At 37.3% G+C, this 72,089-nt stretch overlaps 4 protein-coding genes and 1 non-coding gene across 6 annotated transcripts; 4 read left to right on the forward strand and 1 right to left on the reverse strand.

Moving 5' to 3' along the window:
- The first annotated feature begins 430 nt into the window (after nt 1-430).
- LOC111802625 lies at nt 431-1,697 on the forward strand. Its single transcript, XM_023687056.1, has 2 exons — nt 431-616; nt 704-1,697. The coding sequence occupies exons 1-2, from the start codon at nt 514-516 to the stop codon at nt 1,567-1,569; spliced, it is 969 nt and encodes a 322-aa protein (XP_023542824.1). The 5' UTR covers nt 431-513; the 3' UTR covers nt 1,570-1,697.
- A 13,012-nt stretch (nt 1,698-14,709) lies between these two features.
- Nucleotides 14,710-17,618, forward strand: LOC111802303 (tyrosine decarboxylase 1-like). The gene is made up of 2 exons (XM_023686614.1): nt 14,710-15,352; nt 16,587-17,618. The coding sequence occupies exons 1-2, from the start codon at nt 14,710-14,712 to the stop codon at nt 17,450-17,452; spliced, it is 1,509 nt and encodes a 502-aa protein (XP_023542382.1). The 3' UTR covers nt 17,453-17,618.
- Nucleotides 17,619-27,640: 10,022 nt separating this feature from the next.
- Nucleotides 27,641-29,504, forward strand: LOC111802375 (phospholipase A1-Igamma2, chloroplastic-like). The gene has a single exon (XM_023686716.1). The coding sequence runs from the start codon at nt 27,743-27,745 to the stop codon at nt 29,336-29,338; it is 1,596 nt and encodes a 531-aa protein (XP_023542484.1). The 5' UTR covers nt 27,641-27,742; the 3' UTR covers nt 29,339-29,504.
- A 17,344-nt stretch (nt 29,505-46,848) lies between these two features.
- On the reverse strand, nt 46,849-46,953 carry LOC111802777. Its single transcript, XR_002816312.1, has one exon. It is a non-coding gene; the product is annotated as a small nucleolar RNA R71 (small nucleolar RNA).
- Nucleotides 46,954-59,959: 13,006 nt separating this feature from the next.
- On the forward strand, nt 59,960-68,565 carry LOC111802175 (auxin response factor 6-like). 2 transcript variants are annotated; one of them, XM_023686440.1, is made up of 15 exons: nt 59,960-60,759; nt 61,004-61,116; nt 62,286-62,384; nt 62,468-62,524; nt 62,611-62,766; nt 62,846-62,930; nt 63,557-63,647; nt 63,813-63,944; nt 64,932-64,964; nt 65,050-65,172; nt 66,130-66,205; nt 66,306-66,450; nt 66,552-67,717; nt 67,807-67,997; nt 68,103-68,565. In XM_023686440.1, the coding sequence occupies exons 1-15, from the start codon at nt 60,717-60,719 to the stop codon at nt 68,299-68,301; spliced, it is 2,709 nt and encodes a 902-aa protein (XP_023542208.1). In that variant the 5' UTR covers nt 59,960-60,716; the 3' UTR covers nt 68,302-68,565. The 2 variants fall into 2 exon arrangements, with proteins under 2 accessions (XP_023542208.1, XP_023542209.1); XM_023686441.1 differs by lacking the exon at nt 63,813-63,944 and having other exon boundaries at nt 64,800-64,964.
- Nucleotides 68,566-72,089: the final 3,524 nt, after the last annotated feature.

Raw genomic sequence — 72,089 nt, forward strand, 5'->3', positions numbered from 1 at the left:
CAAACATTTTTATATTAAGATTCAGCGTCATATTCTTATCATTTATCACTATATTAAAACTTACACCGTCCATTCATATTTAACAATTTTAGCTACATAGACATATTGAGAGCCACGTTATTCAAGCCATTTAAACAATTATCATTGACAAAAATAAACAATTAAGGATTAAAATCCCTTATTTAAAAAAAAAAAAAAAAAAAAATCCAAATTGGTTAAAGAAAAATAAGAACTTCTCAATGCCAATGAAAAAGTCAATGGATGGCCAATAATTGCGCACAACACAGCCAAAACCGACCATTTTCAGACATGTTTGCACCAACAAAACGTACGAAAAAAAAACAGTTTTGCAAACAAAGAAGAGGGAAAGGAGAGATTGAACAAAAAACAGTCTCTCTTTTTCTTCAAGTAATTTTTATTTTTATCTTTTTACCATAGTTTTTGCATTAGTTTTCATCCTTGTTCTTCCCTTTCTTCTCTTTTTGATCTATTTTTACAGCCATCTATCTCCTCATGGAATCCCTTGACGTTACCCGTGTTCGAGCGTTATCGTTCTCTGAATTAGCCAATGCATTAACCAGTCCACGACAAAATCACGTCGATCAAAACTTTGTCGGTATGTCGTGTTTTTCGTGATCGAACATTTTGCAATTTACGCGTTTTGGTATGTGTTTTGATTGATGTGTTTTTTTTTATTGTTTAGGAGTATCTACCAATGTGAGGCTTTTATTAAAACTAATCCATGAGTACAAAGATGCTTCGGTGAAAGGCAATAATGGAAGTAGAGATCAAAGGATATCTGAAATGATGCTTATAATTGATGATGTGAAAACCCAAATCCAAAAATCTCAATTTCTTGGTAAGAAAAGGGCAGCTGAGCTTAGACGGTGCAACACCGATCTTAGGCGAAACGTTCCGAGGGACAAACGGAGTAACGAACCGGTGATGGATGAGAAGGAGAGATTGAGGAGAGAGCTGAATGCAAGCATGGCTGCAAGGAAAAGCCTCGAAAGCATATGTTCGAGCATCGGAAAGGAGAAGGAGATCATCGCGAAGGAGCTAGCGAGGACGGTTCAACAATTGAACGGAATGGAAGAACATCTCAATGATCTCAAAGCACAAAATGAAATGTTGATGTGCAAAGTTCAAGCTTGTGTTGCAGAGCATAGAGTGAAGAAAAACAATGTACCTGATGCTCAAGCCAACATGGAAGCCCTCCAAAAGAGAAACAAAGTGTTGACCGAACAACTTCTCAAGTCGCTCGATGCATACCGATCGTTGAAACGTAAGATCAAAGAATATCAAGAGAAAAGAAGTGGGGAAAATGCAAGAATGGAAGAAATGGGACTTCGTGTTCGAGTTGGACTCGATAGGATTCATAGTTTTAAAGAAATGTTCACTCAAAACGACGATGAAAAACATATTGATATTGAGCATGAGATCTCCGCTTTGGAGCATATGTTCAAATGTTTCGATTTGGAGATATCGAAACATGTCAAGATGAAGAAGTACCCCGTCGAATGCAAACACGAGCGCATCAATGCCGATAAGTCCCCGGTTCCGGCTTGAGCTTACAATAGAAAAATAGAAGTAATTGATTAGTGATGGTACAATGACAACCTTGTTTTATTGTCATGTGTGCACATGTACTTGCTCGGTTGCTCTAGTTTTTAATGCATTGTTTGAACCTTAAACCATTTTTCTTCTACCAAAAACATCCAATTTTGGGTCGATTTGAATACATAACGTAGTCGTTTTTGCCGTTTCGTAACGATGAAAACTCGAAAGAAGGCATCACACATCAGTGTTCATAGTAGCTTTAGATATCAATGAGATTGGTGGTGGAAGGATGAGTATCAAAAGTCTCCCATTTGGTTGTCACAATGACTGGCTTTACTACTTTCACTCTTGCATTTGTTACCTTCCAACACATTTCTGCACTCTCTTTCCCTACAACCAAAGAACCAAAAGCAAATAATTTATACGTTCAATGTGACTAAAGATTGCTCGGTTGAATCGAAATAGTTTAGTCGGGATCATTTTTCAATGACCCGGGTTGATTTAAGTTCTTTTATTGCTATAATACGTGTCAAAGTTCGAAGCCCTAACATTTTGATTGAGAATATATGGCTTGATTAGTTAAATTTTTCATCAAGAACACGACAGCCTCTCGACACTGGGGGCTGTCATCTTAAGGATTAGCGTTTGATTAGGTCGGTTTTAGTTTGGTTTGATGGTCCGACCTGCAAAATTTTCTGAGTAGAGGCATCTCCTTGAGCAGCTTGATGGTGATCTGAATTTCTAGAACCTGTAATCCATTTGAGAAAAAGTTATCATATATATAAAAATTCAAAAATTGCAATAGAAAAGAAAAGAATAAAAAAAGATAAAAAAAAAAAAAGGATTTTTGACCACATTCTCCATAGGGCCCTCTTATCTCTTCCTTCTCCGAGCTCGGGTAATGAAAGAAGGAACCGAGAAGAAAGTATTAGCAACAACAGGTTTTATTACGAGACAACTCATGATGTTCACGGAATCCATAAAAATTATTCAACAAGCTTTCGAAGGACTTCCAGGGGGACCTTATGAAAATTTAGAAATACGATCTTCTAATCGAGGACAGTCTTCTGGCCGGACTTTCCTAAGGTATCTAATAACTTTGCTTCTGCTCGCCCACCGCTGGCACACCTCTCATAACTACTGTCCATTTATTCTGGAATAATCTAACTTATCTTGGTCAGAGGCATTTTTTTCCTTTTCAGCATTCTCCCTAGAAATTATTCAACCTACAATCAATCAGCGATTTACCAACAAGTCTTGGGTAACTCATTCATTGATGAATTTAGGTAAAAAGGAGGAGTCCGGGTCAAAGCTCCAACCTCTGTGCACCTGTCGCATGAAGGAATAGAAGGAAGGCTCTTTGCGAGAGAGTAGTTCATCCCGGGTTTGAGAAAAGTAGCTTCTTAAAAAGTGAGGGAGTTATAATCAAATAAGATCAAGGGCAATCCCTCCTACAATTACGATGACCGGTAAAGGAGTCTCGAAAGAAAAGGAAAAGAAAGATAATGAAACCTGAACCTTTATATGAGAGTCAATGAATTCTGTGGTAGAGAAATACAAGATGGATGAGAAGGTAGCGAAAAATTCTGTGGTAGTTCATAGGGTTACTCAAATCTGATTAATTTCTTTGCCTCGAGGGGAGCGAAGCCGAGGTAGAGGAGAGAAGCGCATTAATAGGAGCGAAGCTGAGTTGGGAGAGTCGCGCTCACATTTAGTTTTACGCGCTTGAAGGAGTGAGACCGATATCTGCTTTTAGCTCTTTCATATACTCAACTGTAAAGCTTCTTCAAATAGCTTTACCGAGTGAAAGAAGAATCGGCCAGGAGAATCAAATGAAAGAAAAACGAAATTCAGAGAATAAGGAGAAAGATCAGAGCTAGAAAGTTTGTACAAGTACAACACAGATAAATGGAAAATTTTTGATATACTGACGGGTATCCTTATCAATAATTATCTAATAGATAATTATATTATAGATCAGAGAAGTTGATCATTAAAATGATAATTGATACATCACAAGTCCAAGATATCAATTCTTTTTCGAGACTGGAATTGATAGGCTAAGGCGCCTTTACCAGTATTCTAATAGTTGGCCCAGAAGTTCGCTTTTGGCGACTAGCTTCTACCGCTAGCGCTTGGACTTGGAAGCAAGTATCTTTTGATTAGGAAAGCGGCACATACTAGAGGGTAGCAACTGTTTAATACAAACACTACACATATATACATATACACGAGTGTACAAAGTTAACATCAATACGAAAGGGTAAGAAAAACTATATAGGACAACAAGCTTACACATGTTACTTACAAAACATAAAAGGGTAAGAAAAACTATATAGGACAACAAGCTTACACATGTTACTTTCAAGACTATGTTTTGTCTAATATTAGCTGTAGTAATGCCTTAGTTTTATAAGTAGATGGGATTTCAAGTTAGATCTTAGGGAAATTATTTATAGCTACAAGTGTTAGACAATTATTGGTGTGATATTGCTGGAAACTTGATATTGAAACAATTAAAGCCCTAGTGTGCTCGACGAGGTAAGAAAGCATGAACTATTGGGACAAGAGTTAGTCCAAGTCACCAACGAGGCTCAAAATGATCAAAGCAAGAATGTACATGACTTAGAGTAGACATAGAGTTTATGCCGACGTGAGGCGTAGAAACTTGGAGTATGAGGTAGGCAAAAAAATATTGAAGGTGTTCTCGATAAAAGATGTCTTAAGGGTCGGACGAAAGGGGAAGCTTAGCCCATGCTTCATTGGATCCTTCGACATTCTAAATCAGATCGGCGACATACAAATTAGTCCTACCACCATTCCTTTTTGTGATTCATATTGTATTCCACATGTCCATACTTGGCAAATATTTGAATGACCCAACTTATGTCAGATTACAAGTCGTTACAGATAGATGATTACCTAAGTTACGAGAAAAGACCAATAAGAATTTTAGCCCGAAAAGTGAAGGTCCTATGTACGAGGAAAATTGTCTTTACAAAACTACCAAGCTGAAAAACTATGTGAGAATAGAAGGAGAGATGTGGAAGAAATAGTCGAAGTAATTCAAAGATTAAGACATTTCAAGGACGAAAATTCAATGTGCATGATGTAATGATCCAAAATTAAAAAAAAAAATGAAAGTTGTCCTCGCTTAAGTTAAAGAAGAATATATTTTCTGATGACTCTAGGGCTAATTTGGCTTGTGCCTGATGCGCTCAAGACTTTTTTTAAATCAAATTTAAGTTATTTTTATACAAAATTGGGGGAGTCAATTTCTATATTAGAATTTTAATTTATTAGAATTTTAATTTATGATTGTTGGACTGTAGAACTAAATTTAAGAGAGTAGCCTTAAGCTAATCTCAAAGATCAAGGTTGTAGTAGATTTGGCTTAGGTTAAACACGTAAGTGGTTCTACTATCAGCTTGATTGGAAGAATTGCTGATACGTGTTCAGTGGCCTTACTCATGACATATGTGTGATATGCCTTGATATGTGATGTTATGTTATGTGTCGCTATGATATAAATGAAGTGTCATGTTATGTTACAATAAACTATGTTATATTATGAGATGTCATGATACACTACGGTATGTTATGTTAGGTCATGATATGCTGTGATATGCTATAATACGTTTTGAAATAAGATGAAATATTTTTATAAGAGTTTATATATGCATATTACCGAGTGTAAAATGTGATGAAAGAATAAAAGTTGTCTTGCATGATTTGTTACACCACGGTAGAAAATAAGGGGACCTCATGCACAATTATATATTCACGTGTAAGTCCATAACATTGTTTTATAAATTGTTTTTGATGATTGGCTCAAAACTACTACGTTTCTTTACCGAATGGGGATGGGGAGTTGATGGCGATATCTAATCGGGCGGCCCCGAATTTGATTTTGAGGTGGAGAATCAGGCGCCGGAGATTCCGATTTGTCGGTGCGCTTCTGAACTAGCATTTCACTTGATCGCATTTCCCATTTGATTGGTTCGTCGCCTGTGGCTACAATAGAAGAAGACGATGACGATGTCGTTGAAGAAGACGACTCGCTCCCTTTACCAATTAGCATATTGTGATTCTGATTGGACCTTTTGTTCATCCTGACTGCTTTCTTTTTGTTTCGAACAATTTTAAATTAGGATTCGTTGTTATAATTTAATGAAATGGACTTGAGTCCACTAAATTTCTTGTTGATGATTGTTCTAAGTTTTGGAGAGGTTCCTAAGTTGGCTAATTTAAGGAAGGATAGTGTATTTGTATGTTTTTTATTAACTAATTTGCAATTATTTTTTCTTTTATTATTATGATTTGAAGCCTTAATCTACATTTGTACTTTCTTTTATTAATAAAAATATATTATGTTATTTTGGATTCATTTTTTTTTAATAAATGGTTTGGATTCAAATATTCAATTAACCTATTTAAAAATTGTTTGAACTATCACTTCAAATCCTAAAATGATCGGATGAATAATATCCTCTCGATCGATCAAATTAGTCACGAACACTATCCAAGAGGAATGCTCTTTCGATAGCTTAAACATAATTTAATTGGTTAAAATATATATTATCGACCAAAAAATTAGATGTTCATATTAATGAACTTATATATGATTTGATCTTATCTCTTTCCAAAATTTCATCTTCATTTGAGTAGTTGGACTTCAAGATTTAGATCCAAAATTTTATTTATGAGAGAAGGTAAGAGCTACACATGATTTTAAGTATATGTAGCGAAACATATATTAATAGGCAATTTGATACTATTTGTGTAGTGGGTGTATGGTCCCGTCGAGCTCGTAGTGTGACCATCTATAATGTACTTTACTTTTTTTTGGGGCGTTTATGTTTTCTGTAATGCTCGATTTTTCTTTGGGGTATACTATTGGATGAAAGGAAATCAATGGAGCTTGAATTAACCAAACCCATTTATTGAATATAAGTTCGTAAATTGAGTAGATTGAATTTTAAGTCGGTTTTAGAATCTTATGAACTAAACCATTCAAGTCTCAAGTGTTTCAATTGAGGAAGTTGAGATTTCCTCAATATCCTAATAGAAACCGATACCGATTCGATTTTAGTTAGTTCCATTCAATTCGATTATAGTTATGCCTATGTTTTGTCACTCAATACCAACAAGTTGGCAAAAAAAAAAGAGAGGGAAGCAAGAGTGAGAGTGAAAGTGCATATACAAGCAACCCCACTATTCGGGTTTGAAAGTGCATATACAAGCAATCATGGTGGGACCTATCATTTCATAAAAAAAAAAATTTCATAGCCTTGAACTCTGCTTTTCAGTCGAGACAAAAATTAGATGTGTAGTACTTCTCTACACACAGCCTATGTATGCGGGCGTATACATATCCCCTGACCTACTCTTTAGCTAGTGCACTCTCACGAAGTAGGAGCCATGAAGGAAAAAGAGCCCTCATAATATCATGACATACATATATATTGCAATGTAAGCATTCGTACTCATCATAACGGAGAAGTATCCCAATGCATGCGAGATACAAAAATGCATGAGGTTTCCATAGCTTTAAACCATAATATAACGTATGATGCAAGTCGAACATTTGTTCTTTCGTAACATAACTTTCATGAATACATAGGTGACTAAACAATATTTCATAATCCTAAAGTACCCATGCTAACATAACGTGCATGACATATCATTTAGAAGTATTATACATCATACGACATGGAAGTCACAACAAAATCCATAACATAACATAAACATCTCATCGCCTAACTTACAATATACATATCGTAATATAAGTCATTGCATAATATAACGTAACATAATACATGTCATACAATTATAAAACATGGCACATGGAGGGTCACAAAGCATGTGTCGTTTATACATCATTCAATTCATCCAACCAAACCAATCCAAGACATTTACTTGGTTGACCTAAGCTAGAATTACTATCATATCCCTAATGCTAGTTCGAAGCTATCTTTGAAATCTGATTCAATCTATGTGGACCTACGATATCGAGTGAAGGCATATTAGATGATTCAATTCATTTAACAGAGTCAACTCAATCAACTTTCAGCTAAAAAGTAACTTAAATTGATCAAAATGATGTCATACTGACCTTAAATGCTTCTGAAAATGTAAAAAATGACTCTAGGACTGTCCAAAGTGGTACGAAATGGTCCCGAGACTTCAAGTCGAGCCACCTAAGTCGAGAAAAACAAGTTGAACTGTCACGATCCAATTTTCGAAGCTTCGAAACTCAGTTCGTAAGCGAGAATTAACAAAAAAAAAAAAAAAAAAAAAAAAAAAAAAAAAAAAAAAAAAAAAAAAAAAAAAAANATAAAATTAAAATAAAAAGAAAAGAGAAGTGTACAGTTTCAAATATTACAAAGGTACAAATATAAAATAGAATAAAAAAGACTCCAAAATGCGAAAACGGACTGACACTCCAGAATGACCCCCTCTGTGACCGCACAGCTCTCGAACACTCCTCCACCTTGATCAGTAGCCTATGAACACCTGAAAATGGAAAGAAAACTGGGATGCGTATAAAAATTATACTCAGTAAGCCATCTACTTGTAGGCTCTCGTCGCATTCTAGACTGAACATATTCCCACGAGTTTCTCATTGACTTTAGGACATCTGGTTCTGGTCTTATCCTATTGGGACTATTCCGGTTCTTTGTCCTTTCATTTAAGCCCTAAGAGTTCCTTATGTCAAGTTGTGAATGACGGGTATCTCTCTATGAGGCGCTACCTCGTACATGGCTATCTAAGACTATATGATATCTTAACTAGGGGTGTGCTGAGTACCTCCTACGTCCATGATAGTCTCCCTCATTGGAGGGCGCGACCCCTCCCTTATCCCATGTAGCTAATGGGCTAAACGATGTGGGTCTCACGTTTTTCATGTGAAACGGCTAGGAGCAGTGGGTACTGATTAGAACCCCCCCCCCCCCCANCACGCAACTAGATGCCTAAGAATACTCCTAAGGTGCTACATTTGCCGTGGTGATCTGTTAGGCTCCTAGAGAATTGTTAGATCTAAACTCAGTGATTTGTAACTCTAACCACAAAGCCCTAGACTTCATAATAGGTTATGGAGATTAACTGAGTATGCACACAATAGTTATCTAGAATCAACATACTCCTTTGCCAGTTTCAAACATCTTCACTATCTCATATTCAATTCCTTTGGCATGAATAAGTACTTGAGGCACTTATAGTCAGTGTATAATTGCACTTTTTCTTCATACAGGTAATGTCGCCACGTCTTCAAGAAAAACACTACAAATGCTAATTCAAGATCGTGAGTAGGGTAATTTCATTCATGCTCCTTCAGTTGCCTTGAAGCGTAAGCTATTACGTTACCCTTCGCATAAGCATGAACCCTAAAACCTTATCATCTCTTTACGCTACAAGGTTGTCTGACCCATCTGGTACTGAGAGAACTGATGTAGTCACCAACATTTTCTTAAGTTCCTTGAAACTCTGTTCGCATGCTGGTGTTCAAACGAAGGGCTTGTCCTTCTTGGTTCCTTATATAAGCGTTGCATAGATTTAAGGATTTTATTTTTAACTTGTAAGTCCATAACATCGTTTTTGAAATATATTAAAGGAATATTTTTGCATAAAAAGGTCACGTCATACATATCGTAGTTACTCTATTTCAGTAGAAAAATAGGGTCGTTACATGATCTATGTTAATTGCGGGAACAAGACAATCAATGACTTTTCACAAGTTGATAGGTACTAAATAGTGATGGAGAAGACAATAAAGATGTAAGAGAAAGATGTCCTCTTTTGTTTTAAGAAAGAAATAACACAATAGTTCACATGACCCAAGTGAACATGCCATAATCATATGAATTACGTATAGATTTATTTTAAGGATATAAATAAAAGGAGAGTTGTTGCGCCCTAGTACCTATAACCCTCTATCACTTTTACCGATCACCACCACCCTTCCTGTTTGACGATTCTGGACAATACGAAGATTATTAGTTAATGTAATCCAGGTAGGAAAGTCAAATGTTAATTTACTAATTGAAAGAAGATCTTTAGTGAGATGAGGGACAACCAAAATATCTAATAACTAAATGTTTGGAAAAGTAGAAAGAGTACCAATGTGGGTAATGAGGATAGATGCAATGTTTCCTACCATCACAGAGTGTGTAATTTTTGGAATGATCCAAAATAGATGGATTGGTGATCATATAGGTCAAAACATCAATGTCTAAAAATCAATCAGTAGTGTCGAGTCTAGCAATAGAACATGACATGTTGAAAGCTTCGGCAAGGTGAGCATGAGCAGAGTCAATCCAAGCGTATTGTTGGTTGTAACGGTCAACATAATGGCCCTTCGTGCGGCATATTTGGCAGCAAAATGGTTGATGACCTTGACTCAATTGAGTTCGTCTTCAGTTAGAAAAGTTTTTGCCGTGGGAATGAGAATGACCTTATTGGTTGCTATGGAAGCAGGATGATTTTCATGGGTGCGGCCATGATTAGAGACTGTGAATGTCGTAGGAGTGCAGTAAGAAGACTCAAAGAAGCGCTGTAACAACTCAAAACTTTCAGCTTTAGAGACTAAATATACAAAATAGGGGAGAAGGGTGAAAGTCATCTAAGCAATAGAAAAAGTTGAAAAATCAAGTGCCGAGTCCAAGAAGGAACTAATGCACTTTATCAATGTCCTCGACGGTTTGCCAATGGCCTGAAGCCTGAAGCTTGTCACAGATTGTTTTGAAGGTACATGTATGCTCAACAACAAGTTTGGTGCTGTATTTTGTTAAACGAACACGACTCTCCACAATGGTATGATATTGTCCACTCTGAGCATAAGCTCTCATGGCTTTGCTTTGGGCTTCCCAAAAGGCCTCAACCAATGGAGTTAGTATTCCTCACTTCTAAACCCATGATCATTCCCTAAATTAACCGATGTGGGACTTTCATCATCCAACACCTCCCCTCGAACAAAGTGTGCCTCCCCTTAATCGAGGCTCGACACCTTTGGAGTCTTAGTCATTTTTTACTGCCTTCGAGGAGGCTTGACTCCTTTTCTTTTGGAGTTATTTGTTCGATATTTGAGGATTTACCAATCTATTGGCACGACTAAGTTTAGGGCATGGCTCTGATACCATGTTAAACGAATACGATTCTCCACAATAGTATGATATTGTCCACGTTGAGCATAAGCTCTCATGGCTTTGCTTTGAGCTTCCCAAAAGGCCTCAACCAATGAAGTTAGTATTTCTCACTTCTAAACCCATGATCATTCCCTAAATTAGCCGATGTGAGACTTTCATCATCCAACACATTTCATCAATTTCAAAGCTTCATCGGGACAGATCCAACCTCAGGTATCCATTTGCAGCCTAATCAGGAGTCTCGACCCATGCACAACTGCCCAAACCCAATCTCTTTAGGAATCGCAGCCCAGACAGTACCACGATCCAATATCCTGACGCTCGGCATAGACGCTCGCAATTTGAGTAGACGAACCGCACAAACCTGAAGTATACACCTCAACCCAAAACGCGACCCATGTACACGTCAGCTTCTCCCCTTGCCATGTGTCATGCATACAACCCTCGACTCCTTCAACTCAGTTGGCTCGGTGCGGCTTGGCTAGGCTCAAGTGCGTCTCCTCAGCTCGAAATTCAGTCATTCGACTCGGTTTTAGGAAATTTGTACTGATTTCCTCATTTTTTACCCTCCCGGAGTAGAATTTAACCTTATCTAAGGCAATAAAGGTTAGTATGATGCTCAATTTCTCAATTCAAGTTAAAATTAGATTAGAAAAATAAAATTATTAAAGAAATTGAGTGAATATTCTCATAAGGCCAACCAAGTAAGTGTTCTTACTATCGTATGGTTAGAAGTTTGTGTCATGTATGATGATACATGCCCCATGATTTTGCAACGTTTTATATGTGTGAAATGTTTATGAAATGATATGTTTGTGATATGATATGTTAATGATATGATACATGTTATGGTATGATGTGCGGATGATATGATATGTTTGATGATAGGATGCATATTGTGATATGGTTTATGATATGATACGTGCATGATATGGTATGGTATGTTGGAGGACATGTTATATGCATGATATGACATGATACGATGTATGATACGAATGACACCCAGTAAATATGTTTCGATACGTTATACAACCCCGATATGAAGGAAAATGTGAGGGGTTGTTTTTACATGGTTCGATAAATGAAAAAGGTTGGGACCTCATGCATCAAGAAATTTTCCAATTTATGATGGGTACGGATGGGTACATTACGAAAAGAAAAATGATTGCGTTTATCATAATACTATGACAATCACTTTTCCTACCAGTTGTATGGCAAGAGCACCAAAGAATGTTAGCCCGACCAGGAAAGGGGCTCAAGAGGTGTGCAACCGATTGGTGGGTCCATATTCACACGTATAAGTCGTGTGTAGAATAGTAAATATACATCGAATGACCCACTAAGGAAAGTTACCTAAGAGAATATGGATTTAAATTATATGTCTAATTCATAATTGTATGTGCTTGCATCTAACCCCAATGGTACTGAGTAGTTTTTAAAATACTCAAGCCACGTGCTACTTTTATTTTTCCAGTAAAGGCAAGACTCCCCTACACGGCGGGCGATGACATCGCAATTTTAAATACCATGGCACATGCATAAGATAGTTCTATTTAATTTTCGTAGACTATATGTTAGTAGAGGGTATTTCTATTTTTTTTTTTTTTTTTTTCTTATTTCTATTTTAGTTTTTCCATTGATTTGTTTTAAATACCTTTATTAAACGTGTAAGTCGATGACAATGTTTTATGATTAGTTTCAAAGGATTATTTCCGCATAAAACAGTTACGTAACACAGTAGTGACTTTAGGTTAATAAAAATCTAGTGTCGTTACAATTGACTAGGGACCAACCAAAGTTGACACTAGAAAGCAACGTGCACACATTCTCACCAAGACCCTAGCAAGGATTAAATCTACAAACATGCAGGAGTTACTAGAAGTGAAGAATCTCGAGCAAAGTCAAGCTTACCGAGGAGAATGTGAATCAATAAGCTTTACCTAGCAAAAAGAAAGTTATTAACTCCCATCAATTTTAGAATAATTGTTAGTAGTTATTAACTTGAGTAACATGCTGGTAACTAATAGATAAAGTTTAGAAAGTTTAGAAATCTATTAGTATTTTCTCTCCTATAAGTAGTCTTACCAATGGACTAACAAATAAAATTGAAAATCATAGTATTCAAGGTTTTTCGTTAAAAAAAAAAAACTCTCCTCCAATTATTCTTTTTGCTTCATTAATTTGTTTTGGTGTACTTCGATCCAGAGCCATATTCAACCAGCTATCTTGATCAAGTAATCCATCGAAGCCACAATCGATTCCGAACACGAAATTTCCTTCGAAGGATTCATTTTTATCAAAAGCTCTGGCAAAAAAAAAAAAAAAAAAAAAAAAAAAAAAAAAAAAAAAAAAAAAAAAAANTCTTCACGAGACCTGGTCTCGTGCACGAATAGAATTAACGCCGATATAGCTTCTTATAACATTATTGCAGCTTTTGGATTATCACAAAAAAAGCTGCAATATTATCCGAATAGCTGTCTAAAGAAAGGTTTGGATAATCCTCTTGTCAAAGAATCAATTCTCAGTCCATAAAATTTTGTTCATAAATCAACCCGCCAGAACAGTTATGAGTATCAGAATAAAAAATGGGCGCTTTTTCCCCGCGTCGTTTGATGTCATTGTCTTTAGGTTGTGGGGTGGTGGAGGCTGTCGATAGGCCTCGTGGATATTAAGCCAAAAATGTCCATGATAGCAGATCATCGCCATGAGTGCAGCTATCAACCAAATCAGGTGCAACTATTAATAGCAATTCTCGCACATGGACACCAAGCTAAAGATGTGAGGGGATGAGAAGGATCTTCCGGTCACGTCACCTACTTCTCGCTTTCAAGATTGAAGACTATCCTCACGTACCAACCAGTCTTTTCATATGTTTTGTTCTCACTCACATGCATAGTAAGAATACTGTCAGGATGTCATCTAATATAGAATCATTTCAAGCAAAATACGCTTTAACTATGGAGTTCTGCCACTGAAAAAAAGGTAACTTTCTTAGTTATCTTATTTTCAAGATCGCTCTCATTTGAATATGGTTTCGATTCATTCATGTACTCCTCCTTTACTCGAGTGTTCCATTGTTAAGTGTAACGAGAGTTTAAGAGATAAAAAAAGCTTACCATCTATAAGTTGAATATCTGTCTTTATATGTTTTTTCAATAAATTAGATTAAAGATGAACCCGACCAAATTGAAAAAGGAAGTTGGAGGCATGCATAACTTATTCCCCTTTGGGAGATTGATAATACGGTTAGCTTTTGGCTCGTAGGCAACAACCAAGTAGCGATCTATCATAATCAAAATTTCGAGCTAAAAGAAAAATATACTCTCGTGTAAAGATCGCTCTATAATTGTGGTAGATAATTTTGTTCTTAGATCATTGTATAATTATGATGTATAATTTTGTATTAGATTTAAAGAATTTAAATGCTAGGTTAACTTTTCCCCTCTCTCTCTAATTCCCTTTTCCATTAGAAAATTATTGGTCCTCACCTTCTCTATATAGATAAATTATTCGAGCAAATCGCTGTATAATTGTGATCAATAATTTTGTATTAGGTTCAACGAATTTAAGTGTAACTCCCTTCGTATAAAGAACTTATTAAGCATCAGATATCTTGTGAGGATAGCGAGGACGCTGGCCCCGAAGGCGATTGGACTGTGAGAATCCCACATTAGTTGGGGAGAACGAAACACCATTTATTAAGGGTGTGAAAACCTTTAAAAGCCTTGAGGGGAAGCCCGAAAGGGAAAACACAAAGAGGACAGCATCTGCTATCGGTGGACCTGTACGGTGTGCGGTCACATATTTAATGAGAATAAATTATTGAAGTATTTAAAAGATCTCTATTATTGTGATTGAATAAAGTATTGGATTTTGTATTTAATGGGTTATTAGAAGATCCATATTGTAACGATTTCATTAAATAATTCGTACCAAATAATTTCCGCTCTATAAAAGGTGGAGCAATTTAGGAAGATATGCATCGACAACAAAACATTTTCAAATGGGTAGCATCGAACACGAGAACGAACACGAGAACGACATTCATGTGATCGACCCGATAGATCCAGAAGAATTCAGAAGTCAAGCACACAAAGTTGTGGATTTCATAGCAGATTATTACAAAAACATCGAACAATATCCAGTTCTTAGCCAAGTTCATCCTGGTTATCTCCGAAAAAACATTCCAGAAGAATCAGCTCCAAATGTTCCGGAATCTTTGGAGCAGATTCTTCAAGATGTCAGCCGATTTGTGGTTCCGGGTATCACTCACTGGCAACACCCTAATTTTTATGCTTACTTTTCTGCTAGTAAAAGCACTGCGGCTTTTCTTGGAGAAATGCTTAGCTCTGGCTTTAATGTTAATGGTTTTAATTGGCTGTCGTCGCCGGCGGTGACGGAGCTTGAAATGTTGGTTGTTGATTGGCTTGGTGAGATGTTAAAGCTTCCCAAGTCTTTTCTCTTCTCCGGTGGCGGCGGTGGCGGCGGCGTTCTTCAGGGAACTACTTGTGAAGCTATTTTGTGCACTTTGGTGGCGGCGAGGGACCAGAAGCTTAGAGAGATTGGAAGAGATAAATTTAGTAAGCTGGTTGTTTATGCATCGGATCAAACTCATATGTGCCTGAAAAAGGCAGCTCATGTTGCAGGTTAGTAGATCATCGATACAACATAACCTACTTTTTGTTAGGAATTACGACTCTCCACAATGGTATGATATTGTCTTATTTTTCTAAAAGACCTCGTACCAATAGAGATACAATCCTTTACAATCCTCTCGAATAAATTACACGATAGAGTCTCCCCTTAATCGAGGTTCGACTCGTTTCTCTACAGTCCTCGAACAAATTACATCATTTGTTTGACACTTGAGTCACTTTTGACTAAACCTTTGAAGCTAGCAACTTTTTTGTTTGACATTTGAGGATTCTATTAGTATGACTAAGTTAAGAGCAGGGTTCTGATACCATGTTAGGAATCACGACCCTTCACAATGATATGATATTGTCCACTTTGAGCATAAACTCTCATGGTTTTTCTTTTGGTTTCTCCAAAAGAACTCATACCAATGAAGATGTATTCTTTACTTATAAATCCATGATTATCCCCTTAATTAGCCAACGTGGAACTCTCTCCCAACAATCATCAACAATATTCCTCCCCTTGAACAAAGTACACCATAGAGTCTCCTCTTAATCGAGGCTTGACTCCATTCTCTAGAGCCCTCGAACAAATTACACCATTTGTTCAACACTTGAGTCACTTTTTGACTACACATTCGAGATTAGCAACTTCTTTGTTCGACATTTGAGAATTCTATTAGTATGGCTAAGTTAAGGGTATGATTCTGATACCATGTTAGAAACCACGACTCTTCACAATGGTAGGATATTGTCCAATTTGAATATGAAGTCTCATGGTTTTGCTTTTGGTTCCCTAAAAGACCTCGTAACACTGGAGATGTATTCTTTACTTATAAACTCATTAGTATCTCCTTAATTAGCCACGGTGGTAATCCCTCCCAACAATCCTCAACAATTTTCCTCCCCTCGAACAAAGTACACCATAGAATTTCCGCTTTATCGAGGCTTGACTCCTTTCTCTAGAGCCCTTGAACAAATTACACTATTTATTCAACACTTGAGTCACTTTTTGACTAAACCTTCGAAACTAACAACTTCTTTGTTCGGCATTTGAAGATTCTATTAGTCTGACTAAGTTAAAGGCATGATTCTGATACCGAGATTTCAAAATGTTATGATATTGTCCACTAAGAGCATTATAGCAACGTAGATGTATTTCTTACTTATAGACTCGTAATCATCTCCTTAATTAGCTTACATTGAACTCCGTATCAATAATCCTCCAACATCTTTTACTCAGGTTTTGGAGAAGAAAACTTGCGAGTAATCGAAACAACAAAATCCGAGCTATATGCGCTATCTCCAAACTCTCTAAGAATCGCAATCCAATCCGACATCGAAAACGGGTTCATCCCATTTTACCTTTGTGCAACAATCGGAACCACTTCCACCAACGCCGTCGACCCACTAGGTCCACTTACCGCCGTAGCCCAACCACACAAAATCTGGGTTCACGTCGACGCCGCCTACGCCGGAAGCGCCTGCATTTGTCCAGAGCTCCGCCACTTCCTCAACGGCGTAGAAAACGTAAACTCCATCAGCTTAAACACCCACAAACAATTCTTCTCAGCGCCGGATTGTTGCTGTCTATGGCTAAAAGACCCATCGGCGTTAAAGAACTCTCTGTCAACAAACCCGCCGTATTTGAGAAACGCCGCCACGGATTCCGGCGAAGTGGTGGATTTTAAAGACTGGCAAATCACGCTTAGCCGCCGGTTTCATGCAATTAAATTATGGGTTGTGATGAAAAGCTATGGACAGGAGAATTTGAGGAGTTTTATTAGACATCATGTGGAAATGGCGAAGCTTTTTGAGGAGATGGTGAAGAGAGATCCACGGTTCGAGCTGGTTGCGCCGAGGAATTTTGGGATGGTTTGTTTCCGATTGTCGTTTTGGGATGTCGACATGTCGAATGTGATGAATGCGAGATTGCTGGAGGAGATTAATAAGTCGGGGAAAGCGTTTATGATTCATACGGTGGTTAAAGGAGTGTTTGTGATTCGGATTACCATCGGTGGGATGATGACGAAGGAACGACATGTCGTCTCGACGTGGAAGTTGGTGCAGGAACTGGCGGAGAAGGTCATGGTCATGGAGGGTATTTAAGGCAATGCATTTAATAATATTAATAATATGAATAAATGAAGTACGTGAGCGGAGAAACCGTTTATCGATACTTCATAGATCATCTTTGTCCTCAATATTAATGCTACTTATGGTTGTTTATGAGTATTTTTTAAACATGAAATTAATGGTTTCATTCACGTACTAATTCTGCGGGTATTTTTGAATTTTTCAAAAAAATTGAGTATAGAATGAAACTTTTGAAAAATGAAATATATATTATACTCTGTCTTCTTTGGACTTTCCCTTTCGGGCTTCATCTCAAGGTTTTTAAAACGCGTCAATTACGGAGAGGTTTCCACACCCTTATAAAGAATTTTTCATTCTCCAACCCAAGTATATGAAATCTCACAATTCACTCCTCTTCGGGGCCTAGCGTCCTTGCTACCGCTCGTTCGCTTCTCCAATCGATGTGGAAACTTCCAATCAACCTAGGGGAATAACGATAATTTTACCATAACATACATACAATACATATTCATTCAAAAACGTCCTTCCAAAGTCCTTAACATACATTTTCTAACTACAAAAGGTAAAGAATGCTCACACCCTAGCATGTCCTAGTGATCTCTACCCGTATTACTTGCCTAAAATCTGTGTGGTTACTTACTTAGATGACACGTGTCTTCCCAAGTTAGCTTTTCAACGTGTTAGGAGCTCCAAATTTTTTGGAATCTCTCTGGTTGGTCTTATTCAACAAAAGTTAGGGTTAGTATCGAAATCGAGATGAAAAATAGAGAAACAGGTCGAACGGGTCATCACGTGCTGTCACCTACGCATTCTGCTCTTTCGTCAAAATTTCTAGATTTCCAAACAAGTTTTAGATTATTTTCTATTTCTTTACCCAACTCAAATTAACTTAGGTTAGGGGTAATTCTGTATGTCCTAAAAATAGAGATTTAAGGATAAACGTTAATATTGTCTCATATATATTATACTAACAAAATTGTTGTCAAATTGTTGTCAAATATTTGGTGCAAGACTTCAAAGAATGATAATGATCATTGAAATACAGAGTCAGAGGAATAGTATCCTAAGTAACCTCAAATGTTGAGAGTACGTTTAATTATCTTTCCTGAGTGGGAGACAATTAATGGGCAGATGAGAATTAACGTTAGATATACAGTTAGTTAAACTAATGGTATGACCATTAAATGAAAATTAAAGTTTTCTCAAACTAGGGATGGATAATGAGAATTTTATATTTTGTGTATGGAGTTAAAGATTTGATCTTTAAGGCAATACAATAGTTACATAATTTAGAGAAATTTATGTTAAAGATCAATTTTACCTTAAATTGTGAAATATGGTATACAAGTGGAATATTTTTTGCTTTTAAAGCAACAAAACGACTTGTGTGACTATAATAATTTCTTAAATATTTGAAAGGTGTTTCAGATATGATTTAGTCTTTCACTTTTCACGGATCTTAGTGATACAAAGACTAATATTAAGGAAATTATAAAAGGTCAATCTATAAAGAATGATATTGAGAGAAAGCATCGTGGTACTGACCCAGATGACTTTTAATGATAATTATTTTGATGTATATAAAATAGCTCTCTAGGCTAAAGTGTTTGAGGGTCACCTAGAATGTCTAGGATTACGAGACATATCTCATATTCTCTAGGGCGAGTGGGATAACATATTGGGTATAGAGTATGCCCTAGGACACATGTCTCATCAGCTTTAGTGCGAGTGAGAGATTGTTGGGATTTATGATCTAAAGCCTCGTAATTAATTATTTAGTTTTTAACAATAATTTTATTTGTAATTTAATTGTTATTCATGGTATGAAAATCTAAGGTTATTAATGTAATCTTGAACAGTATGTGGTTGACATACATGAGGATCGTGTTCAAGTAATAACCTAAAGAGTCTATAGTATATAGATAAGGTTGGGTGCCTTATCCTGGTAACACTATTAATACAACCCACTTTGTAATCGTTACAAATGATTTGATCGAAATCATTCATGTGGAGACATGCAAGTGGTGGTATCCCATACAATGCGTTTGTATAAGTCTAGACCAAGAAATATTTAATCTCTCTTTATAACTCCATTAATTAAGAAGATTAATATTTCACATGATGATCATATACGACTCGATCTTAATCCTGAGTGAGTTATGAACTCCTGCCCGTGAGGGCTTGTCCTTTCATTTACATGGGTGAGAATGACTCTTCTAGCCAATTCAATATGCCTACTATCTTGGGGATTTGACCAAATACGGAGTTGAGAACATAATATCATGAGATGGAATTCACTCCTTTCCATATAAGGAAAGTAGATGAGTTGTTCTCTTAAGTACTGATTTCGGAACTTGAACAATGGGGCCCCACCCTCTCATCGGCTTGAGAGGGACTTGGTTTATGATTGGATCATAAACAAATTGTTCATTAGAGAATCAATGGTACTTATGGTGAAAAATGTAATTACAGAGGTAAAACAGACCTTTGACCCAGCTGTAATTATGAACAACTCGTGGAGGATCGACTTGCTTGTAATGGTTATATCAATAGACATAACTTGTCCTACAGTACATAAGAGTGCAACTCTAGTTCTATAGTGGAGTGACATATAGTTAATGAATAAAAATTGATTAATTAGAAAATTTGATTAATTAATTGTGTATCATGAGAGCTTATAATCGGTAGGTTCATAAGGTTTCCTTGCTAGCTCATAGTAACATTAAAAGGTTCAATTTATTTGAAAGAAAATTTGAAGGGTTAAAATTGATATTTAATATAATAGATATATTAAATATAAAGGAGAAAATAAATTTAATTTGAAATGTCAAATTAATATTTAATATATTAGATATATTAATTTTAAGTGTTCAAATATATATTAATATTTATTTAAAAGATACAAATTAATATTTAATATATTAGATATGTTAAATATAAATGGATAAAATATATTAGATATATTAAATATACAAATATATTAGATATATTAAATATACAAATATATTATTTGGCAAAGATTCTCCAAGTAAATAGAACCCTCAAGTTGAGCAAAAACACACGAATCTCTCCCATTTTATCTGGAAAATGAAATTACTCTAGAGAATTCTCGAAACTCTTCTTCTCCAATCCCTTTGAGATTTTCTTTCAAAGGCTCCCAAAAGCTTTGGCCTTGTGTTCGAGTCATAGCAAAGAAGAACTTGTGGAATATGATGAACGTTTGCATGGTTGGAACTTCAAAAAGTGTTGCAAGCTAGGGTTTCTACAAAGATAGAGTTTTTACTCTCGTATTTATTGTTTTTATTTTAATTCATAATAAAAATCAAAACGGTTCTCAATACTTCTGCGCTACGGGGATGAAGAGTTCATTCCCTTCGATTGGTATCAAAGCCTATTGATTTTTTATTTTGAATTAAAAGTAGTACGGTGGATGGTATTGTATTTCAAATCATATATGTGATATATGTAATATTGATTTGCGAAATTAATTTTTTTGGTATATTGTCGTGATTTATGGATTTATTAGATAAATGTTGTTGGATGATGGAAGTCCCACATCGACTAATTTAGGGAATGATCATGGGTTTATAAGTGAGGAATACTAACTCCATTGGTATGAGGCCTTTTGGGGAAGCCCAAAGCAAAGCCATGAGAGCTTATGCTCAAAGTGGACAATATCATACCATTGTGGAGAGTCGTGTTTGTCTAACATGGTATCAGAGCCATGCCCTAAACTTAGTCGTGATATCATACCATTGTGGAGAGTCGTGTTCGTCTAACATGGTATCGGAACCAAGCCCCTCCTCGAAGGCAGTCAAAAATGACTAAGACTCCAAAGGAGTCAAGCCTCGATTAAGGGGAGGCGCACTTTGTTCGAGGGGAGGTGTTGGATGATGGAAGTCCCACATCGACTAATTTAGGGAATGATCATGGGTTTATAAGTGAGGAATACTAACTCCATTAGTATGAACCCTTCAAATTAATATATTTTTGTTTGGCAAAGATTCTCAAAGACTCTCTGTAAATAGAGACCTCTGGTTGAGCAAAAACACACGAATCTACATTTGGAAAAGATGTTAAAATTTAATTTTATTAAATTTGCAATTGTTTCGATGGAGAAGACCAAGATAGGTCTACATTTGGAAAAGATGTTAAAATTTAATTTTATTAAATTTGCAATTGTTTCGATGGAGAAGACCAAGATAGGTCTTGAATTTAAACTATTGTAATTTAATTTATTTTCAATCAAAGTATATGCCGCATATACTGATCAATTTTGTTTTGACGTATGTTTTAAATTAATTGATTGAATGCATAAGATATGTCATTTAGCTTAAAATCTCACCATAGGTTAAGCATAATTATACATTTTAATTATTTTTTTGAATATAAATGTTATATTTGGAAAAGTTTGATTACGTGTTTCCCAATAGAATTAAGATAATTTCCTAATGAGCATGTATTTTCCATATACATTTGAGTATGATATTTACCTAATAGGATTACGGTATAATCTAATATGATTAGAATTTTGAGTAATCTATTAAATTTGGTTCTAAAGAATTTAAAATGCTAAAATTTTAAGATTATTTAAGAAGTGAATTAGTTTATAATATGATCAAAGAAAGTTTAATCCATGTGGGTTCATTAATCTAGTAATTAATAGTTAATTAAAGATTAATAAATTTCAAATAAAAATTAACTATAAGAGGACTCTGTCTAAGTCGAAGGTTCTAACTAAGCGGAGGTATTTAAGCTGACACAAATGGAACACCTCTACCCGAGATGACCTGGGAATTGAATTAATCAAAATTTATTTAATTTCATTAAGTAGGCTCATAATCTTATTAGTTTTTATTTTTAATAGTTTAAAAACTTGGTAATTCACCTTAAAAATAATCTAACCAACATAAGGGTTATGAAAGGGTAGATTAGAAACTTAGATAAATGAGCTTAGCCTAATTTGTCTTCGTAATAGAAAATCCCATTTCAAAATCTTAGTGGGAGAAGGACGTCTATCAAGATATCAAGATATTAAGGATACATGTCAGGATATCCTACGTTCTCTATTATTGATTCACACCGTGAGATTCATGCGGGGCCTCATGGCGGCTTTTGGACGTCCCCCAATGGAAGGTGTTTGCATGAGTCAATATAAGGTGAATATCTTAAGAAAGTATTTATAGTAAATGGGAGAAGAAAATGTGTCAACATATCCTATGGTCTCCATCATTGGTTCATAACGTGAGATTCGTGCAAGGCCTCGTGGCGGTTTTTGGACCGTCCCCCTACAGAAGGTGTTTGCATGGGTGAATATCTGGTTGAACTCTTGAGAAGGATGAGATAGTAATTTTATTTCCAATACTTGACCTACCCTACGACGACACTTGTTGGGATAAAATTACAAGATCTAAAATGATGGGCTACATTTACGAAGAGATCATTAAGATTGTTAATGATGTTCTTGACTGAACTAATTGTAACTAAATATTATAGGAATAAGAGTTGTTCTTGTATAATGTTTGGTTGAGATTGTCTCGGTTTAGTGAAGGAACACTTGACCTACCCTATGGCAGCACTTGTTCTAAATCACTGAAGTACTATAGCATTAGAAATGATTTATAGGGTTCATTGTGTTGTTCTCATCTGAAATGGAATGAGTACTCGATTGTTTGTAATTAAATAATATTTTATTTATTTCAAATATACTTTCACTGATAAGTTAGATCACAAAAATTTTGATATTTAGAAAAATAATATTAGTATATGAGCACTATAATGGTAGTATATATATATATATATATAGTCTTTATCGAGAAATGTTCTCCAGACCTATTGTCAATGTGGATCGAATTTTTCGAAAACACATGATTGATGAATCAAAAGCGATGAGAAAGGTTTCTTCATATCTTCTGGTTGATGTCAACCAGAAGATATGAGACGTTTAAGTCAATAAAAACTAAATTTAGATAATTATCTAAATGATCTCCAAATTAAGTATTACAAAATTGAAGAAAAATCTTATGACAGAAATGAAATAGTTCCTAATTAATCACGATAGTCATAGTGAGAGATTTTCGAAATAGGACCCTCGGGTTGAGCCAAAACACACGAATCTCTCCCACTTTCGTTGGAAAATGAAATTACATCTCTAGAGAATTCTCGAAACTCTTCTTCTCCAATTTCTTTGGGATTTTCTTTCAAAGGCTCCCACAAGCCATGGCCTTGTATTCGAGTCATAGCAAAGAAGAACTTGTGGAATATGAAGAACGTTTCCATGGTTGAAATACTTCAAGAAGTCTTGCAAGCTAGGGTTTCTACAAATGTAGAGTTTTTACTATCGTATTTACTGCTTTTCTTTTAATTCATAATAAAAATCAAAACGGTTCCCAATGCTTCCGCTACGTGGATGAAGAGTTCATTCTCTTCACGAACTTCTTAGAGTCCAAAGAAAAGCCTAAGGATATCTACTAGGTTAAGTGTGTGACGAAAGCCTATAAGTAGGTTGCTTATTGAATATATTTTTATACTCATGACTTCCCCTTTGTTTTAGGTGTCCGCAGGCTACCGATCAACGTGAAACAACATTCAAGAGTTGTTCGGTCACTTAAGGATAGTTTTGGAGTGTCATTCTATTTTTACATTTTAGAGTTTTTTTTTTTTCGAATTTTCATCTTTTATTTTATTTTATTTTTACTTTTATGTTTTCGCTTTTGTCTTTTAGTCTCGATCTGAAATTCAAAACTTCAAAAATCGGGTCGTGCCAAGGGTAATCATAGATCACAAGTAAACTCTTTTTATATAAAATGAACTTCCCGAAACCATAGAATAACGAACTATAATAACTAGGGACACGAGCTTACGAGGTTTTCAAACTTTCTAAAAGAGAATAGAATATAATTTAGGACATTGGAAATTGATTGCTTTTTTTATTTGTATTTGGACCAAATATTCCTTTTTCTTGGCTCCCAAACAATCTCGACTTCTTCCTTGGCTATCCATCACCTTTGCTTAATGAAGTATATAGAACCGACTAGCTACATCGATCCATATAGAACCGACTAGGTACCCGATTCCTAGTTCGATTTTTCAGTTCCTAGTTTGAATTACGAGAATATTAAAATTCTTCCAAAGTAAATTATTATTGTAACAATCCTAGTTTCAGTATACGATCGAATCGTTATTATATACATCTGGTGGAGGTTTTTTGAAATAAATTCAAGCAAAAAAGAACTCTAAATCTTACCATTGTTTCATGGCCTCGACAACCGTTTTTTTCACCCACTTGTAACGTCACGTTTTTGTTTGAGAAAATGTTGAAAATATTCGGTAAGTGACTTGCAAAAGTTGAATTGCGAACACATGCATGGCCTACATACATGCACATTGACCCACTAGGCGAGCATCGTTGTTATTTTCCCTAGGCTTAACGCTCCATCAGTCGAAACCAGCAGAAAAGGGAAAAAAAACACACACACAAATAAAATACCGTAGTATTCATACATCAAACAATTCATCTAACCAAGTTCTTAATCGTGGAGTAAGTTCAACCTAATTGAGTCTAATTTCACAATCTTTCAAAATATATTGGATCTAAATCAAACTAGAATGTCACAACCGCGTCGAGCCACTGAATCAAAGCTGAACCTAGACCGAACGGTCTTCTCTACTCGAGGACCACTTCTTCCATGTATGTTAAACTGAAACATTCGTTTCTCTATCTCCCTCCATAAACTTTTTCATTAATGAAAAATCGACCCTATAAATGTTGACTTAGACTTATCATTATAACCTAAGATATTTATTTAAACAAGAACAAGCAACTAAGGCAAAAAAATTATTATTTGGTTGAAAATTTCTAAGAATTATAGGTTTTTGATAAATCAAAGTGGTTTAACTTTTCCTTCAAGAAAAAGAAATAATGAAATTGTTCGAGAATTAATAGCTATCAACAAGTAATGGCTAAACGCTTCTTTTACTTGGTCTTCGTTCATAGACAATGAAGAGGGTACATATGATCTCTATTTTTTTCGTTGAAACGGGCAAATAAATATAAAATAATTTAATAAAATAAAATATAACACATTTTCTAATCTAAATTCAATCTTATTATTATTATTATTACAATTGATTAACTAAATGAAAAAGGGTAAAGTTGTCTCATTATGGTAAGAATTCTAACTAAACTTTATGACTAAGTCCATGTTAAATGATGCTTCCAATAACTCATGAATTTAATAATAAAGAATATAACGTTCGAGTGAAAGAGATGTACATGAATGAACCGAGATGACTTTCAAATGAGTGTGATTTTGAAGATACTGTGGTTAATATTTGTTTAAAATAATTGGTAGTTACTGTATATATCAACGAAGAACACATTTCTTTTTTATGGTTCGATCATAAGAACTTCAAAATTAAGTGTGTTTAGTGTCACAATCGCACCATGTTTAGACTCGTAACACAATTGTGAGGCACCTACTCTCGCCCTCGAGTAAGTTAGCTAATTAAACTTGCATCATTATTGGTATAGACAACGTGTGCTCAAGCCTTCGACCCTGCTCTTAAAAAAAAAAAAAATTCTAGAAAACGGGATTAGAGAAGCTTTGGGAAAACGTTTGGAAAGTAACTTTAAAAAGAAATGTTATGAGCTAACAAGCAATAGACAATAATAACGATATTGATAGCATATAACTCTAGTAGGAAGAATTGACAACTAGTCGTATCTCCCTATAGTACATTTTGACTTGGCCTGGTGTAGAGGCAAGTTGGATGTGTTGCAGACGATGGAACATGCACGCGCATGCAGCGTGTGTAGTTGAACAAGCTTGGATTCCGCACAAGCGATGCTCGATTGGCGAAGACAAATCTCGCCTAAGGTCCGATGAATCCACAAAGCCGGGGCGAAAAATATATATGGGGCTTAATTCCCTTAAAGATGGTCGTGAGCGTGTCGCAATCACGACACCACGCGGTAAAAAATGTAGGACCGTGACACTATGCAACTATTGACTACATTTTGGACAAACATAATTTGACATCTAGTTGGGAGTAATTTTATGTTAAGTGAACTCTTGAGAATCTTTCTACAAAACATACTAAAATGACTCGAGTTAGTATGTGGGAATAATCTTCAGATCTAAATTTTAAATCTTTATTTTCGAGTTGCTAAACTCATAGAACCATGTTCAATCAGTGGAACGTATTAGTTAAGTCAGAACAACCGTTGTGGTTTATCATTTAGCGGTATATCATAATTCATTCATTTTAAGGTATCGTTATCCTCGAGACGTGGCATGAGACATCTATCAATAAATAATCCGTCGTATAAAAAATTGAAATGGATGTCCCTACTCCAAAAGGGACTCAAACATGTCAACTTCTAGGAAGGTTCTAATAACCTAATCTCTAAGACCAAGTGGCTCATGAAATTAATTATTAGCAGCCAGCAGCCAAATGTCCCCCCTAACTTAAATATTTTAATATAATATAATTTTCAAAATAAGCCTTTGAAAATATTTTCAATAATTTAGATCCTAAATATAATATTTTTAAAATAATAATATTATTTAATTTCTTGGTTCATGAATTTCCATGTATTTAATTTTCAATTCAAATCTATAATTATTTTTTTATTCTCCAATCATTCTATTTTTAAGTTTTTGTATATAAATTTTTTAAAATGTATATACAATTTTAAATAAATGACTCGAACAATTTAAGAATTGGGTCTAACTCAACTCGACACTCGACTTGACTATTGCTGATAAATTCATCGACTAGAGTTTTACATTCGAGCATTTGAGCTAACACTATTTATGATCGCTATTCTCAACACTCGACTTAACTATTATAATCAAAACAAATTGCCGACCCAATTTTTGAGTCGACTGGGTTAACATAATTTATAATCAAAACAATTGAGTTGATTCCATAAATATGATGTAGCTCGACTCGACACTTGCCTTGACTCGATCCAATCCACAACCCACCCTTAAATGCTCGAGTTAAATTGAATCTAACCCGATCTTTGATCGTTGACCAAGTGTGAGCCTCACTTGACCACGCAATCCTCAAAACGTGTTCTAAACCAAAATTTAAAATTCATAGTCGCCATAGCCAAACCTTTTCTTTCTCCTATAAATTCTAAGCATCCCATTTCATTTCACCCCAAAATCCTTCCATTCCCATCAAATTTTCTCTGTTTTTCTCTGTTTTTCTCTGTTTTTTTCCCTCCAACTTTCTCGGAATCCAAACAGCCCTTGATTCCAAGAAAAATCCTTCCTTTCTTCAAGAACAACCATGGATGCCAAAATGGTTACACCAAGAACAGTCCCACTGAAAAAGGTAACCATGTTGAGAAATGGAACGAAGAAGACGAAGTGGTACTGGAAATTGAAACTGGGAATCCGACTGAGAGCCATAAAGAATGCCTTTTCCACTTCCGTACACCAACACCGCCGCTATCTGACATGTTCCACCGCCGTGCACGGCCAACAAACACCCAAAAACGGCGCCATTTCGCCGCTTGTAATCAAACACAAAAACCCCAAAAAAAACGACCTCCGGTTAACCAAGCCGCTCGCCTCTCTCCTCCGAATGCCACTCCGCGCCCCTGACTTCATCGACTACGGCAACCACCACATGACCCCAACAATTTCCCCTCGCGAAAACATCTCCGCCGTCTGGCGTGACCTCCACGGCGCCGGGAATTGGGCTGACCTCCTCGACCCACTTCACCCCTTCCTCCGCCGTGAGCTCGTTAAGTACGGCGAGTTCGCACAAGCCACCTACGACGCATTTGACTTCGACCCATTATCGGAATTCTGCGGCAGCTGTAGATATAACCGCCACAAGCTCCTCCATGAATTGGGTTTGGCTGAAAACGGCTACAAAGTTACTAAATTCATCTACGCTTTATCCCCCGTCGACGGTCCGGATTGGTTCGAGAGCTCGAAGATCGGCAAGGTATGGAGCCGTGATTCGAATTGGATGGGGTTCGTCGCCGTTAGCACCGACGAAGAGAGCGATCGAATCGGACGGCGGGACATCCTCGTCGCATGGCGAGGCACAGTAACCCCGACGGAATGGTACATCGACATGAAAACCAAGCTAAAAAAAATCGACCGGAGTAACAAGAACGTCAAAGTCCAACGAGGGTTCTTAACGATTTACCGATCGAAAGATGAGGAATCAAAATTCAACAAAACAAGCGCGTCGGAGCAAGTGATGGAAGAGCTACACAGACTCGTCGAATTCTTCAAACAAAAAGACGACGATAGAGAAATTAGTTTGACGATCACCGGGCATAGCCTTGGCGGTGCATTGTCGTTGCTAACGGCGTATGAGGCCGGAGTGTCGTTTCCCGACATACATATTAGCGTGATGTCGTTCGGAGCACCAAGAGTGGGGAATTTAGCATTCAAGGAGAAGCTAAATGAGATGGGAGTGAAAGCCTTACGTGTGGTGATCCGACAAGACATAGTTCCAAAGCTGCCGGGATTGGTAGTGAACTCGATTATGAACAAGCTGAGCGCGGTGACGAAGAAGCTGAATTGGGTGTATCGGCACGTCGGGACGCCGATGAAGATGGATATGAACATGTCGCCGTACTTGAAGAAGGAATCGGACATGTCGGGGAGCCATAATTTGGAGATATATTTGCATTTGGTGGATGGGTTTGTGAGTAGGAGAGGGAAGTTCAGGTGGAATTCGAGGAGGGACATGACGTTGGTGAATAAAGGGAGTGATATGTTGGTGGAAGAGCTGAGGATTCCTGAGTTTTGGTATCAATTGCCACATAAAGGGTTGGTGAAGAATGGGTATGGGAGATGGGTTAAGCTTGGGAGGAACCATGAGGACATTCCTTCGCCGTTGATTCAGCCTTCCAAGATTTGATTTGATTTGTTATTCTTTTGATTTGTTTTTGTGTATATCAAAATGTTTAGATTGAGAAAGAAATAGAGAGTTTGAGGTTGAAATTGATTCTTATTCATTTAATTCAAGTAGTGTGTCGACCAGGAGGCTGAGTCTCGAAGGGAGTGTACATGAGGCGGTCTGCAAACTGTTGGATTTTATGTTCTAAAACTCCGTTGGTAAACAAAAACATATTCTGTTTTCAATAAAGTTATTATTGATGTTTATTTAGCAAATATTGTTATTGAATAAAGTGAATTTTACGATCATTAATCTAAATTCAATAAACTAAGAATATTCTAGCTATAGTATGATTACTTGAACTATATGGAGAGACATAAGAGAGGATCAAAATCAAGTATATAGTCAAAATGATCTATAGTACACGGATAAGGATGAGTACCTTATCTGGGGACACTATGGATGCGACACATTTTTGTATATGATATAAACAATATGATCACTAAATTATATATGTGGAGACATGTGAGTGGGGGTGTCGTATGCAATGAGTATTGCATAAGATCGGACCATGAAGAAAACCACTCTCACTTTATAATGTCGTTTACTGTTGAGACTGATTTTTTCATTCGATGACCTAGGTAACTCGATCTTAATCCTGAGCTAACTATGAACTCCTGTTTATTTGGAATTATCCTTAGATTTGCATGGGTGAGAGTGACCCGAGTTTGCCGACTCAATAAGCCTCCCATTTACGGGGTAAGACTGGGTGAAGTAGTTGGGGACATAGGGTGTAAGATGGAATTCACTCCTACCCGCTTTTAGGGATAGTAGAGAGGTTGTTCCCTTAAGTACTGACTCTAGGTCTTGAATAAGGGGAGAGGTTGTTCCCTTAAGTACTGACTCTAGGTCTTGAACAAGGGGCCCCACCCTCTCATTAGTCGGAGAGGGATTCGGTTTGGTGGTTGAACCACAAACCAATTGTTCATTAGAGGATCAGTGGGACTTAAGAAACAAGAAGTAACTTTAGGGGTAAAACGGTAAATTGGCCCAACTCTAGTTACGAACAACCTGTGAAGGATCGACTTACTAATCATGGTTATATCAAATGGACAGAAATATATCTATAGTGAGGGGAGTTCATTAATAGCTTGGAATGACAAGAAAACTGATAATGATTTCTCTAAAAATGATTGCAAGTGGCTTGATTGTTGGCTTGGTTAGATGAATTGCATTATATATGATGACGCGTGTCTCGTGGCCCTTGCATGTGTCATATGTATGCATGATATGTTAAGCTATGCTATGTTGTTCGATGTTATGCTATGTGATGTTAGGTCTTGCCATTCTAATTTATGCCACTTATGTCATGTTATGCCACATTATGCTATGATAAGTTATGCCATGTAATAAAACTATGCTATTTTGTGATCATGTCTTGTTGTATAAAATTGTTATAAAACCGTTAATCTATGATGCATAAACCACCATAGACCATGTCGTGAAAAGCTATGCTATGTATTACAAAATGCTAAAAAATTATGTAAGTATAATTCACAAACTTATTATGTTATAAATAAATGGAAGTTTGCCTTACATCATAAATTAGGTCATGGTTACATGCTATGGGGACGTCATGTATATTTGTGTGTCAAGTGCAATGGGAAACTTCAACAGTATAATGAGTAAGGATGCGTATATTATAACTTATAATTTACCGCATTTATATTCGTTATAATGTTATGTGGGCTCTTTCCTTCCGTGGTATTTGACAACCTGTTAGTGAGTGCTAGCCCAACGAGTCAGACTCAGGAGGTGTGCGAGCTCGTCTGGTGAGCCTATGAGGCTTAAACTCTGTTTTTATTCCTGAGTCCATTCAAATTGAGCCCAATCCCTTCGGCCCAACTCCTGTCCTGCTTCATCAAATGGGCTATTTTTTTTCCACCAAATTTTTAAGTGAGAAATATTTTATTTTTTTATAAGGGTATTAAAAAGTCTCCCAGCTGGATTCGAGTTGGGTTATAAATTTATTTAAATTGGATTACTTTCATTCAATAAGCTATTAATACCCTTAATAATTTTCAAACTAAATTAATTTATAAAAAAGAGATTTATATAAATAAATGGAGTAAGACACAATAGCTCAGTGTTCCACTTAGTTTTACCCAGCTTCATCATGGTCATAGATAGATCACCTAGGTTCGGGTCCATAAGCAGTGATAATTGCCCCATGAAGACTCGCTTTTGCTACAGCTTCGGTGGGTTCCCTTAACCAAGCCACTATCTATGAGTCGCCGACTCATTCTTCAATAGGCAGGCGGTCAGAGTCTTGGTCTCCTCCTACTACTTGGAAGCTTACAGTTTTACGTTCTATTTCACTCCCCGATGAAGGTTTTTTACCCTCCCTCACAGTACTACTTCACTATTTGTCACCCAAGAGTATTTAGCCTCTGAACATAATTTAGTTGTCAAATTCAGCGTATCACATTAAATTTTTTCATAATTTGTATTTAAGAATAAAGTTTTTGTGCTAATTAAAGTGGGGTTGGAGTGATTTAAAGTAAAATAATCTCCAAAGTTTAGGTTAAAATGAATGGATTAGTACCACGATTAGCAAAAAAAAAAGGTTTAATTAAGCATGCTTTAAGGGACCTAATGATTTCATAAACAAGTATATTAATTACATTCTTTGACTTTTTTGTTCAATATCAAAATCTATATTTATTATTATTATTATAAATACTTTTCATTCAAACCTCATTTTAATTTGTAATTTGATGTGGGTCCTGCTTATGTTGTAACGGCCCAATTCCACCGCTAGCAAATATTGTACGGCTTATGTTGTAATGGTTCAAGCTAACCGCTAGCAAATAATGTCCTTTTTTGGATTTTCCCTTTTGGGTTTCCCCTTATGGCTTTAAAATGGGTATGCTAGGGAGAGGTTTCCCACCCTTATAAAAACTGTTTCGTTCTCCTCCCCAACCGATGTGGGACATCACAATCCACCCCTCTTCAGGATCTCTACCAAATCTACTCCCCTTTAGAGCCTAGCCTCTTTACTGGCACACTGCCTCGTGTCTACCCCCATTCGGAGAACAACCTCCTCGTGTCTACCCCCATTCGAGGAACAACCTCCTCGCTCGCACATCGTCCATGTCTGGCCCTGATACCATTTGTAACAGCCCAAGCCCACCGCTAGCAGATATTGTATTCTTTGTGCTTTCCCTTTCGGGCCTACCCTCAAGGCTTTAAAACGCGTCTGCTAGGGAGAGGTTTCCACACCCTTATAAAGGGTGTTTCGTTCTCCTTCCCAACTGATGTGGGACATCACATATGTGTTCTATGTATTGACATATGATGCTATGCTATGTTTTGACATATTATTCAATAAATCGTTGGTGATCAATTTCTCACTCTAAAATATATATCAAATTCTAAAACTTTCTAAACTTAATAATAACATGCAATGGGCTCTCCTTATGAGACGAATTTCATGCATCAAGAAATGATCTAGTCTTACGTTAGAACTAGGGTAATTACAATAAGATTTAGTATGTTCAACCGTTCGATCTTGCATTAAAACTTGAGTCTTTACAATCATATTTAGCATGTAGTAATGGTTCGATCTGACGTTATAAGTAGAGTCATCAGCATGTAAGAACGGTTCGAGATCGTGAGGTCGTTTTTAGACTAAAATTTAGCAAACATAACATAAAAATGAATAGAAAATGGTGGGGGAAAAACATCCCATTAAACACAAAAGTGAATAAGGCTAAACAAAACTCTTTCATATGTCACCCAAAACATGATCAAGGACATGTCAACATTGTTTTCTTTTTTGTTTGTCCCCAATTCCCAAGGAAGAAAAAGAAAATAATTCTTAAAAATAAAGTCAAAGTCAACCCTAATTTATATGTTTTTGTGGATGTTTTTTTCTAACATGCATGGTTTTGCTTTCTTTTTGGATTATAATCTTTAGAATGTTTGATTATTAGTGGCTAAACCCACTTTTTAATCATTAATTATAATCCATAATGACCCACTTAAACTCATTAATCACTCCTACTCTTTCATTATCATTAATCCAAATCAAGGGCTCCACCACGACAATATAAAACCCTAAATCCTCTCTCTTTCTCTAAATTAGGGTTTAATTTAATTTTGGATTATTAGAAGTAATTGATTAAGATTAATCACGGGTCGATGTCCTTATCCTTATCTTTCTTTGTTAATTATTGTTTTAAGGTTTTCATTTTGTTTTTGTTCATTTGCTCCTCAATTAGGGAACATTAATTATCTCTTTGTTTTAATCATTCCTTTTGTCTACGTTCTAAATCGAGAATCTTCTTAATTAAATTTTAGCTACGGTTATTATGTTCTTAATAATTTTGTGAGATTCTACGGCGGTCGGGCGGTCGGGGAAGAACGAAACATTCTTTATAAGAGTGTAGAAACCTCTTCCTAACAGACGCGTTTTAAAAACCTTAAGGAAAAACCTGAAAGGAAAAATCCAAAGAGGACAATATCGGCTAACAGTGGGCTTAACGTTGTCAAACACTACAAGTTCTAGACCAAATAAACCAAAAACTAGATTTTAAATCTCGATTATATTCAAACCCAACTTTCTAAGAATTAATTGTGTATATCTAGATCGAAATGTTGAGATATCCATTATGGATTGGATCAAGTTTCTGTCCTCAAATAGTGTGGATCGTAATGACCCTACTTTTACTATGTGATCAAACTGTTACTAAATGCATGTCATGGATGTTTTTAATAATCATTGCTTCAAAGTCTCAGTAACAAGAAAAGTTCAAGCATAACATTCGAATTCTAATTCAGAAAGCTAACGTAACAAGAAACATACAAGCGAACCGCGTCTTCTTTGCTATAACTTTAATACTAGTAAGTTGACTTCTGACAGTCTCTTAGACAAAGAATGAATGTCTATATGGCTTAAACCGAGAGTTCTATTTATAGAATATTTGTCATATTTGAAATAGAAATAATATATATGTAACCAATTTGTATCTCATTTGATTATGAATACACATTTTTATTTTAATATTTAATCTATCAAACACAATAAATATATTTCTATCCAAAATATAAACATTTCAAGTTGTAAATTTTTATCGTCGGTAAATTTTAAACTAGTTAAAATGTAGTTAGACTAATCTAAACGTTTTCGAAGAATTGAAACTAGGAGGAAAGAGTCTGACCGTATCAAACCCAAATCAAAACAACCGAAATATCACCTTGAACCATCAAAAAGTGCATTCTCAGATTGACTTTGAACCGTGAGATGATAAAATAAAGTGAGGGACCTCCCTTTTATGGGGAGGTCAACCTCCCACCTCTCAGCTTAAGCAATGTTGGAACTTTTTTTTTTCTTCAATTTTTTGGGTTATTATAGTTAATAACTCACTCACGATTAAGATCAAGTTACATATGATCATCCTATGAAATATTAACCTTCTCAATTACATACTTATAAAGAGAGAGGAAGTATTTCGTGGTATAATCTTATACAAATTCATTGAATAGGATATCTACATTCACATGTCTCCATAGGAACAATTTAGATCAAACCATTTGTAACAATTACAAATTGGGTAAGGTTTGATAATTGAGATTTTAGTTATTAATTTAATAGGATTTTTTAAAATAATTAAACGAGAAAAAATTCGAGAATCCCAGGGTTCAACTCTGGACAGGCGGTGGAAACTACCCAGCTGGAGTACGATAAAGGCAGAGGAAATTTTCGGTGGAGCAGTGAAATGCGTAGAGATCGGAAAGAACACCAACGGTGAGAGCACTCTGCTGGGTCGACACTGACATTGAGAGAAGAAAGCTAGGGGCAGTAGTCCTAGCCATAAACGATGGATACTAGGCACTGTGTATATCGACCTGTGCAATGCTGTAGCTAATGCGTTAAGTATCACATCTGGTCCAATCCAACCCATCCCTAAGAACTATATTTAAGTTACTCGGGTTACTATTCCAACGAATCCAAAATTTCAAGTCGGTGAAAAAGTATATCTCACATCGTTTTTTTTTTTTATTTAGAAGAAATTAAATGGTCTTATCATTCAAGTGGCACTCCCACCATCATCTCTCTCTCTCAATAATTTGAGGTAACCTTTTTGACCATTATTTCTCTGCAATTTACAGTGTCTGCCATGGTCGGTGTTAAATTCTTGAGGCTGACATTCCTCTCCTTGCCGACCTCTCTTCCTTTTTTAAGAATATCATTACATTCTTACAATAGAAAAATATATATTTTTTTTTAATTTTAAAAAAATTTAATATATTAATGATATGAATAATGTGATACTTTTTGTTCGAGTCAAGCCTAAACTCTAGACAAAATTGTTAGTGAGAGATTTACGCTCTTATACAAAATGTTTTGTTCTCCTTCCCAACGGATATGAGAGCACAATCCACTCCCTTTGGAGCCTAGCTTCCTCACTGACACTCGTTTCCTTCTCCAATTAATGTGGGACCCTTAATCCACCACCTTTAGAGTCCAACGTCCTAGCTGGCACACCACCTTGTGTCTACCTCCCTTCAAGACTCAGCCTCCTCACTGGTACATCGACTGGTGTCTGGCTCTGATTCCATTTGTAACAACCAAGCCCGCTAGCCGATATTGTCGTCTTTGGGTTTCTATTTCAAACTTTTTTTCAAGTTTTTTAAAATGTGTCTGCTAAGAACAGGTTTCCACATTCTTATAAAAAATGTTTCGTTCTTCCTCCCAACCCATTTGAGATCTCAGATAGTCGTAACCAACTCAAAATTTGAAGTTAGTTTAATAAAAAATTCCTAATGTTCGGAGGAAATTATTTAAAAAAAATAAAATAAAATAGAGGACCCACAAAGATAAGAAGTATATGAAAATGGAATCCAGCTAACAATTTTGATATTTGTAAAATTGACCCATTCTTTATTTAATTGGATACAAAATTCAAGTACACATCAAGACTGTCGAATTCGAATTTGGCACTGGACGATCATGACATTCTTCTATGACATGGTCATATTACATACTTCTTGCTTCTTAAGAGTAAAGTCTATCCCTTAAACTAACATGAGTCATTCCAACATGTTTTGTCTTCGGAAAGTTCCCATGAGGTTACCCAATATAAAATTGCTCAAAGTAAAGTATGTGTAACCATGAAGTTCCTGTGATTGAGCTACTGATAAGGAAGGTACACTTTGTTGGTATAGATAGTAACTTTCATTTCCTTTAAGTCTTTCTTAGTCATCTTATTCTTAGAACCCCTTTCATTTGGATGTGGTATCGATCCATTTATATACTCCTTTTCTCGAGCATCACATGTATCCTAAACTTACCAAGATAAAAATGGAATAAAACTATCTATTTAATCTCAGAAAGAAGTACGAGTTTGAATTGATTAGGTATTACAAGAATAAAATCTCTATTTAATTTGAGAGGGCTACATGTTTCTAAATTTGCACAAGACAAGAGGATTGGTCCAAACCCTAAAAATTCATGTCGGTCCGAACCCTAAAAATTCATAATAGCGACTTGATGAGTTGAAAATGAAAGGTTTTATTTGAAGTCGTAGTCAGAGATTTTAGACTTCCCAATTACGTAAAAAAATTTACCTCAACGAAAATTCGATCAATTGTCGAACATTCGTCAATTTCCCCAACATATGTAGATCGACTTAGAGAAATTCTGGTAATTTTCGTTATAATCATATTAGTTTGAGTTAGATAATTAAATACCAAAACTATTTACATGTTATAGGGAACTTACATAATAGCGGGTAGAAATCAATAAAAAGAGGCCAAAAATTGGCTGAAAATAGGGACAAAGAGGAGAGAAAACACAAAAAATGTAACGACCCTAAATTTCTACGTACCTAGAGTCGCTACTAACGTTTCATGCTAAGCTCATATTCTGAATATAACTCTTAGAGCGACATCATTTATAATATGAATTTCGAACCAATTAAAAACAACTTCACCTTTCAAAACACCGTCATGGTCTTACGTGTTCAACACATAATACTGAAAACGCAATTAAAATAAATATGAAATGCAAGACAACCTATTCTAACCTAAATCTAGGAATTCAAATATGTTTCTATCCTATGCAAGTGTCATGGTCTCTGTTTGTGATGTCACCGTCAACTATACATGGACGTCTTGCCTTTACCTAAAAAATGATGTAGCACACGGCCTGAGTATTTCGAAGAATACTAAGTGACCCATGTAATGACCCTAAATTTCTACTTAACTAACGTCTCCTACTAAGTTCATATGCACAATATAACTCTTAAAAAGACATCATTTATAGCATAAAGTTTGAAGAAATTAAAAACAACTTCATGTTTGAGAACACCGTCATGGCCTTACGTATTCAACACATAACACTGAAATGCAAATAAAAACATATACGAAGTAGTTTTAAAATATGAAATACAAGAGAACCTATTCTAACCTAAGTTTAGGAATTCAAATATGTTTGTATCCTATGCACATGCCATGGTCTTTACTTGCGATGTCACCATCAATTGTACATGGACGCCTTATGTTTACCTGAAAAATGATGTGGCACACGACCTGAGTATTTCGAAGAATACTTTGTAAGTGACCCCACTATAAGGGTCATACAAAAATGCAAACACATGCAAATGATGCTCTAGGGACCTGACTCTATCTCATCCTAGAGGTGACCTCTTGTCCGGACTAACTTTGGATTTGTAGTACTTCCCTACACATGACCCACATGTGTAAGTGTGAGTCTCCTGGCGGTTCGCACCTCCCTTGGACCCATTATTGTCAAACTAGCTGTCTGTAGCGATGTCTGGAGGTCGGCGAACCCTTGGGTGTCATGCTCAACATGATCACCGTCATCATCAGAACGTGCATGTCCGTAATCATCATTATAAAAAGGGAAGTATCCCGATGCTTATGTACACACATGCATGAGGTCCCTCTATTTCTCACCTTAAAACATCTTTGTGACACAATCCTAATCTCATATCTATATTACTTTTAGTAATTCATGTTCATTAGATATTTATGTTAATATCATTATTCATGCTCTTTAGGGTTGTGTCCTAGGCCGATTTCTCGACATGATGCAACATGACAATCATCACATACATCATGCTTAATATGGAAAACATCATCATATGAAGGTAACAACGTTATGCATCATAATCATCATAAATTTTCATCATATTGCCATCAAATACATCATAATCATCAAGTATCATCATACATCATCATAAAGCTCATATACGTCATCATACTTCATAACTTATCATCATACATTATCACATAATTAATATACGTCATCATACGACATAGTTCATACATCATGCATCATACATCAGAATTCACACAACTTTCTAGCTTATCCTATAGTAAGACCACTTATTTCAAACGTCACTAGAGTTCGTTTCTTATTAGATAGTTCGTCACTTTTCATTAGAGTATTTCACAAATAATAATAATTTCAATTGGCATTTGTGAAATACAGCATTAAAACGACCTCAGTTACCTGAATCGAGATTGAAAACAGGCTCGAAAGGGTCCGACTGATGGAAATTGAGTTGAATTTGGGTTACCCGAGCCGAGCAAAGCCAAGCCAAAAAATAAATAAATTGGAGTCTAAAAAGAAAACACAGGGTTGTATAATTTTAAAATAAATATGGTTAAAATAAGATTGAATTAAATGTTATGACAAAAAAATGACATAAAGTGGGATGCACGTGTGAAGTGGGTTACACAGAAGGGCAGAGGCGTGGGGGCAGAGGCGTGGTGGCTCGGCTCTACATCGTACGCCTCACATCATCGCCCCCAGTAGATGCCCCGCCACGCTCAACCTTGCCCATGCCCACACTCGCCATCCCAAACGCCCTCGTCCACGCCCACACTCACGCCACCAGCCATGCTCCTCACACACGCCATATTCCATCGCCCTTATCCACCTTTGGTTGGGTAGGTTAAATGAAAATTCCACGTCCGCTAATTTAGGGGATAATCATAAGTTTATAATAAAATAATATTATCTCATTGGTGTAAATTTTTTTGGAAACCCAAAGCAAAGCCACGAGAGCTTATGCTCAAAGTAACAATATCATACCATTGTAGAGAGTCGTGTTCATCTAACATGATAGTGGATAAATAAAAAAAATTAATTTTTTTTAACAACCCGACAACTCTACCTGAAAATAGAGAGTTAGATTGTGAAACAATATTGAGTTACTTCAATTACCTATTCAAAATTTTGGGTTGGTCCAATCCATCCTAATACATGTACACCTCAATTGTGTTTTCTCTCGTTCTACAATGAAATTTAATGTTTCTTCGTACCTACTACTTTATTGAAAATGGCTCCTTCTGCTTCTTAAATTATGGCCAAATTTAAAATAATTTACGAACATAAAATTATGGGAGTAAAAATCTGTCAAAGCCTTGGATGAAAAATCTACATAATCACTGTCTTAGTTTATGTCATAAAACCTCGTAATTATTTTATTATTTTATAGTTATTTTTAGTTAAAATTTACATTGTGGGAATATTTCTGGTTATCGTTCTAAGAGTTTTTTTTGTTAAGTCTTGAAGCACACACTAATTCATACGAGTCATAAATATTTTTTTATAGGCATAAATCTTCCATAGATATTATCACGGGTTATTCATAAAAAAACATTTTAAAATTCTCATAGGGGTATTTTGGTGTGTAATTTTGTATAATCTCTTTAAACCATGGCATAACTTCGGTCATAAGCCAGCGGTACATAATTATAGGGGCATTTTAGTTATTTTACACATACCCTTAGTTTAGCCCACACTCCTAATCTAATGGCCACCAAATTTCATACGTAACTTTGTCATGTCATATTGAGTCTTCTCCTCAAATTTTATGAGTAGGTTTGTAGCTTAGGCACTTCGTTGAAATCAACAGAATTATTGGTCATTTTCATTTGAAACTACTTACTCGTCAGTATATATTGTTAAATTTCTTTCATCTCTATGAGCATAACACTGTATTTTATTTTTAACTATGTTCAAGACGTCTAACTGAAACATCTGATTTTCATTAGCAAAACCATTTTCATGCATACACTAACATTCAGTAGCTTACTAAAACCTTACTAAATCTAAACACCATCAAAACATCAATTGACATTCATATTCCAGGTAAGGTAAATCATATCATATTCTATATTAAAATAAACATATAACTAAGTCAACAATAATGCAATCAATTATAATACAGTTAATGGTGTCAAAATTCAATTATGAACTATATTTGATAATGACCAAGCACTAACAACATACGTAATTAATGACATTTCCTTTTCTTATCTTACGCATAACATACCTGACGGTGACGGGGTATTAACAGTGGGATCATGGAACATGTCAAGCCTACCTCGTAGGCTAGCTACATAATCTATAACCTAAAGTTATGATATCAAATGTAAAGCCCTGAGCCCACTAATAACAGATATTGTCCTCTTTGGGTTTTCCTTTTCGGACTTCTCCTCAAGGTTTTTAAAACGTGTCTGCTAAGGAGAGGTTTCCACACCCTTCCAAAGAATGTTTCGTTCTCCTCCTCAACCGATGTGAGATCTCACAATACTCATCCAAAAATGTCATTTCGAAGTCCTTAACATGTATTTTCTAAACACTTAAGGAAATGAATATTCGCATTCTATCACGTTCTAGTGATTCCTACGAACATTATTTGTCTAAAGTTTTTGTGATTACTTACTTATTTGATGCATGCTTCCCAAGTTAGCTTTTTCTATTTACTTTTTTTTCATGTTAGAAGCTCCAAAAAAAATTATATTTTTTTGGTAGCTCCGGTTGGATCACGAATCGGGTTGTGGATGCGATGCAATCTCTTGGATGCATGGCACATGGCTAGCACCATTACCAACACGTGTCCCTATTAGCGCGACAAGCCTTGGACCTCTCCTTGCTCGACACTTGGCAGCCGCACGGTCTGATGCATACACCGCCCAACTATATGATGCATGTCAGCCTTTTTCTCACCTACGTTTCAAATTCAAGTTCTTCAATTAGTTTACGAACCAAAACTCAAAACAATTTGGTTCCTTTAGTTTTAATCCATCTTTACAAACGTATTTTTCCTGTAATTTTAGGACAACCAAATAATGAAATAAACTCGTCCAAATATAATAAAAAATACAAAACTTACAAATGGTTCAGTTTCTTGACCATTATTGGAACTCCACTTTTTGGCCTGGTTCTTATCGCTTCTTCATGAAACTTGTGCGAAATTTCTCAGAAAACAATAAAACTCATAGATATGAGGAAAATCGAGAATAAGAACTCATGGACATTTACTCGAAAAGTAAAGTTAATTTTTTTCATATTAATTTTAAGGTATTTATTGCTCAACCTTTTGGTTCTAAATGAACTCAAAATGGATCTCTAATTGCTTTTTAAATCGTTAAGAAACTATAGTCTTATTCCTTTCCATAATGACCTAAAATGACCTGACACTAATCGTTTTCTCCACTTTTATCATAGTTCTTTTGTTAGGATAGACTAGTAGCATTTCTATTTCTAAACCGTAATAAAAGATGTTTCCTTTCCTATTTTAGTTATGTTTTTATTATGTTTGTAATATTTATGAACTTTGAACGTCTTTTTAAGATGAAATGTTTCAAAAAGGTTTTCCACACATAATAGTCCTGACGTACACGAATAACAGTCTTATTTTAAAAGAAAAAGTAAGATCATTACACAAACGAAGTCTAAAATATCATTTCATTCCAAAGATAAATTAGAAAAATAAGTGTATTGTTAGACTTTAACAACTTGTTTTTTCCACTGACACTTTCTAGTTTTGTTTTTCACGTGGTTTGAATTTCTAGTCAAAACTTTCGATTTTTGATTTTTCTTACCAGGATTTTCATACGAAAAAAAAGATACCTTTCACATATTTCCAAGTATTAGGTAACAAAACAATGACACATTTATAAAGAAGAGTTTTGATTGGTGGAAATGAAAGAAAAAGAATTAATGATTAAAATGTTATGTCATTGTATGGTCCATTGGTCCTATTAAGATAGATAGATATAGTACTTTGATTTGTATGAGGTAGACACCTCAAGGCCCCAATGCCAAGGCAATAACTCAATAGGGGCCTCCCAAATGCATTGCTATGCTTACAAATTTGAATGGAGAATAATAATGCATCTCCCTACTTTTCATCCCATTACTTCTCCAACTCGACAAAAACTATTAGAACTCGGATCAAACGTGTTGTTAAACGTGGTGAAACTTCATTTTTACCATTAGTTATTACAACGTCCCACGTTCATGATTTGGAATCCAAAATCGGTTCCTGATGGTCCACGATTATATTACCAATTTGTCTTGAACTGCTTCTAAGATCCATGCGAGTACTTTGAGATGATTTTTTTCTCACATATTTTCTAAAAGAATTTATAGGAAATCACCCAGTATTGATTTTTGGTGTTCGTGTTAAGGTTGTTCATAGGACCCGAAAACTAGACCAATTTTTACTACCCAATCCATTGGGTTTGGATGTTTTTTATTTTTCTGTATGGATCGGGTTAAAATTTTTAGAAAATCGAAAATTTGGGTGGGTTTACAAGTGTTAGATCAACTCTACCAACTTGAAAAACTAATTACAATATAATCGAGCTTAATCATTCCCTAATTTTAAGAATATTATAAAAATTAAGAGTATCTAATATTTGTAACAATATAGGTCAGTAATGTTTTGTAACTCGTGAATGTTTAATATTTTATTGATGTTTAGTATTTTTTGTCTTATTCAGCTTTTTGATTGACGTTGTGATTATTGTACCCAAAAAAAAAAAAAAATCATGTTTTAATATGTATTTTTCCATAAACTTTCTCTCTATAATACAAGTTCATACTTTAACTTTTTTTATTTTTTTATTTTTTTATTTTTTATAATAAGTTTTCTTTTCACATCGACAACTATCTCAAACATTTCATAAACGATGTCATGTACTTAAATTTTCGTAAAATCTATCTCAATGAACGGTAAACATCAATGAAATAGTGGAAACGAAATAAAATATATTCAAAGTAATGAAAATACTCTATCTAACCTTAAAAAAAAACATGGCTTGAGTAAATAATCAATAAGTAGCCTCACTATTGAGGCCGAAAAATGTAAATAAAACCAATCATGGTGGGACCTATATTTTCATAAAAACATCACGGTATAGCCTTGGCTCTACTTTCCAATCCGGGCAGGGTTGGATGTGTAGTAATTCCCTACACACGACCACGTATGCGCATATAGACTCTCCAAACTAGCTCGTATATGTACCTCTAGGTCTGGCTTGTTAGGCTAGCGCATAGTCTCGTTATTAGACGCCACAGAGGGAAATGACTATCATGGCGAACATAGATTTCGTAAGTTACGCGCACATACTAAATATAACAGGGAAGTATCTTAATGCACGTGTTCTACAAAATACATAAGGTCCCATAACATTAAAACATGACATATATTCATAAGGCTAGTTATACTTCCATTCTTTTCCTGACATGGTGTTTTCATGAGACATACATACATGATGCTTGTCATATAATGACAAATTAACATACATGGTTCTCTAATGTCTTATAGGCATAGAGAATATGTATTAACATAGTTTACCTGACATGGTACATGGAGGTTCAAATAAGTGAAGAATCTCGAGAAAAGTCAAGTTTACGAAGTAGAATGTGATTCAATAAGTGGCATACAATTTATTCTCCCTCAAGTTTGTTAAGGTTTTTTTTGGAGGTGTAACTTCGGTTCCTGGTTCATCTTAGAATAACCAAGATGTCTTCTATGAACAGGATACTCAGTTCATGAATTCCATGAACACTACAAGGGCATTGGTGAGTCCGAATGACATAACCACGAACTCATAGTTATTGTACCGTAGGTCTATCTTGGAAAACACTACCACTTGCCTAAGTTGATCAAACAGGTCCTCTATACGAAGGAGAGGGCACTTATTCTTTATTGTTCTCTTATTCAGTAACTTGTAATCAATTCCTTAACATGTCAATCCATTCTTCTTCTTAACGTATAGCACTAGTGAGCCTCAAGGGATACGTTGAGGCACACTAAACCCTTGTCCAACAAATCTTACACCTCTACCTTGATTTCTTTTAACATTTCTGGTGTCATACCACATGAGACCTTAGAGATAAGGCTAGTACCTGGTTCGAGCTCTATACAAAAATTTATGGCTCTGGAAGGGGTACTCCTAATAAATCCTTTAAAAACAGCCAAGAAACTCGTTCACCATTGTCACTGTGAACGGAGACTTTCTTCCCTTTTTGTATCCACAACGTTGGCTACTATGCCCTACGCTTTTTGTTGGATTAACCTTTGATAACTCTCTAAAAGTAGACTTATATCAAGTCTTTTTGTAGTTAATATTGCACTCTTATTCACCATTTTCTCATTTATTACCCTGTTTAATCTACTTAGTAAGCATGAAATCGTTTATTGCGGTCTAACATGAAAAAAAAATATGATTTGGCATAAATCGATCTTAATTGTACATTTAATTGAGTTATGTGGTAAAAAATTTAGACATTTATGTTGAACCATGAGGGAGTAGCAAATCTAGAAACAAATGGTGGATGACATGAAAATTTTAAATCCACATCAACAGTCCAAGTGAGTCATTGACTACCCAATGAGGAACTTATGCTCGAAAATTAATCTACATCAGCCGTCCAAGTGGATAACTTATTCCTTTTCAGCCCTAAAGAGGAACTCATGCTCAATATAAAAGGAAAAAGAAAACCAAGAGGAGGAGCACACATTTTGGGAGAGAAAAAACTGATTAGACAGCAGAGCCTCTACTGCTGTGAACTGCTGTGAAACCAGAGAAGAAGAAGAAAAATCCTAATTTAGCCGCTGTTGACCGCAGAAGAAAGAGAAGACCAAGAAGGATAGATTAGGGCAAAGAGGTGGACGTGAGAGCTCAAGGGAAGGGTACTTCCATTGAAGAACGACAACAAAACTGGATAACTCTCTATTTTCTTACTCTCTTTTCTTATTCTATCAATTTTATATGATTAAGATGTGGGTTCCTCTGTTTAATTGAGTTTGTATGGAGAACTAAACTTTATAGGGGAGGCGAGAGAGTTTTGTATAGTGTAAGTATATTGACATTTTAGTTTATTAAAGAGTTGTTGTTAATAATTTACATGTGTGTTTAATTAGCTAGTTTACATACATAGGTGTTCTCTTATTCGGGAGAAGAGAGGGAGCAATGAAATCCTCTCTAATACTCTAGTTCCATTGCAAGGAGACTTGAAGGGCAATAGAAGGGTTAAGAATAATTCTTCTCCTAGAGCCTTGTTAACAGAAATTACAAACGATTATGAAAATAATCACCATGCATGACCCTCGGAAGTGGGCTTGGAAATCTTTTGAAAGGAACTAAAATCTACCACAAAATTCAATAACTTATCTATTTAATCTCTCTTTGCCGAACCTTCCTCATTATAGTTGATTTTCTCATCATTTTCTGTTTTCCGACAGCAGTGGCACTTTGTTTTAGTTTTGTTTAAGTATTCAAAATCATCAACACCCATTTAAATGTTACCCAAAAACTCACTTAATATCCAGCGATAAAATTAACCAAAAAGATAGGTTATCTTGAAATCGATAATTTACTTATTACTTGCTACTTGTGATAGTGTATATTTGCACTTATTCTTGTGAATTTTACATCATTTTATTATATACATCCACAAGCGATCAAGTTCTTGGCGCCGTTGCCGGGAAATCTAATTTGGTTATTTTACTTGTTGTAGATTTTCGTGAGTTGGAGCCAACAAGACCATAGTAACCTGAATTTTCTACTGTTGTATTTACGCTGTAGAATTGAGTTTACTGCAGAATTCTGTGTATGAACCCACCTACGGGTTTGGAATTTATTTTGGATCCTGAAATAGAGAGAACATTTAGACGAAGGTTGAGGGAGAAAAAGAAAATGATAGAACATAATATACAGCAAATAAAACTTGGAGCCCAGCTGAATCGGGAGTTTGAAAATCCAGCGATGATGGCTAATCAAGAGAGAATTACTGCCAATGTCATTCATTTAGCAGATGATAGAGAAAGAGCGATCCAAGCATATGCACACCCAGCTGTGGAAGAGCTAAATTCGTGCATTATTAGACCCGAAATGCAAGTAACTACGTTTGAGCTAAAGCCCGTGATGTTTCAAATGTTGTAAACCATTGGGAAATTTCATGGACTACCGTCGTAAGATCCTCACCTACACCTAAAGTCATTTTTGGGAGTTAGTGACTCATTTCGATTCTAAGGAGTGGATAAAGACATGATTAGACTGAACTTATTCCCTTATTCATTGAGGGATGGTGCTAAATCATGGTTGAATACCTTAGCACTGGGAACAATTGATTCTTGGAATAGTCTAGCCGGGAAATTTTTTATCAAGTATTTCCCACCCACTAGAAACGCACGATTCAAATATAAGATTGTTGCTTTTTAACAGTTTGAAGATGAGACACTAAGTGAAGCTTGGGAGAGATTTAAGGAGATGCTTAGAAAGTGTCCTCACCATGGACTACCTCATTGTATACAAATGGAGACTTTGTACAATGGATTAAATATTGCTACTAAACAAGTAGTTTATGTTTCCGCCAATGGAGCTATTTTGTCAAAGACATACAATGAAGCATATGAGATTTTAGAGAGAATAGCATCTAATAATCGTCATTGGGCCAATGTGAGAAGCAATTTAGGAAAGAAGACCCGAGGAGTACTTGAAGTTGATGCTTTGTCTTCTATCAATGCTCAACTAGCTTCGGTGACTAATATTTTGCAAAATCTAGCATTGGGACAAGACTCCATGATCATCGATAATATAACATAGTTTCATGGCATAACATAACATCGATAATATAACATAGTTCCATGGCATAGCATAATCATATCACAATACATCAGACATCATAGAATAATTTGTACGTAGCATAACATACATCATAGTATAAACACAACTTAATATACGTCATACAATCATGAAAGACGATACGTGCAAGGGCCATAGGTAACATTCTATAATATGTACCCTACAAATATTTTTTCCTCAACTATATTTATATGTCATTGTACATTAAAAACACGTTCATATATGCATATAGATTTAGAGGATATATTATAAATATCTCTCTCCCTCGTCATTGTTGAGAAGCTCCTTGTTGTTGCCAATGTCGTCAATGTTAGAAGTTATTTGTCGTTTAAATATCTCCCTCGTCATTGTTAGAAGTTATTTGTGTATATGAAGGTTATCCCCACATACCAACACAGTGTATTCTTCAAACATGTTTTGTTCTCACTCACATGTATTCTAAGAAATTTCTAAGAGGTTACCCAATATAGAATTGGTCAAAGCAAAGCTTGTTTAAGTATGGAGTTCCTATGATTGAGCCACCAAAATAGAACGTGCATTTGTTGATATAGGAAGTAACTTTTATCCTATTTAAGCCTTTCGTAGTCATCTTATTCTTAAGACCACTCTCATTGGAATGTAGTCTATTTATGTACTCCTTCTATATATGGTTTTCACTTGTTAATATAATTATGCTTCAGATATAATTATCCAAAAATTGTTACCTTCTCTTTATGGATAATTGTAGTCTTCTTGGAGTGTAAAATTCTCCTTTTGTTCGTGAGAAAATTTTAAAGACTACCATGTGGTTCTTTGATTATCTCCATGATAGATATTAGACCTTATATGGATAATTCTAGTATTTTTGAAGTGTAAATGTAAGAACTTTAGATTTCTACTAACCTACTAACCTAAAGGCGCTATCATCAGCATAACATACTCTCTTATGCATAAATTAACATTTAAAACTTAATCGCAAAATATTTTTGAGGACTTACGTATTTCAAAAAGTATTTAAACGAACATAACAAAATAGTAAATGAACAAATAAAATACTAAAAGTAAAAACGCTGTGTAGTAACCTAAAATCTAAGAAATGAAATATCACTATTTTATGCATGTGTCATGGTCTTTACTTGCATGTCATCGTCAGCCGTACAGGAGTATCTTGCCTTTACCTGAAGTAGAATTAACACACGATTAAGTATTTTAAGAAATACTCAGTAATTGGCCTCATTACTGTGGTCAAAGAATGCAAACACATGCAACTCATGATTAGAGATATATCGTTAAAATCATCATAGATATGTGTTGCCAAAGTTTTAGTTGCTTTTTTTTATGTTTTAGTAATCATGAATATCAGGTCGCTGCTAGGGTCTTCTGCCGCATTTTTTGTTTTGACATGCAATGAATTTTCTTTCTTTTGCAAACTTATCTTCTAATACTGCATTAAATTTATCATTTGGTATCAGAGTCTTGTCTCTTTCAGCTGCAGCTAAAGATGACTACTGAAGGCAGGCAGCTTTGTTCAACTAGTAATACCAAAATTTGTTGGTCACTACGATCATTGGAACATGTTAATGTAGAACTTTCTTCGCTCTAAAGAATATTGGCAAGTAGTTGAGTCTGGAATTTCTACTATAGCAGATGATGCTAATTACTCAGATGAATAGAGGAAGGACATAGTAGATCAGAAATTGAAAGACTTAAGAGCTAAGAACTACCTTTTCCAGGCCATCGATCGCTCAATTCTGGAGACTATTTTGGATAAAGAAACTTCGAAAGGAATTTGGGATTCAATGAAGAAAAAATTTCAAGGAAATACAAAGGTGAAATGAGTACAACTAAAGACTCTGCGCAAGGACTTTGAGACCCTTCATTTGAAGGAAGGTGAGACTGTTTCTGATTTCTTTTCTCGTACTCTCACCATTGCTAATAAAATGCATTTTCATGGTGAAAGATGAGTGATGTTAGCATCATTTAGAAATCCTACGCTCCATGACTTCAAAGTTTGATTACGTGGCTTGCTCCGTTGAAGAATCCAACGATTTGGACATCATGACAATTGATGAATTGCAGAGTAGACTATTGGTTCATGAACAACGTATGCAAAGACATATTGTGGAAGAGCATACATTGAAGATCACTCTTGATAGCAGTACAGGAAGAACAAATCATGGAGGTGGCACATTTCGAGGTATGTGGGAGACTAGGTTTTAACAAAAATCTTGTTGAGTGTTTTTATTGTCATGATCTTGGTCATTTTCAATATGAGTGTCCCAAGAAGAACAAGGGAAATAACTCACAAACTCATTTTGCTTAAACTTCTGAACCACTACTTCTCATGACATATGTTGAATAGATGATAAAATAAAAGGAAGGCTCAACAAGTTGTTTGTCTGAAATTGAAGCTCCAAAAGCTGTAACGACAAACGAATTGCTTCTTATGGCACATGTTGAAAGAGAAACAGACAAAACCGCATGGTTCTTAGATTCAAGCTTCAACAACCACATGTGAGGATGTAAAGAATTCTTTTCAGAACTAGATGAAGACTTTCAAAAGTCTGCAAAGCTACGTGACAACTCCAGCATTGGTGTGACAGGAAAAGGATGAATTCAGCTCCAAGTTAATAAGGTCTCCTAGGTTATCACAAAGGTATTTTATGTTCTTGAACTGAAAAATAACCTCTTGAGCATTGGTCAACTGTTGGAGAAAGACTTAGACTATCATATTTCGTGATAAAAGGTGTAAGGTGTATCACCATGAGAGAGGTCTTATCATTGAGACAAACATGCCTATGTTAGGATCGCACAACAACGCACACGCTCGATCTAGATGAACACAAAGAACAAGATAGAGAAAATTGCAAGGAGAACTCTGGCTAAAAGGATTTTTTTTTTTATTGATGACTTCAAGTATGTACAACAATAGAGAGTACAGAGAATAGAAAGTACATTTTCAAAGCTCTACCGGACGAGATATATATATGGTTTAGTTTACTATATATAGCTTTACCAGATTTAGCCATCTACTAGATATAGCTATTTACCATATATAGTTTTACCGGATATAGCTTTACTATATATAGCTTTACCGGATATAACCGTTGACCAAGCTATAAATAAGGAGCAGGCTCCATAACCTAACAATTCTTCCACTTGGAGACTGATCCAGTCAACCAAGAATTTCATTCTCAAACGATCACTGCACCATACCAATTAAGGCTTTGCATAACCTTAATTTTCCAACATCAACACATTTTGTCAACATGTCTGCTGGATTCTTTGTGCCCTCTATCTTCTCCAAACATATATCGCCTTCTTCCACTAACCTGCGAGTGAAGTGATATCGTCTTCTAATGTGTTTTGTCCTTGAATGATAGACTGGGTTTTTCACCAACTGTATGGCACTCTGACTATCTGTATAAAGGATCTTCTTGCACTGCTTCCTACCTAATTCTTCTAGATAGTCTGTCATCCATATCATCTCCTTTCCAGCTTCAGCTATGGCCACGTACTCAGCTTCAGTAGATGAAAGAGCAACGCATTTCTGAAGCTTAGACATCCAACTCACTGCTGTTCCATCTATAGTGTAGATATACCCAGATGTGCTCTTGCTGGAGTCTACATCTCCACTCAGATCAGCATCCACAAAACCTTGCAGAACTACTTTGCCATTGCCATAACAAAGTGTAGTATTGGATGTACCTCTCAGATATCTCAGAAGCCACTTCACAGCTTCCCAATGTTCCTTCCCTGGATTTGCCATGTACTTGCTAACAACTCCCACTGCATGTGTTATGTCAGGTCTAGTGCAGACCATAGCATACATCAAACTCCCAACTGCAGAAGCGTACGGAACTGATGCCATGTGCTCACGTTCCTCAACTGTCTTGGGAGATTGCCCCTTTGACAATTTAATATGATTTGCCAAGGGGGTAGTCCTGGGTTTAGCGTTATTCATCTTGAATTTGGACAACACCTTCTCAATGTACTGCTCTTGGGATAGATTTAATGTGCCAGCAGATCTATCTCGAGAAATCCTCATCCCAAGGATCTGCTTCGCTGCACCTAAATCTTTCATCTCAAATACTGAAGACAAGCTTGCCTTCAGGTGGTTTATCTCCCTCATACTTGATCCAGCAATTAGTATATCATCCACATACAGGAGTAGAAACACATAAGAATCAGTGTATTTCTTGAGGTAGCAACACTGATCCTTTTCACTTCTGTGGAAACCACTCTTGCTCATGAAGGAGTCAAACTTCTTGTACCATTGTCTCGGTGCTTGTTTCAGTCCATACAAGCTCTTATTGAGCTTACACACCATGTGCTCCTTGCTTGGAGCTGCAAATCCTTCGGGTTGTTGCATATAGATCTCCTCGTCTAGATCTCCATGTAAAAATGCCGTTTTTACATCCATTTGCTCAAGGTGCAAATTCTCCGATGCAACAATACTCAGTAGAATTCGGATAGTAGTTAATTTCACAACTGGAGAAAAGATCTCAGCATAATCAATGCCTTTTCTTTGTGAATATCCTTTAACTACTAACCGAGCCTTAAACCTCCTTCTGCCATCTGGTTCAACCTTGATTTTGAACACCCATTTGTTCAACAGAGCTCTCTTTCCTGTAGGCAACTCAGTCAGCACCCACGTATTATTCCTTTCAAGTGAGCTCATCTCATCATCCATGGCTTGCTCCCACTTAGTTGAATCTTCCACTTGTAGGGCCTCATCAAAGGACTCTGGTTCTCCTTCGTCAGTCAGCAACAGATAGTGTAATGAGGTTGAATATCTGTCTGGTGCTCTGGTAGTTCTGGATGATCTTCTCAACACCTGTTCAGGTGCAACTTGCTCCACGTCTGGTTCTTCAGCAATAGGATCAGCCACGTCTGGTTCTTCAGCAATAGGATCAGGAGTTTCTTGAGCTTCTGTTGTACCATCACTGTGTGAATTTTCTTGCCACTCAAATTCAACTCCCACTTGCTTCGTAGTCTCAGAGTTTATCTTCTCTCTGTCCTTGTACATGACATTTTCATCAAAGGTCACATCACAGTGTCTTAGGATCTTCATATTTTTCTCATCCCAAAACCTATACCCGAACATGTCAGAGCCATAGCCTATGAAGTAGCATTTCACAGCCTTAGCATCAAGCTTATCTCTCTTCTCTGGATCAACATGAACATATGCAGTACAGCCAAAGGTTCTCAAGTGAGAGTACTTGAGTTCTTTTCCTGTCCATACTTCTTCGGGCAATTTGAACTTCAAGGGTACTGACGGCCCTCTATTAATCAAATATGCTGCTGTGTTCACAGCATCAGCCCAGAATGCCTTTGGCAATCCAGAATGAATCCTCATGCTTCTTGCTCGCTCATTCAAGGTTCTGTTCATCCTTTCTGCAATACCATTTTGTCTTGCCTTACCGGGAATTGTTCTTATTAATCTAATTCCCTCAGCTGCACAAAATGTTATAAACTCTGATTTGTTGTACTCTCCTCCATTGTCAGACCTCAGGCATTTGATCTTCAAGCCGGTCTGATTTTCAACTTCAGCTTTCCACTTCTTGAAGGTGGTAAACACATCTGACTTGTGTTTCAGAAAGTAAACCCATACCTTCCTGCTGAAGTCATCGATGAAGGTGACGTAGTACCTTGATCCACCAAGTGATGAAACTGGAGATGGTCCCCAGACGTCTGTATGGACCATTTCCAACCGCACTTTCTTCGGTTCTCTGGCAGCCTTTGTGAAACTAACTCGTTTCTGTTTGCCCATAACGCAGCTCTCACAAAGACCCATATCAACAGATTTTAAGCCTTCTAAAGCTCCTTTCGCAGTCAGCATCTTCATTCCTTTGACGCTCATATGTCCAAGTCTATTGTGCCATAGACTTGAATTGGAAGCACTCTCAGCAGCAGCAGTCATGTTTATACACTCTGCAGTAGTGTATAAGGTTCCAGATTTTGTGCCACGCGCAACAACCATGGCGCCCTTCACAATCTTCCAGGAACTCTTTCCAAACTCTGCTGCATAGCCTGTGCTATCCAACTGACCAATAGAGATCAGGTTCTTCTTGAGACCAGGAATGTATCTGACATCTTGTAATGTCCATTGATTTCCTGCTGGAGTTTGTATGGAGACATCTCCCTTTCCTTCAATCTCCAAGGTTTTATTGTCGGCAAGATACACCTTCCCGAAATTTCCTGATTTGAAATTTCGAAACAATTCCTTACTTGGAGACGAATGGAACGATGCACCTGAATCCAAAATCCAGGATTCAGCTGGGCTATCCACACTAAGGATTAAAACGTCCTCAGCATCTTCTGTTGTGTATATAGAATCATCATCATCTTCAGATTTATGATTCTGCTTCTTCTTTAGCTTTGTACAATCTGTCCGAAAGTGTCCTTTTCCCCCACAGCTCCAACACGTTACGTTGGGTTTGTTTGGAGATTTTCCCCGGTTCTTTGATTTTGAACGCCCATGTTTGTTTGAGCTCTTTGATTTGCTTCTTCCCCTTCGATCAACACTGAGAGCATTGCCTGATGAATCTCCAGTTTCCCGTTTGCGAATACTTTCGCTGAGAACTACATCTCGAATTTCATCAAACTTCAGTTTATCAGATCCTCGGGAACTGCTGATTGCGGCAACAACAGTATCCCATGACTCGGGTAAGGATGACATCAAAATCAACGCTTTAATTTCATCTTCGAAATTAATTTCCACCGAACCCAGTTGACTTATGATCATATTGAATTCATTTATATGATCCGCAACACGTCCACCTTCAGACATCTGTAGATTGAACAATCTACGCATCAAATACACCTTGTTCATAGCCGACGGTTTTTCATACATATTTGACAGCGCCTTCATCAGATCTGACGTTGTCTTCTCCTTGATGATGTTAAACGCCACGTTTCTGGATAGCGTCAACCGGATCATCCCTAAGGCTTGTCGATCCTTGAGCTTCCACTGTTCCGTGGTCATGGTATCCGGCTTCACCCCCAACAGAGGTTCGTGAAGATCTTTCTGGTACAGATAATCTTCAATCTGCATCTTCCAGAAACCGAAATCGGATCCATCGAACTTCTCAATTCCAATCTTTGAACTTTCCATCTTCACAGATCGTGGTGAATTTCGCCTAGCTCTGATACCAGTTGTTAGGATCGCACAAAAACGCACACGCTCGATCTAGATGAACACAAAGAACATGATAGATAAAATTGCAAGGAGAACTCTGGCTAAAAGGATTTTTTTTTTTTTTTTTTTTTATTGATGACGTTCAAGTATGTACAACTAGAAAGTACATTTTCAAAGCTCTACCGGACGAGATATATATATGGTTTAGTTTATATATAGCTTTACCAGATTTAGCCATCTACTATATATAGCTATTTATCATATATAGCTTTACCGGATATAGCTTTACCAAATATAGCTTTACTGGATATAACCATTGACCAAGCTATAAATAAGGAGCAGGCTCCATAACCTAACCGCCGATACATAGGATGTTTATTATTCTTGCCAACATTCTCTAGGAGTCACCTAAATTTTGGAGGGCTCAAAACTCTAAAACAGAAACAGATGGCTCATGACATGCCAGAACTGGTATGTTCTAATTTATTATGCGAAGATTGTTGGTTGAGAAAGTAAAATAAAAGAACCTTTCCACGAGAAAGTATGTGGAGAGTATCAAAGCCACTTCAACTTCTTCATTTAGACATATGTGGTCCAATTACACCTATGTCAAACACCCACAAAAGGTATATTCTAACCTTTATTGATGATTTCAGCAGAAAATTATTGGTATTTTTCTTAACAGAAAAATCAGATGTCTTCATAATGTTCCAACTTCTCATAACAAAGGTGGAGAAAGAAACTGGGACAAATAATTTAGGTTTGAGAATCGACAGAGGTTAAGAGTTCACATTTACTGAGTTTGTTAAGTTCTACTCAAATCATGGAATACATTGAAAACTCACCGCATCTTACACACCACAACAAAAGGAAGTGGTAGAAATAAAAAATAGAACAATCATGAATATGGTGCGAAGTTTGCTCACCAGTAGACAAGTTCCTAAAACTTTTTGGCCAAAGGCTATCAATTGGGCAGCGCATATTCTCAACAAAAGTCCTATGCTTGCAATTCGAAACAAAACCCCGGTGGAGGCATGGAGTGGCAACAAACCATCTGTTGCTCATTTTCAAGTATTCGGGTGAGAATCTTATGTTCATGTTCCAGATAGCAAACAAACCAAATTGGAAGAGCACAAAAGAACACTATGTTCATGTTCCAGATAGCAAACAAACCAAATTGGATAACAAGAGCACGAAATGTATTCTTCTAGGAATCAATGAAGAGTCTAAAGCTATTGCTTGTATAATCCATTGTCTCAAAAGGTGCTCATCAACCGTGATGTTATTTTCAATGAAGAGGAGAGCTTGTCATGCGATGAGAGTTATACTAAAGCAATTCAAGCATCTCTCGACTGAAGTGATATAGACGAAAATACCACCATGATGACAAAAATGAAGCCACAAACAACTCGGTTGGTGACCTTCATGAAGAAAATTCAGAGCAACAAATATTAGAAGAACACATAATTACTGATCCTATTGTTGATCCCTCTAATGATCCTGCTGTTGTTCTTATATCTAAATCAGTAGACAAACGCTCTAGATACCCTTCAACTTGAATGCGTGACTATGAGAGTGGAGATAACCTTTCTAATGATGATGATCAAGGTAATTTTGCTCTATTTGTTGATTAAGATCCTTCAACATATGTGGATGCAGCAAAAAGTGCCAATTAGAGATGTGCCATGGATTCTGAGATTGAAGCGATACGATAAAATGATACTTGGGATCTCACTGATCCTAGTGCAAAAAGAATTGGGGTAAAATGGGTGTACAAAACGAAGTTGAATGAACATGGAGAAATCAACAAATACAAAGCTCGACTTGTCACTAAAGGATACACACAACAACATGACGTGGACCACACAGAAGTTTTTGCCCCTATAGCTCGTATGGACACTATACGATTGATACTTGCTCTAATAGCTCAAAAGAGGTGGATTGTGTTTCAATTGGATGTTAAATCAGCATTTCTTCATGGAGAGTTAGACGAGGAGGATTATGTGGCACAACCTCCTAGTTATGTGATCAAGGGAGAAGAGAATAAAGTATATCGCTTAAAAAAGGCTTTATATGGTTTGAAGCAAGCTTCACGTGCGCGGTACAACCATATTGAAACTTATTTTCTAAAGGAAGGCTTTGAAAAGTTTCCTTATGAACATACTCTGTTTTTCAAGAATTCATTACAAGGTACTTTCTTGCTTATATGTCTTATTGTAGATGACCTCATATTTACTGGAAACGATGAGACTTTGTTGCATTCCTTTAAGGAATCCATGATGAAGGCATTTGATATGACTGATCTTGGACGAATACGATATTTTCTTGGCTTAGAAGTGTCACAACGAGATGATGGTATTTTCATTTGTCAAAAGAAGTATGCCCGGGAGGTATTGGAAAGATTTAATATGACCAGCTGCAATGCTATATACAATCCTATTGTAATTGGATTTAAGTTTGTTACGGATTCTACTAGCTTTTCTCTCAACAACACCTTGTACATGCAAATGGTAGGAAGCTTAATGTACTTAACATCTACTAGACCTGACATCATGTTTTCTGTTAGTTGGCTTAGTAGGTACTTGGCTAAGCCTACCGAAATCCATTTTCAAGCCATTAAAAGGGTGTTTCGTTACCTAAAAGAGACTCACATATGGAATTTTCTACAAGCAAGATGATAATACTGAGCTTACTGTCTACGTTGACAGTGATTATGTAGGAGATTTGGAGGGAAGAAAAAGTACATCAGGTTATTCATTTTTGCAAGTTTAGGAGCTGTTTTATGGTCCTCAAAGAAGCAACTCGTACTCACACTCTCCAATATTGAAGGTAAATTCATTGCTGCTCCAGCTTGTGCTTGTCAAGCCATATGGTTGAGAAGGATGCTAGAAGAACTCGATCATATCCCAGTTGGAGCTACAGTGGTGTACTGTGATAATAGTTCCACTATCAAGCTGACCAAAAATTCATCTTGCACGGTCGAAGCAAACACATTGATGTTCGTTTTCATTTCCTCCGTGATTTAAATAAAGATGGAACTGTGATGTTACAACATTGTCATACTAAACAGCAAGTGGCTGATCTCATGACAAAACCTTTGACTCAAGTTGTGTTTGAGAAGCTACGCATGTTGCTTGGGAGGGTCTGCCAGCTAACCTTCCATGGATGATGTTTAGATTTATACTCACCATACTGTCCCATCATATCTTTATGAGGTAGTGCCTCAATCCAAGAAGCCAGCCATTCACTATGTACATTTCATACTTCCACTATTCTGTCTTAATATAGATGTCCATACGGTAGAGCAAGGATCGAAAAGACTTTACTGACCCCATCTCTATTTCAATCCTTCACCGCATAAAAATTTTCATTAAGTTTCACGAGGATCAAGGTGGGTAATCTCTATCCCGACCCCAGTTTAGTAAACGAGAAAAAAAATCTCTCCACGCTCCCTCCTCGATTCTCCATTTGAAGTGGGTCCTCACAGATTAAATGAACATCTTTACTCTTTAGAGGACGAATTGGCGACAACTCACATAAGAAACTTCTAAAAATATATATCTTAACTAATTCAATCATGCTCGAATCAATCTCGACCTAAAGTTACGACGTGACAACACGAGATGAAATTAAAATTAGGAAAGGAAGGAAAGGGGTAAAAAAGGAAAAGTGGTGGGGTCATTCTACTATAGTGTAAATAGTACATCATCTAATTGTAACATTTACATTTAAGGAAAATACTTCACTCCTTTTTAATAAAGAAAAATAAAAAATAAAAAATCGAAACTTTTTTACTCTCCCTTTTAATTATTAATTTTTTTTTTTTATTTTTCATTATTGGGAGGGCTATTTTGGTAATTTACTTCCCTGTCCAGTCCATTTTCTCGTCCCTGGGCGCCGCAGTATGACCCCGTCTCACTTCAAATAAATTATTAATATAAAAAAAGGACTGTTTTTTTTTTAATTGATTTAAAAATTCGAAAAAAAGTGATTATTTTATGTTGCTGAATAAACTAAGGTTTAAAATAATATTTTAATCTCAATTTTATAATTAAGTTATTCTTACTTTTAAATATTTCATTTAAAAATAAATTATAGGTTCATGTGAACTTAATTTTAAAGTTATATATGGAATTTATACCCAACTTGAAAATAAATAAATAAATAAAATATAATATGCTTTTTCCTAAATTAATAATTAAATTTAAGTGTGAGCTAAAATCTTACGATGAAAAATGAATCCGGGTTTGACCAAAAACTTCAAGTCAAACTTCCTTAAAAACCTAATATAAATGGACAATACTTTGAACGAGACCCACTCGAGACTGTAAAACTCGATTTAAACTTGAGGGAGGGAGGGAGGAGAGAATTTTTTTTTTTTTTTCGTGTTAGCTAAATTAGGTCAGGGATGGAGATTACATTCCTTACCTTAAAGAATATATATTATTAAAATCTGATCTTGAAAAAAGTAAATATAAAATTTTGCGAGGATGAAATTTGGTACCGTCGGATTACTAAGGCCGACTTTCGTTCGTTATAGGCAGATGGGTCTTGCAGTCATGCTTCCTTCTGCCTTTGCACTCGAGGGCTAATCTCTGTCTGGCTCGAGAAAACCTTTGTACGTTTGAGTTACCTTTTGAGAAACCTATGCTCTATAGAAACTGTCTATGTGAGAATGTTTCCTTGGTCCGTAGGTAGGTCGTAAATCGTAATAAGAAATAAATGGTAATTAAAAATAAAAGAATTAACCCATTTTTGTGGGTGAAAAAAGGTATTAGGAAATTTGGAAAAAATGCAGCTTACTTTTGTTTTTGTTGTCATCTTCTTCGCCATTAAAAAAAAAAAAAAGAAAAAATTCTGATAGTTTCTCTCTCATTCGAATAAAACCCTCTTCTTCTTCTTCTCTCTCTCTTCCACTCCTTGGCTCGTTCTACAGTGTCTTTCTACTTTTTCTTCCCCCTGAGATGAAAAAGACAGCGAGAAATAATGGCGGTTGTGCTTTTGTTGGATGATGGAAGTCCCACATCGACTAATTTAGGGAATGATCATGGGTTTATAAGTGAGGAATGCTAACTCCATTGGCATGAGGCCTTTTGGGAAGCCCAAAGCAAAGCCATGAGAGCTTATGCTCAAAGTGGACAATATCATACCATTGTGGAGAGTCGTGTTCGTCTAACATGGTATCAGAGCCATGCCCTAAACTTAGTCGTGCCAATAAATTGGTAAATCCTCAAATATCGAACAAAGAACTCCTAAAGAAAAGGAGCCAAGCCCCTCCTCGAAGGCAGTCAAAAATGACTAAGACTCCAAAGGAGTCGAGCCTCGATTAAGGGGAGGCGCACTTTGTTCGAGGGGAGGTGTTGGATGATGGAAGTCCCACATCGACTAATTTAGGGAATGATCATGGGTTTATAAGTGAGGAATGCTAACTCCATTGGCATGAGGCCTTTTGGGAAGCCCAAAGCAAAGCCATGAGAGCTTATGCTCAAAGTGGACAATATCATACCATTGTGGAGAGTCGTGTTCGTCTAACAGCTTTGATTGATTGGAGCAAAGCGTCTTGACCCATAAACCCGAAATCAAAAAGAAAATTAAGAAACATTTGGAGCAGACAAAAACAGAGCAGTCAGAAAGAAAACACACAGCATCAACACAGAGAAGAAACAGAGAAACAGAGCACTCGGGAGCGATTTGGATGGTAAATCAACACAACTATTACTACTACTACTACTACTACTCTTCATCACTACCTATTAACCTTCCATTTCTGATACTCAAAACAAACCTGGGAAGCTCTCCTTACATACCCATGGAGCTTGCAATCGCATGATGTTATTTGGGTTTTTTTTTGTGAAAAGGGTACCTCTCAGTCAGTGCTTAATGGGTCCTTGTTAGTACCAGAAATGAACATGGGGGATGGTTTTGAGATCTGGGTCTTTTACTTCTACTAAAAATCTTGAAGTTTCGTGTTCTTCCTTGAAGATCTGGTGCTTCCCAGGCGTTTCTGGATCTTTAAGTTTGTGGGCTCTGTTCTAGAACTTGTAATCTGTGGACCTGGAGGAGGAGGAGGAGTTGGGTTTTGTGAAACTTTATCTGGGTCTTCTTTTTTTTTTGTCTTGTAATTGTGACTTAGAGATTGGTTGAATCCTGGGGGGTGCGTTTGTGGTGATTTTAAGCTTCGGATGAGGTTCAAAACTACTCTGTTCTGTTGCGAAACCGGCTTCGGTTGAGGAGAGGGAACCACATTTGCTGTTTCTTTGTTGGATTGAAGGTTATCATTGATTAGTTTGTGTAATAATGAGGCTCTCTGCGGCTGGTTTTAGTCCTCAGGCTCCTGAAGGTATGCATATTTTGAACCATTTTGCTTCAATTTTGTTTGCTAATGGGGTATGGAAGTAATGGATGATTCTGCTTATTTTTTTGCCTTCCGGCGGCCTTGGATTTTGCAGTTCATGCTAGATTTATGTCCTTTTGTTGCCTTGGAGTTTTGTTTTGTAATTTCAACTTGTGTGTGTCAACCAATTGAGTGGTCCAGGTGCGGGAGTTCTTGGCCTTTTTCATGAAAATTGATATCAATTTTGCAGGTGAGAGGAGGGTCCTGAATTCTGAGCTTTGGCATGCGTGTGCGGGTCCTCTTGTTTCTCTTCCGGCTGTTGGGAGTCGGGTTGTTTATTTTCCTCAAGGACATAGTGAGCAGGTAAACTCCACGATTAGGAGGATGTATATATTCAATGGCTACTTGGGATTCTTTTGCTCGTTCTCTTTGGCCTTTAAAATGTTGAGAATTAATAACCCTGATGGTTATTGATGTGTTTTTGGATGCTTGTGAGATCCCACATCCGTTGGAGAGGGGAATGAAACATTCCTTCTATAAGGGTGTGGATACCTCTCCCTACCAGACCTGTTTTAGAAACCTCAAGGGAAAACCCAAGGAGGACAATATTCGCTAGTGGTGAGCTTGGACAGTTACAAATGGTATCAGAGCTAGACATCGGGTGGTGTGTTAGCGAGGACGTTGGGCCCAAAAGAGGGGTGGATTGTGAGATCTCGTATCGATTGGAAAGGGGAATGAGTGCCTCTTTGCTGGGCCTTGAAGGAGGTGGATTGTGAGATCTTACATCGGTTGGGGAGTGAAACGAAACATTCTTTACAAGGGTGTGGAAACCTCTCCCTAGGAGTCGGTTGGAGAGGGGAACAAAACGTTCTTTATGAGGTATAGAAACCTCTTCCTAGCAGACGCGTTTTAAAAACCATGAGGGGAATCCCGAGAGGGAAAACCCAAAGAAGACAATATCTGCTAGTGGTGAGCTTGAACCGTTACAAATGGTATAAGAACCAGACACCGGGTGGTGTGCTAGCTTGGACGCTGGGCCCCGAAGGGGGGTGAATTGTGAGATCCTGCATCGATTGAAAAGGGGAACGAGTGCCAGCGAGGATGCTGGGTCCTGAAGGGGGGTGGATTGTGAGATCCCGCATTGATTGGAAAGGGGAACGAGTGCCAGCGAGGATGCTGGGCTCCGAAGGGGGTGGATTGTGAGATCCTACATAGGTTGGAGAGGGGAACGAAACATTCTTTACAAGGGTGTGGAAATCTCTCCCTAACAGTCGGTTGGATAAGGGAACAAAACATTCTTTATAAAGGTGTGGAAACCTCTCCTTGGTAGTGAGTTTTAAAAACCTTGAGGTAAGCTCAAAGAGGACAATATCTGTTCGCGGTGGGTTTAGACTGTTACACTGCTACTTTGTGTTCCGGTGTGATTTTGACAGCAATTCAATCTCCTCCGTTCCGGAGATTGATATGATCTCTCATATTTAATCTTTAAGCTCTTCAAGTATTGAAGTTTATTCCTCTTGTTTTCTGGGCAGGTTGCTGCATCTACCAACAAAGAGGTGGATACTCAGATCCCAAATTACCCAAGTTTACCGCCACAGCTCATCTGTCAACTTCACAACTTGACAATGCATGTAAGGCTTGATACTTGCTTGCTTCTGGGTCTGTTTATTGTAAGCCAGGCTTCATATTAATCTCTGAGTGTTTAAAACTTCAGGCGGATGCTGACACTGATGAAGTATACGCTCAGATGACTTTGCAACCCTTGAGTGCTGTAAGATTATATCTCCTTTCTCGCATTTTGATTGGTTGGCTTTCATTTTTCATGTTTTGGTTGATATGAATTACATTGCTATGCAGCAAGAATTGAAGGAAGCCTACCTTCCAGCTGAGTTGGGCACTCCAAGTAGGCAGCCAACAAATTACTTTTGCAAAACTTTGACAGCCAGTGATACCAGCACACATGGGGGGTTTTCGGTTCCTCGCCGTGCTGCTGAAAAAGTATTTCCTCCTTTGGTAAGTGCCCTTTAAGGTGTTGAGTAGTCATTGCTAATGTTGGTTCATGATTTTCTCTGACAATATAGTTTCGATGCAGGACTTCTCCATGCAGCCTCCAGCCCAAGAGCTGATTGCGAGGGACCTACATGATAATGAGTGGAAATTTAGACATATATTTCGTGGTGGGTGTTCATTTCTAGATAGTTTCTTCCCTTAACCTATCCTCTTTGCATCTAATTTGTATAATGGTGGCATTGGGATGGATATTGTGAGATCTCACATCGGTTGGGGGGGAGAACGAAGTGTTGTTTATATGGGTGTGGAAACCTATCCCTAGCACACGTGTTTTAAAAACCTTGAGGGGAACCTCGAAAGGAAAAGCCCTAAGAGGACAATATCTACTAGCGGTGGGCTTGAGTTGTTACAAATGGTATTAGAGTCAGACACTGGACGATGTGCCATCGAGGAGGCTAATCCCTGAAAGGGGGTGGACATGAGGCGGTGTGCCAGCAAAGATGCTGGACCCCGAAAGGGGTGGAGTAAGTGGTCCCACATCGATTGGAGAAGGGAACGAGTGCCAACGAGGACGCTGGGTCCCGAAGGGGGTGGATTGTGAGATCCCACATCGGTTGGGGAGGAGAAAGAAACATTCTTTATAAGGGTGTGGAAACCTCTCCCTAGCATACGCGTTTTAAAAACCTTGAGGGGAAGTTTGAAAGGGAAAGCCCAAATAGGACAATATCGGCTAACGGTGAGCTTGGTTGTTATCCTATGCTAATGGAGAACTGACTTCTTAATGTCTTTGCAGGCCAGCCTAAAAGACACCTTCTAACAACTGGATGGAGTGTCTTTGTGAGCGCTAAACGACTCGTTGCTGGAGATGCTGTGCTTTTTATCTGGTATGCGGTGTTGTCTCATGTTTGACTCCTTCTGCTTATCAAGTTTCGCTTATGATATCCGCTATAAAATAGTTTCATAACTATTTATTGGACCTCGACTTCGATCTACCAGCTTGTCAGTGTAAGCCTGCCATTTATTGTATAATACTGACCTTTTTTCTTCAGGAATGAAAAGAACCAATTACTCCTCGGAATCAGGCGTGCAAGTCGACCGCAAACCGTGATGCCTTCATCTGTTTTGTCGAGTGATAGCATGCATTTAGGACTCCTTGCTGCTGCAGCCCATGCAGCTGCTACCAATANAACCTATCCTCTTTGCATCTAATTTGTATAATGGTGGCATTGGGATGGATATTGTGAGATCTCACATCGGTTGGGGGGGAGAACGAAGTGTTGTTTATATGGGTGTGGAAACCTATCCCTAGCACACGTGTTTTAAAAACCTTGAGGGGAACCTCGAAAGGAAAAGCCCTAAGAGGACAATATCTACTAGCGGTGGGCTTGAGTTGTTACAAATGGTATTAGAGTCAGACACTGGACGATGTGCCATCGAGGAGGCTAATCCCTGAAAGGGGGTGGACATGAGGCGGTGTGCCAGCAAAGATGCTGGACCCCGAAAGGGGTGGAGTAAGTGGTCCCACATCGATTGGAGAAGGGAACGAGTGCCAACGAGGACGCTGGGTCCCGAAGGGGGTGGATTGTGAGATCCCACATCGGTTGGGGAGGAGAAAGAAACATTCTTTATAAGGGTGTGGAAACCTCTCCCTAGCATACGCGTTTTAAAAACCTTGAGGGGAAGTTTGAAAGGGAAAGCCCAAATAGGACAATATCGGCTAACGGTGAGCTTGGTTGTTATCCTATGCTAATGGAGAACTGACTTCTTAATGTCTTTGCAGGCCAGCCTAAAAGACACCTTCTAACAACTGGATGGAGTGTCTTTGTGAGCGCTAAACGACTCGTTGCTGGAGATGCTGTGCTTTTTATCTGGTATGCGGTGTTGTCTCATGTTTGACTCCTTCTGCTTATCAAGTTTCGCTTATGATATCCGCTATAAAATAGTTTCATAACTATTTATTGGACCTCGACTTCGATCTACCAGCTTGTCAGTGTAAGCCTGCCATTTATTGTATAATACTGACCTTTTTTCTTCAGGAATGAAAAGAACCAATTACTCCTCGGAATCAGGCGTGCAAGTCGACCGCAAACCGTGATGCCTTCATCTGTTTTGTCGAGTGATAGCATGCATTTAGGACTCCTTGCTGCTGCAGCCCATGCAGCTGCTACCAATAGTCGGTTTACCATATTCTTTAACCCGAGGTGTGAGTTTACTCTGAGTTCTCGAGCTATTACTGTTTTTTAATCTACTCCTTGCTCTTATATAAAAACTTGGATTTGTGATCAGGGCTAGCCCTTCAGAGTTTGTCATACCACTGGCCAAATATGTGAAGGCAGTCTACCATACTCGTGTTTCTGTCGGGATGCGCTTTCGGATGCTGTTTGAAACAGAAGAATCAAGTGTTCGTCGGTAGGTTCGGAATGTTAGTTCTATTGTTCTCTATGTAAATTGTCTCTTAGGTGAAATAGTCCTGTCTGGTTACTGCCTTCTAGCTCTTTTTCTTGCTGCATTTAGTTTTGCCTCTCGGTTATTGCAATTTGTCGAAGAAGTTACCTGAACCATGGACCTCCACAATGGTATGATATTTTCCACTTTGAGCATAAGCTCTCGTGACTTTGCTTTTGGTTTCCTCGAAAGTCTCATACCAATAGAGACAGTGTTCCTTACTTATAAACTCATGATCTTCCTCTTAATTAGCNATGTGCCATCGAGGAGGCTAATCCCTGAAAGGGGGTGGACATGAGGCGGTGTGCCAGCAAAGATGCTGGACCCCGAAAGGGGTGGAGTAAGTGGTCCCACATCGATTGGAGAAGGGAACGAGTGCCAACGAGGACNTTTCATAATAATCTTCAACAATCCTCCTCTCGAACAAAGTACATTATAGAGCCTCTCCAGAGACCTCCTTCTTTAGAGCTCTCAAACAGCCTCCCTTTAATTGAGGCTCGACTCCTTCTCTGAATACCTGAACAAATCACACCATTTGTTCGCACTTGAGTCACCTTTGACTACACCTTCGAGGCTCACAACTTCTTTGTTCGACAGTTGAGGATTCTATTGGCATAGCTAAGTTAAGAGCATGACTCTGATACCATGTTAGGAACCACGGACCTCCACATTGGTATGATATTGTCCACTTTGAGCATAAGCTCTCGTAGCTTTGCTTTTGGTTTCCTAAAAAGGCCTTATATCAATGGAAACCGTGTTCCTTACTTATAAACTCATGATCTTCCTCTTTATTAGCCAATGTGAGACTATTCCTCTAAATAATCCTCACCAGCTTTCAACTTCTTTAGTTGAGTACCGAAGTTTTTACCGCTAGAATTGGATGCCTATTCGTCGTTTCCTTATCTTTTCTCGTGTATGCAGCTACATGGGAACGATCACTGGCATTAGTGACTTGGATCCTGTAAGATGGCAAAATTCGCATTGGCGCTCGGTCAAGGTTAGTGAGCACAGTTAACACTTTGTGAGTAGTGAAGCATAAGTTTCAATCTTTATGAATCTAGAATAGCTGCATTACTTTAATAAACGGATTGATGCAGGTTGGCTGGGATGAGTCAACAGCAGGAGAGCGGCAGCCAAGAGTGTCGTTGTGGGAAATCGAACCATTAACAACATTTCCAATGTATCCATCACCGTTTCCACTTCGACTGAAGCGACAATGGCCAACCGGACTGCCTTCGTTTGGTATCTTTTCCTCATCAATTACCATCATTAGTCATATTCTAGCTATGAATTCCAGTTCTATGGGTACTCATGTCTAACTTCTCTATGTGTTTTTCTTTTAGGCATCAAGGATAGTGACCTCGGAATGAATTCTCCGTTCATGTGGCTACGGGGAGATAACAGCGATCGTGGCATCCAGTGTCTAAACTTTCAGGGAAATGGGGTCTCACCATGGATGCATCCGAGGCTTGATCCATCCATGGTCGGTATGCAATCCGACGTGTATCAAGCCATGGCTGCTGCAGCGCTTCAGGAGATGAGAGCGATCGATTATTCCAAACTAGCGCCTGCATCGATGCTGCAATTTCAGCAGCCTCAAGGTCTCCCTTGTCAGCCTTCAACTTTAATGCAGCCTCAGATGTTGCATCAGTCTCAATCTCAGCACGCGTTTCTGCAATCCGTTCAAGAACATCAGCAGCATTCTCAGTCCCAAACTCAAACTCAGTCACATCACCTTCAGCCACAATTGCAGCCTGAGCCGTCATTCAATAATCAACAACCGCAGCATCAACAGCAACCAAGACAGCCACAGCCACAGCCACCACCACAGCCACAGCCACAGCCACTGGTTGATCATCAACCGATTCCTTGTACAATCCCTGCTATATCTCAGTTCGCTTCATGTTCACAATCCCAATCACCGTCCCTGCAAACCGTCCCTTCCCTTTGCCAACAACCAAGTTTTTCCGATTCCAATGGTAACCCTGTAACCAGTCCTACTGTTTCCCCATTCCATAGTCTTGCAGGGTCATTTGTCCAAGACGAATCGTCTCAGCTGCTTAACATTCAACGAGCAAATTCAGTAATTCCTTCAGCTGGTTGGCCATCAAAGAGGTCTGCTATTGACCCTCTCTCTACTGGAGCTTCTCAGTACTTTCTTCCTCAAGTAGAAAGTGGTATGTCTCAGAATACGGTTGCATTGCCACCCTTCCCCGGAAGGGAGTGTGCTATCGGTGATCGAGATGAGGGTTCAGATCCAGAAAACCATGTTCTATTTGGTGTGAACATAGAGTCTTCATCCCTTCTAATGCAGAATGGGATGTCGAACCTTAGGGGAGTCGGCAACGATAATGTTTCCACAACACTACCTTTTTCTTCCAACTACATGAGCTCATCCGGTACCGATTTTTCCGTAAATCCAACGACAAATTGCATCGACGAATCGGGTTTCTTGCAGCCTCATGAAAACGTGGGCCAAGTAAACCAACCAAATGGAACTTTTGTCAAGGTGATTCAACATAGCTTCTTCACATTGTACTATAATATGGCCTTTGTTAGTATCCTTAACCCTCTTTTGTCCATCCATTCTTTGTACAGGTTCATAAATCAGGGACCTACAGTAGGTCCTTAGATATAACAAAATTCAACAACTACCTCGAGCTACGCAGTGAGCTTGCTCGCATGTTTGGCCTAGAAGGCGAGTTGGAGGATCCTTTGAGATCAGGCTGGCAGCTTGTATTCGTTGACCGGGAGAACGACGTTCTTCTCCTTGGGGATGGCCCGTGGCCGTAAGTTTCTCCCCTTCTCCATAACATCCATCATTTGCATGGTTTCCCAATATTATCTTCAATTATTTAGCAGCCTCAACCATGAAACTTCTTTATGCAAACCAGGGAGTTCGTAAACAGTGTATGGTGTATCAAAATACTTTCACCCGACGAAGTTCAGGAAATGGGGAAGCGCGGTTTAGAACTTCTCAACTCTATGCCAATCCAGAGGCTTTCGAACAATACCTGTGACGACTATGGTAGCCGACAGGACTCGAGAAATTTGATATCAGGGATAACCTCCGTCGGTCCTTTCGACTACTGAGCGACTTACCTGGTTAGAACAAAATCATTCTACTCTCTTTTGTAATTTTAGCATCTTCTTTGAATTCTTAATATGAGATTATGGAAAACGCTACAGAAATCTAGTTTAATGCTTCTGAGCTAGTAATGTAATTAGACATTTTCTTTTTCTGATCTGTACTGTCGTATGTTGACGTAGGACGTCGATATTTTATTCGAAGAAGAAGACTTATGTTTAATGATGTCTTGTTTCTATTGCTGTCTATGTTAATGAAGTAAATTTTAGCATAGATGGTTGACTGTTTTCTTGTTAACTTCCTGTACTGTGAAAGCTAGCTAGTTTATAATGACTCAAAAGTTGTAAAGGTTCGAGCTGTGTTCAATAGGACGACTAGAAACCATTGACTTTTTTTCGTTGAGCGTCCAAGAAACGTCGGGTAATCGAATGTTCTTAGTTTAGCCATCACTATAAGTAGAGTTATAGTGTCGAGATATGTTGAAAGCCACATGAAAATGTATGTAATGCATGCATGAGTGAGATGAAATAGGAGTTTACCAAGTTTATTCATTGATGATGCCAATTGGTTTCCCTCTTGAAGAAGGGTGGAGAGTAAAAAAATGACAAAGGAATCAATCTATAACACTCGAGTCTAATCGGTATGGAAAATTTTGAGTTTTTGAGATTTTATTGAGGGCCTTAAAGATTAAATCTCCAACCGATGCAAAAGAAGAAAGTGTTCGAGACGCCTCGAGGTACCTAACGAAAAAAAGAGAGGGTATATTTACGTCTGGACGCCGTTGGAACACGTGTCGGCAAATGACTGGAGCTACCGTCTTTTTGCCAGTGGAGACGCGGTACTCTGACTCAACCTAGTTTGAACTGCTAACTATATGACCCAAATCGCCTGGATGACCCACGGTCCAACCCGACGACCATCCACCATTCCCTGCGCACCACATGTCGCACCCACGTAAATTGAAGGGTATATTTATGTCTGTCAGGGCTCAAAGGGGGTACCTGCCTGCGTGCTGACCGCACGTGGTAACTCCTATTTTCAATCGCTTTGATGCTTGGTTGTTAGTTTTTCGTTCCAGTTTCAATGATAATCCTGTTTTACTATAAATTAGGTGCCTCCCGTGAAAATTTGGCATTTTTATACTCCTCCTCGACTATAAATCAAAGCTCGGGAAGACATGCATCAAACAAGTAATCACGCGAATTTTTAGGAAGTAATACTTGTAGGGATCGTTTGAAATTTGCATGCATGCTAGAAAATCGACCCTAGGGATAGTAGAGCACAATTTGTACTTAGGGTACTTAGGATTGTAGAACTGGTGAACTTTATGCTTTTATATGCGTAACTAGATGTGAAAGAATCGTGATTTACTACTTGTACATTGTCATGCTGTGATGGAGGGTGGGAATTTGCGAAATCTACGTTCTGGATGCTTGATGGATGTGATCGCATCGTTGAACAATTGTTTGTTGCATGCATGATTGAATGTACATTAGCTCTAGGTGCATGATTGTGTGTAATTCTCCCTATAGAGTACTAATAGTAAGGACGACCTTGGACTAGGGCATCTAGGATAGTTTGGCTAGTCTGTGATCTACGACGTAACGCCTCCAGAGGACGAGTGCTATGGATTTATGAGTGATGAACAGAGGGTGAGAGCTCGTACTCTTGTACAATCCAGACTTGGACGTCAGTTTTGCATAACCAGGAGACATGAACTTTCGTCAAGGCCGCCAAATCGCCCTAGAGACCTAAACGATCACCACGGTAACCCTGGAGGAAAATAAGGTACTGCATAGGCTAGTAGGAGACGATGCAGCGTTGAGGAGCTTCCACACCCCTTTCCACTCTGATTTGGTACCGTTGAGCTAGGCATGAGGCAGGTTAGGGTTGTGTGACCTGAGTGTGAGAATTTAGCTGGACTACCTTGAGTAGGGGATCCGACCTATGGGAGGTGTTGATCATGCAGGTAGTCAGCAGCGTTGGTGCCTACGGGGGGTAGCGCCCCCGACTTTGGGCAACTCCATGGCCTGTAGGATGGGTTCGCCAACTACCTCCCATAGATGACGAGTAAGCTAACACTCACCATGTTGTCCCCACCTAATTTGTGAGGTGTACTTAAGGTAGCGCCTCAACTCCAGGCACTACACATCGTTGCAAAGCCTTACACGATTCAAGTTTGTGCACAGCAAGAGCAAAAAACCTAGAACCTAAATTAATCTAGTGGTCATCTATTAGGTCAAGAATGCGATGAGAATCTACACGTAGGTTGCTTACTGCGTACACTTTCATATATTCATCCCGTGCTATTTTTCATTTTTTCAGATTCGTGAGGGCACTAGTCGAGACGTGGGGTGCTTGGGAGCTCAACAATCCCAGAGAGATATCAGCCCGAGGTATCTATAGAGTCCTTAAGTTCATAGTTCACATTCCTTTTAACACAGTGTACCCCTTCCCCATTTCCTTTTTACGTATACACTTCACAGAACTCATTTGATTCGATTTGGTTCATTTTGCAAAACTTCAATCCGCGCGAAATCTGTGGCAATTTTTCTTCTATCTCTCTTCCTTTCATTTTTACCATGCATAGTCAGTGAGTCACACCCGCGTCGAAACTCGGGACGTGATACAATCAAAAGTGATGATACTTTACTAAATGGTAAGAGCCCAAAGAAAGGAGATGTCTGCATCAACAATGTAAATGAAGGCTGAAAGCCAAATTTAGCTCTTAGATTCCATGGCCCTTTCTTGATAAGCTCCTAAGTAGGCCCCAAGCTCATACTGTTTCTGAATCTCTTGGTCTGATGCCTTTGTGATTCCCAGACCGCTTCTGCACTTTGTCTCACACCACTCCTTCCAACAGTGTTTTTAAATTGAAAGCTATTAATAAAAGGGCGTTATACCCGGTAGAACAACCTAGACTAAAGATGGTCAGATCAACCTTGTTGAGAGGTACTGTTCAAAGAAACGGCAGTAGTGCTATCAATGCCGAGTTCTATAGTCGAATCGGAAAGAAGCACATTGGTCGTGCTTCGACCGTATCTCCGAGGCATAGTTGAATCTAGACATCATGAATGATATTTGCTAAGTAAGTCCTCGATTTTGTTCATTTTTTTTTTCTCTTTTTTTCTGCTTTATCAGTCCCTTAACGTTATTACATATTTTCGAAACAAAAGTTACAAAAACTTGATATTGATGTGGAAGCAGCACTACGTCGGTCGATCGAGAGAGACAAGTGTGTCGTTGTCCTCTAATCTAATAATTTGTTCAAACTTGTTTCTTCTTGGTTGGTTTTGAAGGTTAAAAGAAAGGCACATGAGGTTTGTTTGAGCTTTCAAGTTCTTTGGTGGGGCTTGGGAATGGCCAATTGTGTATTAAAGGTTGTGTAATTTGGATGCAAGCTGTGCAAAGGGACACTCTTTTTGTGAATGGAATGGTGACAATGTTGTAGGGCTAAGGGCACTATCTTCAATGATATGCCACCCCAAGCTTCTATTATTAATCGGTTCACGGAACTTTACATTTTATAGCGTTTTTTATTAAGATCTTTAAAAATTAAAAAAGTTAAAGAACAATCTGTCAGTCGTATCATATTTAAAAAATGTTTATAAAATTTTAAAAATAGTATTAACACGCTTAATCTTTATAAAAAAAAAAAAATCCTATTGTCAATATATAGATAGAACTGTCTATCTATCTCTCACACAAAAATCTCCAAACTCTTACGGATTTGTTCGTATACTAACTGTTAAGGATATTTAGTAATAAATTATACTTTCCCGTATATATTACA

The sequence above is a fragment of the Cucurbita pepo genome, chromosome LG09 (assembly GCF_002806865.2).
Source record: "Cucurbita pepo subsp. pepo cultivar mu-cu-16 chromosome LG09, ASM280686v2, whole genome shotgun sequence".
NCBI lineage: Eukaryota > Viridiplantae > Streptophyta > Magnoliopsida > Cucurbitales > Cucurbitaceae > Cucurbita > Cucurbita pepo.

What these genes read in the sequence shown, in the direction of transcription:
- LOC111802625 (XM_023687056.1), top strand. Translation starts at nt 514, where the DNA reads ATGGAATCCCTTGACGTTACCCGTGTTCGAGCGTTATCGTTCTCTGAA. An exon ending in CGTCGATCAAAACTTTGTCG is followed by an intron (nt 617 to 703) that starts GTATGTCGTGTT and finishes TTTATTGTTTAG; the next exon opens with GAGTATCTACCAATGTGAGG.
- LOC111802303 (XM_023686614.1), top strand. Translation starts at nt 14,710, where the DNA reads ATGGGTAGCATCGAACACGAGAACGAACACGAGAACGACATTCATGTG. An exon ending in AAAGGCAGCTCATGTTGCAG is followed by an intron (nt 15,353 to 16,586) that starts GTTAGTAGATCA and finishes TCTTTTACTCAG; the next exon opens with GTTTTGGAGAAGAAAACTTG.
- LOC111802375 (XM_023686716.1), top strand. Translation starts at nt 27,743, where the DNA reads ATGGATGCCAAAATGGTTACACCAAGAACAGTCCCACTGAAAAAGGTA.
- LOC111802175 (XM_023686440.1), top strand. Translation starts at nt 60,717, where the DNA reads ATGAGGCTCTCTGCGGCTGGTTTTAGTCCTCAGGCTCCTGAAG. An exon ending in CTCAAGGACATAGTGAGCAG is followed by an intron (nt 61,117 to 62,285) that starts GTAAACTCCACG and finishes TTTTCTGGGCAG; the next exon opens with GTTGCTGCATCTACCAACAA. An exon ending in CGCATTGGCGCTCGGTCAAG is followed by an intron (nt 66,206 to 66,305) that starts GTTAGTGAGCAC and finishes GGATTGATGCAG; the next exon opens with GTTGGCTGGGATGAGTCAAC.